Source organism: Rattus norvegicus, chromosome 3, assembly GCF_036323735.1.
Source record: "Rattus norvegicus strain BN/NHsdMcwi chromosome 3, GRCr8, whole genome shotgun sequence".
NCBI classification, from domain to species: Eukaryota; Metazoa; Chordata; class Mammalia; order Rodentia; family Muridae; genus Rattus; species Rattus norvegicus.
The window spans coordinates 118,628,373-118,700,461 of record NC_086021.1 but is presented as its reverse complement, the minus strand read 5'-3'; the positions used below and the strand labels follow the sequence as shown (position 1 = coordinate 118,700,461).

The 72,089-nt window shown below is 36.0% G+C and overlaps 3 protein-coding genes across 3 annotated transcripts; 2 read left to right on the top strand and 1 right to left on the bottom strand.

Annotated features, from left to right (window-relative positions):
- Positions 1–8,307: 8,307 nt before the first annotated feature.
- On the bottom strand, positions 8,308–9,246 carry Or4k49 (olfactory receptor family 4 subfamily K member 49). Its single transcript, NM_001000372.1, has one exon. It carries the CDS (start codon positions 9,244–9,246, stop codon positions 8,308–8,310), a length of 939 nt encoding a protein of 312 aa, NP_001000372.1.
- A 15,231-nt stretch (positions 9,247–24,477) lies between these two features.
- Positions 24,478–25,416, top strand: Or4k48 (olfactory receptor family 4 subfamily K member 48). The gene has a single exon (NM_001000371.1). It carries the CDS (start codon positions 24,478–24,480, stop codon positions 25,414–25,416), a length of 939 nt encoding a protein of 312 aa, NP_001000371.1.
- Positions 25,417–48,531: 23,115 nt separating this feature from the next.
- Positions 48,532–49,470, top strand: Or4k46 (olfactory receptor family 4 subfamily K member 46). Its single transcript, NM_001000919.1, has one exon. It carries the CDS (start codon positions 48,532–48,534, stop codon positions 49,468–49,470), a length of 939 nt encoding a protein of 312 aa, NP_001000919.1.
- Positions 49,471–72,089: the final 22,619 nt, after the last annotated feature.

Here is a 72,089-nt window from a genome sequence, read left to right as displayed (position 1 = left end):
TGCCATCCTAATATTTCTAAATTTTCCATTTATGTTTCCATGTATATTTATTTTTACATTTGTTGAGTGGTCACTCTTACCTCTTTTATTTTCAATTTTGCTATTCTATCTTGTATTTGATTCATCCAGCTTGTAAAATTTTTTCCTGAATTTTCTCATTAAGGTGTTGAAATTTTCAATTCCATCTCAATTTTAGTTGAGTAGTTTCAGTCTTTCTCTCTACAATATTTGTTTTTCAAATTATAAAATGTCTTTTTTTATCTGTTGTAATTAGTTTTTTGTTATTGGAAACTTAATTCACAATTCAAATGTTATTCACTTTCCCAGTTCCCTGTTCATAAGCCCCATTGGAATCCCCCTCCCCAACCACTCCCTTTTTTCCCCTTCCCCCCTGTCATTTCCCAGCACTGGGGGGTTTAGTCTTGGCAGGACCAAGGACTTTCCTCCCATTGGTGCACAAGGCCATCCTCTGCTACATATGCAGCTGGAGTCATGGGTTTGGTTGGTATTGTTTTTATGGGGTCACAAGCCCCTTCAGCTCCTTCTATCCTTTCTCTAATTTCTTCAACCAGGACCTCATTCTCAGTTCAATGATTTGCTTCTAGCAATCACTTCTGTATTTGTCAGGCTCTGGCTGAGCCCCTCAGGAGACAACTGTATCAGGCTCCTGTCAGCATGTACTTCTTGGCTTCATCAATATTGTCTAGTTCTAGTGGCTGTATATATATATATATATATATATATATATATATATATATATATATATATATATATATATACATACATACATACATATATGGGCTTGATCTCCAGGTGGGGCAGGCTCTGAATGACCATTCCTTCATCAGAATCTGCTCCAAACTTTGTCTCCATATCCCCTCCTATGAATGTTTTTGTTACCCCTTTTAGGAAAGACTAAAGAATCTGCACTTTGGACGTCCTTCTTCTTGAACTTCATATAGTCTGTGGATTGCATCTTGGGTAATTTGAGCTTTTGCCTAATATCCACTTATCAGTGAGACATACCAGGTATTTTTTTTTTTTTTGGTGATTTGGTTACCTCACTCAGGGTGATATTTTCTAGTTCTATCCACTTGCCTATGAATATCATGAAGTCATTGTTTTTAATAGCTGACTATTATACATTGCGTATATGCACCATACTTTCTTTATCCAGTCCTCTGATGAAGGGCATCTGGGTTCTTTCCAGCTTCTGGCTATTATAAAAAAGGCTGCTATGAACATAGTAGAGCATGTGTCTTTGTTGTATGTTGGAGCATCATTTGGGTATATGCCCAGGAGTGGTATATTCCATGGTCCACAGGTTGTTCAATTACCAATTTCCTGAGGAACCTCCAGATTGATTTCCAGAGTGGTTGTACCAGCTGCAATCCTACAAACAATAGAGGAGTGTTCCTCTTTCTCCATATCCTTGCAAGCATCTACTGTCACCTGAGTTTTTGAACGTAGTCATTCTGACTGGTGTGAGGTGGAATCTCAGAGTTGTTTTAATTTGCATTCCCTGGTTTACTAAGGATGTTGAACATTTTTTAGGTACTTTTCAACCATTTGATATTCCTCAGCTGAAAATTCTTTTTTTTTAAGTTCTCTATCCCATTTTTAATAGGGTTATTTGGCACTCTGGAGTCTAATTTCTTGAGTTCTTTGTATATTTTGGATATTAGCCCTCTATCGCATGTAGGATTGGTAAAAATCTTTTCCCATTCTGTTGGTTGCCGTTTTGTCCTAATGACAGTGTCCTTGGCTTTACAGAAGCTTTGAAGTTTTACGAGGTCCCATTTTTTGGTTCTTGATCTTAGAGCATAAGTCATTAGTGTTTTATTCAGGAAATTTTCTCCAGTGCCCATCAGTTTGAGGCTCTTCCCCACATTTTCTTCTATTAGTTTGAGTGTATCTGGTTTGATGTAGAGGTCCTTGATCCACTTGCACTTAAGGTTTGTACAGGGTGATAAGAATGGATCGATCTGCATTCTTCTACATGCTGACCTCCAGTTAAACCAGCACCATTTGTTGAAAATGCTATCTTTTTTCCACTGGATGGTTTTACCTCCTTCCTTTGTCAAAGATCAAGTGACCATAGATGTGTGGGTTCATTTCTGGGTCCTCAATTCTCTTCCACTGATATACCTGCTTGTCTCTGTTCCAATACCATACTGTTTGTATATCACTATTACTCTGTAATACTGCTCGAGGTCAGTGATGGTGACTCACCCCAAAGTTGTTTTATTGTTGAGGATAGTTTTTGCTATCATGGGTTTCTTTGTTATTCCAAATGAATTTGCAAATTGCTATTTCTAACTCTATGAAGAATTGAGTTTGAATTTTGATGGGGATTGTGTTGAACCTGTAGATTGCTTTTGGAAAAATGGTCATTTTCACAATATTAATCCTGCCAATCTATGAGCATGGGAGATCTTTCCATCTTCTGAGATCTTCAATTTCTTTCTTCAGAGACTTGAAGTTCTTGTCATATAGCTCTTGCTTGTTTAGAGTTACTTGGAGCTATTTTATATTATTTGCGACTATTGTGAAGGGTGTCATTTCCCTAATTTCTTTCTCAATCTGTTTATCCTTTGAGTAGATGAAGGCTACTGATTTTTTGAGTTAATTTTATACCCAGTCACATTGCTGAAGTTGTTTATCAGGCTTAGTAGTTCTCTGGTTGTTGGGGTCACTTAAGTATAATATCATATCATCTGCAAATAGTAATATTTTGACTTCTCCCTTTCCAATTTACATTCCTTTGACATCCTTTTGTTGTCTAATTGCTCTGACTAGGACTTTGAGTACTATATTCAATAAGTAGAGAGAGAGAGTGGGCAGACTTTTCTAGTCCTTGATTTTAGTGGAAGTGCTTCGAGTTTCTCTTCATTTACTTTGATGGTGGCTACTGGTTTGTTGTAGATTGCTTTTACTATGTATAGGTATGGGTTTTGAATTCCTGATCTTTTAACATGAAGAGGTGTTGAATTTTGTCAAATACTTCCTAAGCATCTAGTGAGATGATCATGTGCTCTTTTTCTTTGATGTTGTTTACATAGTGGACTATGTTAATGGATTTCCTTGTATTGAGCCATCCCTGCATCCCTGGAATGAAGCCTCCTTGATCATGATGGACAATTGTTTTGATGTGTTCTTGGATTCGGTTTGTGAGTATTTTATTAATATTTTTCTGTTGATATTCATAAGAGAAACTGATCTGAAATTCTCTTTCTCTGTGTGGTTTAGGTAACTGTGGCTTCATAGAAGAAATTGGTTAGTGCTCCTTCTATTTGTATTTTGTGGAATAGTTTGAACAGTATTGATATGAGGTCTTCTATGAAGTTCTGGTAGAATTCTCCTCTAAGGGTTTCTACTTGTTTATCTGTGTTATCCTGTATTTCTTTAAGGGAGTTATTTATGTCCTTTTAAATTCCTCTATCACCATTATGATGTGATTTTAAATCCAAATCTTGCTTTTCCAGTGTGTTTGTATATCCAGTATTTGCTTTGGTGGCAGAACTGGACTATGATGTTGCCAAGTAGTCTTGGTTTCTGTTGCATAGGTTCCTGCGCTTGCCTCTTGCCATCAGGTTGTCTCTGGTGTTAGTTTGTCTTGCTTTCTCAGATAGCGGCTTAACCATCTAATTATCCTGTGTGTCAGCAATCCATTAGACCTGTTTTCTTAGAGTAAAATCTGGGTACAGACAGCTGTTCCTGAGTTACTGTGTCCTGAAACCTCCAGAAGGGTGACTTGGAGCAGAAGAGTTGGTCTTACCTCTGTTCTCAGATATATCAGTGCTCCAGGCGACTGGCTATCAGCTCTGGGTTCAGGCAGAAATCAGAAGGGTCCTGCCTCTTACTGTTCCTAGGTTCCTGTATTCAAAGGGCACTAGTCAGTTTCCTCCTGGGCCAGGAATATGAGCAGGAATGGTGGTCTCCCGTGAGTTCTCAGGATTGACCATACTTTTGAGAGTCCAGCTCTCTCCCCTATGGGACCTGGGTACAAAATTTATGGGAGCAGTTCAGCTCCAGGTGCAGTTAGAAACCAGAAGTATCCTGTCCCAAATGACTTCTGCCTTTGTGTGCCCAAGGCCACCAGGCCCTAAATTGTCTTCATCATTTGACTTTGCTGTATGTTTGTTTTCTTGGACTTTATTAGTTTATTCTTCCCCTTTTAAGTTCTTTCATGCTTTTCTTTTAAACTTAATAAATCAGTTTACTATATTATAGTTGTTCTTTTAAATTACATTTCCTGAGATTTTCATTTAAGGCTAGTTTTATAGGACTAGTAGTTGTTGAAAGACATGGCTAATTCTTTGACTTTCAAACATTTGTGCTTTTTTAATTTTTTCATTTAATCTGAGCTTGTGGACTTAATGTACTGGTTTTGTGCCTGATTTGAGATCTAGCCTATTCCTATGACTAGGTCTTATTTACCTTGCTAAGTTGATCAACGAAGAGCAAGATTGAATCAGTTTTAAAAATTCCAATATGAAGACAAGAACAGCTTCTAAACCATTATCTCCACTTAAGCAGTTATTTAAATAGAAAGCTGTTTAGGGAGAAAAACTTTTACTTTGAGGGATGTCTACTTGAAGCTTTCTCATATTTCATTAGATAACCAAACACTCATGTGCACTTGGCAGCATCAACTGGACTCACATGGTTACTAATAAGGGAACATGAATTTAGAAGGGACATTATAACTTTAATTTTGTCAAATCTTATTTTTTAAATTTTTTATTAGATATATTTCTTTACTTACATTTCAAATGTTATTCCCTTTCCCGGTTTCCTGTCCATAAGCCCCCATCCCCTCCCTCATCCCTGCCCCATATGGGTATTCCCACCATACATCCCCCTTACTGCCCCACACCACATTCCCATACACTGGGGATCCAACCTTGTCAGGAACAAGGGCTTCCCCTTACACTGGTGCCCCATCAAGGCTATTCTCAGCTGCATATGAAGTTGGAGTCCTGGGTAAGTCCATGTATATAGCCTTTCAGTAGTGGTTTAGTCCCTGGAAGCTCTGGTTGGTTGGCATTGTTATTGTTATGGGGTTGCAAGCTCCTTCAACTCTTTCAATACTTCCTCTAATCCCCCCAAGGGATCATGTTCTCAGTTCAGTGGCTTGCTGCTAGCATTGACCTCTGTATTGGACATGCTCTGGATGTGTCTCTCAGGAGAGATCTATATCTGGTCCCTTTCAGCATGCATTTTTTAGCTTCATCGATCTTATCTAGTTTTGGTGACTGTATATATATGGGCCACATGTGGGGCAGTCTCTGAATGGCCATACCTTCAGTCACTGCTCTAAACTTTGCTTGCATGTCCCCTCCTATGGATATTATTTTTCCTCTTTTAAGAAGGATTGGAGTATCCACGTTTTGGTCAGCCTTCTTCTTGAGCTTCCTCTTCTCTATGGATTGCATCTTGGGTAACTCGAGCTTTTTTGGCTAATATCCACTTATCATTGAGTGCATACCAAGTATGTTTTTCTTTGACTGGGTTACCTCACTCAGTATGACATTTTCTAGTTCATTCCATTTGCCTATGAATTTCAGGAAGCCATTGTTTTTGATAGCTGAGTAGTATTCCATTGTGTAGATGTACCACATTTTTTGAATCCATTCCTCTGTTGAAGGGCATCTGAGTTCTTTCCAGCTTCTGGCTATTATAAATAAGGCTGCTATGAACATTGTGGTGTATGTGTCTTTGTTGTAGCATCTTTTGGGAATATGTTCAGGAGGGGTGTACCTGGGTCCTCAGGTAGTGGAATGTCCTACTTTCTGGGTTGTCAAATCTTATTTTTCATGATGGTTCTTAAATGCTTTAAACTTCCTTTTAGCCCATCACCCACCAGAGGTAATGGGAAAGAGAGGATACTGAGGTAGTGAACCTGTTTAGAAAGCTTCTTTGGAGCAATTCACATCTGTGTTGTCTGGAAATTGACAGTTGAGTTCTCAGGTTGGCAGCAGCAGAACAGTCCACTCACAAACAATTCACTAATATATGAGCAGTCCAGTTCAGTAGATTTGGGTTAGCAACAGTGGTGACAGACCTAACCTAGACATCCGGGCCTCAGCCTCAGCCTTAGTGTGAGTCAGCATGAGGGGCAGGGCAAACTCCAGGAGCAGTTTTCAGCTGTGCCTCTCTCAGTAATGGGAAGTGTTGCACAACTAGTTCTATAAGCAAGGCAAGCTCAGTCTTGGCCACTGTCAGACAAGTTCTATTTATACCCTCCAAACATTACCTTTCCTCTATAGACTTGCCTTAGCATTTGTCTTAACTCAGCACATGTCTTGCTTAAGTGCATTTGTGTGTCTCAGCTGATATCACTCTGCCAATCTTCTGGAGTCCAAGGTAACTCCAAGAAACTGTAGCACACCACAAGAAGTTTTTTTGGTGTATTTCTTTCTATGGAGTCCTGACAATATGCAGCTAAACTATGCAATGTAAGGTGGACCAATACATGTGTGTTATCAAGGAATTCCTCATCACATGTCCTTTCACAAGCTTGCTTTAGCAGAAGATCCTTTCATCTGTGTCTGCTTCAGCTAAATGTTTCTTTATGTGTTTGCCCCAGAAAAACACCATCCAACCAACTTTTCAAAGAATCCTTAATTTCCACTTGGGAATATGTATTGGGAGAAATCCTGGAGGAATTGGATGAAGGTAATATGGATGGATATGATAAAGTTACATTGTACACATATATGAACCATTCAAAAATAAGATTTTAAAGAGGTAATGTTTGTTTCATAGCACAGATCATCATGTAACATATTGTATATTGTATGTATCTTAGGGAGCAGAAGTGTGATGTTGTGGTTCATATTTTATGTAAATATAAATTTGTAAAATCAGTTGGTCTTTGATAATTGTATGTATTTATATTAATTATTCATGTATGGTTTTGATCCTTTTATTATACTTTTTCAAGTATTGATTCCTTATTCTTAGAATTCTTTTTTTAGAATTTTTATTCTTAGAATTAGTCTTAGAATTTCTTATTGTAAGAATTCAGAATATTTACACATTTAAAACTTTGTAATTTAGAGAAGTTGATCAAAATTGCTGAATTATTATAGTTAATTGACTTGCTTTGTCCATATAAAATGTTCTTTTTTCTCCCTAGCATTGAAACATACTTTGCCTAATATAAAGAAGCTGCAGTTTCTCTTGATTTAATACTCTCCCATGCCCCCTCTCTGTGTCTCTGTCTCTCTCTCTGTCTCTCTGTCTCTCTCTCTTCTTCTCCCTCTCTCTATTTTGAGATGGAACCCATGCTGGACATTGCTCATGTATCCCCAAGCCTAAGACTAAATAGATCAAGGACGTAGAAGGATACAAAATACTTCTTTTCTACTAAAAGAATATAGCCATAAAATGACCCCTAATGACTTTCTATACTCATAGGTCAGTTACTTGCTCAGCCATCATCAGAGAAGTTCTTCGAAGCAGATAGGGACAAATACAGAGACCCACAACTGGACAAGAAGCAGAGAATGAGAAACCTGGAGACAGATCTAAATGGAATATGTCATATAAATTCTCATCTCATGACTTAAGGAACTATGAAAAAGAAGAGGTATACAGTTTGTAAGAGCCAATGGAGACTGAATACATGAAAGAAATAAGAGTTTATGGAAACAGTAGAACTGATACATATAGAGAAACTATAGTTCATAAATTTATTTAAATAGTAAATAACAATTTAAAGGAAATTTTTGTTCTTGAAATTCAGATAATTGAGAAAAACAGTGTATTTGTTTATATAACATCTTTTTATAAGTTAATAAAAACAAATATCAAGTAATGTCCACTGATGTTTCTTATGCAGTTCATAAATATGATTTTATTTTTCTAAAGTTTTCTTATCCCCCTTTAATCTTTTGGATAAAGCTTGGGTAAAGTAAATGATGTTACCTTTTTATAAAGGGGTGAGTAAAATTTTGTGGGATATCATCAGGTAGAAAATAAAATTTTCATGTTGTTAGAGCAATACTTAAGTTAATTTTACAAAAATAGATATGAACTCAACAGATACATTTAGGTTCTTCTTCATATTGCTGAAGACATGTAAGAGCCACTAATAATTATCTTAAAAGAAGGATCAGTTTTTGAAATTTTTCAGAAATAATTTGGTGGCGTATATGATTAAAATTTTAAATTTCCAGAATTACATTATATCTATTACATATCAAGATACTGTAACTAATTGTACTTATGAATTAAATACCCCAAATTTTAATCTTGTCTCAGTTCATGAAATTTAACATATGGATGATTTCTTTGGCATTAAGTATTTACCTTGTGATTAATAACATAGCTTTTAAATCTCTTTAGAGCATTTTTTATTTCTTTGTTTCTCAGTGTATAAATGGCTGGATTTAGGAGAGGTGTAACAACAGAATAAAACACAGCAAGAAATTTGTCCAACCAGGTGATATTGAGGGGCCACACATAGATGAAGATGCAGGGCAGAAAAAGGAGCATCACCACGGTGATGTGGGCAGTGCATGTGGACAGGGCCTTAGATGCTCCAGCTTTAGCGCTCCTGTGAACAGTGACAAGGATATATGTGTAGGATATGAGTAACAGAATAAAGCAGGATACAACCACTATCCCACAGTCAGCATTCATTAACATGTCCAAATCATGGGAATCTATGCAGGCGAGCTTGATTACCAGTGGCATGTCACAGAAAAAACTGTCTATTTCCAATGGGCCACAGAGAGGTAGCTGCAGAACTGCTACAAGCTGACTCAAGGCATGCACAAAGCCAACAGTCCAGGATGTCAACACCAATCCAGTGCATCTTCTCAAGTTCATGATGGTGAAATAGTGGAGTGGTTTGCAGATGGCCACATAGCGGTCATAAGCCATCACCAGCAAGAGCACCATCTCTCCTGCAGCAATGCAATGGGCAAAGAAGACCTGGGACATGCATCCTGCAAAGGAAATGGTCTTGTGTTCCCTGAGAAAGTCTGTGATCATTTTTGGAGTGGTAACTGAGGAAAGCCATATATCAACAAAGGACAGATTGGCCAACAAGAAGTACATAGGGGAATGGAGATGACGGTCAATGGTTATTAAGAACATGATGACAATGTTTCCTGAAACAATGAGCAGGTAAAATATCAAAAATATCACAAAGAGCACAACCTGAAGATTCTGTGAGCGAAAAAGTCCCAAAAGCACAAATTCTGACAGCTCAGACTGATTTCCTCCATTCATTTTGTCCTAAGAATCGACCTACAGAGAAAAAAAAGATTTTGAAAGGATGAGGAAGACAAATGGCTTGTAGATTTTGACATTTACCTTGAGAGTTAATATCTGTACATCACATAAATGTAGAAAAGTCTTCACTAAATATGAATGACATTACTATTAATGTAAAACCTCATGAGCCATAGTTAATTTTGTGGAAGCAGAGGATCAGATTACATTTATATGAACAATGTTTAAGAAATGTACTCTGTATGGTTGGAAGGAAAAATGTAGGTCACAAGGTGAGAAGTTGCAAATTATAATTGGTTTTGCTTATCAGGAATATCTTACTCTCTAGTTCAGTTTAAACAAACTCTCAATGTGGAACCAACAATTATTCCACTATATGATAAAAATTAACTCATATCCTTAGGTAAATGATTATGAATTACCTTGAATTTCAATGTACAAGGTGTGCTACAGTCTTTCTATTTTTATTACTACAGTTAGTGAGTCCTTTAAACCACAATGTAGTTTTTTATATTACTTTATAGAATTAAAATTTTATCTTATTCTTCTGAAGGAGAAAACCTACAGAATGCTGTATAAGATACTGAAGCACATATTGATTGGAATATGGACATCATGTTAATATTTACCATAAATTAAAATATATCAAGGAACTTATATGGACAACTAAATTTATTAGCAAATTGTCAATACAGATGAATGTAAAAATAGATTAGTTGAACAACAGGACCATTCAGATTCAGACTTGAACATTACATTAAGGCTATAATTAAACACATTTATTTTAAATAATATCAATAAAGAACAATGAATCACTACACTGTGGAATATTAGTACCTTTTATCATAAAATATGTATTTACTGTAAACCTATCTATTATTTATCTATTAATCTCTCATCAATTTTTATCAATTATTTATTGATTACTGCTATTACTTGAAAAATGATAATATATCATATTCACATTTAAATAAGTAAATAAATTTGATCTTTGTTAGTTTTGCAGTAATGTGAAGTTAAGCATCCACTAAAAATTAGTTATTTATATTAAAACATAATAGTGTCCTTTTTGACATGCAATATTGACAATACTAAAGCTGAATAGGGATAATATTTACAATTTTTTCTCTTCCTTCAGTAATTCCTTGAGTAGTATTTTCAAATTTTGTTTCTTACCTGTTATATCTTTGAAGTTCCTGTGGAGGTGAAGAAGTTGACCTCCCTGTATAGGATGCTATCTTACTTTTCCATTTTCTGAGGAGTCAGAAGCATGCACTAAGGAACAAAGAAATAAATCAGGTAAAATATTTACTTTGGCAAGTGCATATATTAAAGAGTAATCTTTCTTTCTCCGGAACTGAGGTCCAAACCCAGGGACTGGCACTTGCTAGGCAAGTGCTCTACCACTGAGCTAAATCCCGAAACCCAAGAGTAAACTTTTAACCCAACAGGTTATTTTCTTTAACAAATACATGCCTATTTTCTAAGGAAAATGGCTTGATATTTCACCAAATATGTCTGTGGTACTTGCAAAGGCTGAACAGTAGGAATTCCAACCCAAACACTGCCTGCCAGTATAAAATTTTTCTAAAAATACCATTTTTTCCAATCATGAATAATTTGTAACAATAATAGTCAGGGGCAGGATATTGTGTGCTTGAGAAAGGAATTTCTTAAAAGATATGTATGTGACTTCTCATGAAACATTTGAACAAGAAAAACCATAACATTTAAAAATTAGAGTTTATAAATTAATGTGGAATGGGTATATCACTCTATTAATAGCTATCTACATATAATATATTTAATAGACTTGGCATTCATTTAAAAAGTAGTGAGACTTAGTCAAATCACTATGACCTATTGACATTATAAGCGTGACACAAATATTTTTCTCTTTCAATAGTGTATTATGAATATGTAAGAGAAAATTACATAAGAACACCCTTATGCATTTTATCATAATCACAATATATTACAATTTTTATTATTTTCTTTCTTCATTTTTTAAAGATTTATTTATTTTATGTATATGAGTACACTGTAGCTGTCTTCAGACACACCAACAGAGTGCATCTAATCTCATTACAGATGGCTGTGAGCCACCATGTGGTTGCTGGGAATTGAACTCAGGACCTCTGGAAGAGCAGTCAGTGCTCTTAACCACTGAGCCATCTCTCCAGCCCTCTTTCTTCATTTTTATAGTGCTTCTTTAAATAATATTTTGTTCAAAATTATGGGTAATGATTTTACCCTTCAGCTGAACTCTGTGTAAGCAATAGGTATTCTCTCTCTGTCTCTCTCTCTCTCTCTCTCTCTCTCTCTCTCTCTCTCTCTTTCTGTATGTGTGTGTGTACATGTGATGATTTTTCCTCAAAATGACTGTTGTTGGCATTTTCATGAATTTGTAGGCATAAATGACATGCTAAAGTACCAGTTCCTTTTCAGGGATTTAACATCTGTTTCAGGCTTCATGTCTTTTTTTTTCCCAGAACGACCTACATACCTACACAGAATCTTCCATTAAATCATCTTTAGAATTCTCCTTTTCATATGGTTGGAATTCTTCTAGAAAATACTAATGTTGGCTTTAAGTTTAATAGTTTAGAAAGAGTTGTCAAAGAAAGACTTTTTTAGTTACATTTCTAGGGTGGAAATGTGTTTGCTTTGGGACTGGAGAGATAGTTCAATGGTTAAGAGGACTGGCTGCTCTTTCATAGGACCTGAATTCAGTCTACAACATCCACATGGTTGTTTCCTACTTTCTGTATCTCCTCTCCAGGCAGATCTGATGTACTCTTCTGACATAATTGCAGTATACAGACATATTATGTGGGCAAAGGCACACATGCATAAAGAAAAAATAAAAATTGAATTCACTGTCCTATAGGGGTAGTATCCTTCCAGTAAGATTATATGCTACAAAACTCTAAAATACTCTCAACATTTGTACTTTTACAGAAATCAAGCATATATTGGAACGTAGACAGTGTATCAGATCTGTGTTGAATGCACATATGTGGTATCAAACATATTCCAGGAGCTCATTGATGGCTCTATTACCTCTCATATTCCTTTTTGTTGTATTCTTGCAATATGAGAGTATTACATCATGTCTTTTTAGATTGGTGACCCATTTTACATCTCTCTCTATCCTGAAATTTGTCCTACATACTGAGCGTATCTGATGTAAAAGGATCTACCCTGTTAAACCGCAGTGACTGTGAAAAGTTGCATGCTGGTTATATGGTTTAGCAGGACAATAAAAATGATCTGATGTAGACATAAACACATTTCAGAGCGCATGCTTCTTTGTGGTGTGGCAACTGATGATAGGCCACAGAATTTTAGATATAGTAGAAGTTAAGAAGGCTTGTATTATTTTCCAATCTGTAACAAAGCACAGGAATGATTCTTAACCTCAATCATAGTAGATGCTGGTAAAACAGATACAAGTATATATTTTCAGATTTGTCTTAGGGAAGAGAATCAGGGAGATGATCTAGCTTACCAGACTCCACGTTTTCTCATAGCTCAGACTTTCCTCCTCTGTGCTGTCTACTTGTGGATACCCTCATGTTATGTCGGGAGAATGACATGAAACCACTGTCTGTTGGCCTGGTTTTTATTCAGCATCCGAATCTTTGTCCCATGGGCAAAACTCACTTAGCCTATATACTGAACAAAAGAGAACCCTGTAGATAATTACCTTGGACATCTCTTAGGAGTTTCTTTGTTAAGAATGATACCAAGTACTGCATATTTATGAAATAAAACAGAGATACACATGAAAAGTATGAATAAGTCCAGGATTTAAAATTAGTAAGGTTATATGAATTTTTTCCTTAGCCAACAAATCCATTGATACCTTATTCATAATTGATCAGTAAGAGAAATCATGTATTGTGTGTTCTGTATGACCAAAATAAAGTGATTCTCTAATTCATGGCAGAGGTGTCTCAAATAGGCAGGCAATGCTGATCATATAGAAGTCATATCAGTATATTCTCTGATAATTTACTCTGTTTGAATGTATGTACTTGATTTTCAAATCATTAAGACCTTAGGAGGTATAAAAGAAGAACATTGATATGAATTTTAAACAGATTTATTTTGATTTTTTGCATTTATATACATCTCATATTTAAAACAGCTTTATTATAGCAAATTATATAACTACTATTTAATATATATAATTTGATGACTATTTCATTTAATCTCCTTTTCCTATCTAATAACATTCTTACTCCTGAATCATATTTTGTCTAATATTAAAGTAGCTACTGAAGTTTCCCTTGATGTATGCCATTGTTACATGTACTTCTCAATTTTTCTAGATGGAACCCATGCTGGACACTGCTCATATAGCCAAGAACTAAGACCAGGGACATCAAAGTCTTAGGGGAATCCCAAATACTACTGCTCTAATAAAAGAATATAGTCTTAAAATGACTTCTAATGGTATGCTATACTCATAGATCACTATCTTGCTATTATCATAAAACCTTCTTCCTGCAGCAGATAGGAGCAAATATGGAGACCCACAACTAGACAATGTATATATATATATATATATATATATATATATATATATATATATATATATATATATATATATAGAGAGAGAGAGAGAGAGAGAGAAACATTGAACTCAACCCTAAATAGAATGTCTTTGTGTAATCTCTCCCCTCATGGCTCAGGGAAGTATGGGGAAGAAGATCTGTAAAGATTATGAGAGCCAGTGGGTACAGAAGACACCAAGAAAAAAAGGCCCTAAAATATAATATGATTTATACACATATGGAACTACAGAGATTGTGGCATTATGCATAGGATCTAAGCCATGTAGGGTCTCAGTTCTGAGAAGTATATGCCCCCACCCCAATATATAAGCTATTTCAAATTGACAAACACTCACACAGGAAAAAATAATTTTCTCTAATGGAGTCTCATTTGGTATGCAAACACACTTAAGGATAGTTGCCATACCTAGCAGTAGATGGTCAACACAAATCAAACTCAATGTTATTTTTGAAGTTTATTTTTTTATATATTGCAATAGCAACTTAATTGAAATTAATTACATAATTGTAATTTACCTGGGACTAGGTAGTGTTATTTTTATAGCCTTATTTTATAAATATTGCAAATACTATAATGATGCTTTGAGAATTTATTTTCTTTTATTGGATTTTTTATTTACATTATAATGTTATTCTCTTTCCCGGTTTCCAGGAGATAAGCTCTCTATCCCATTCCCCTCCCCTTCTTCTATAAGGGTGTTCCCCTCCCCATCCACTCCCCTTCCCCACCCTCGACATTCCCCTAAGCTTTCGGGTTCAGCCTTGGCAGCACCAAGGGCTTCTCCGTCCATTGGTGCCCAACAAGACAATCCTTAGCTACATATGCAGCTGGAGTCATGGGTCAGTCCATGTATAGTCTTTGGGTAGTGGTACAGTCCCTGAGAACTCTGGTTGGTTGTTCTTATGGGGTTGCAAGCTCCTTCATCTCCTTCAGTCTTTTCTCAAATTCCCTCAATAGGGATCCTAGTTCAATGGTTTGCTTCTAGCATTCACCTCTGTATTTGACATGCTGTGGCTGTGTCTCTCAGGAGACAGCTATATCCGGCTCCTGTCAGCACACACTTCTTAGCTTTTGTGCATATATGCATATATATATATATATATATATATATATATATATATATATATATGGGCTGTATACCCATTTGAAGTATACTTTTATTATTGTTGTTGTTGCTATTGTATGTTTGCCTAAACCATTTTTTAAACCTTACAGGTCTTTTGTTGTACAATATGCTTCCTGACATTGTGTATTTATGAGATTTCTGTGTGTGCAACTATGTGTGTCTCAGGGTCAACTTTTGAATTTTCTGGTTTTGTTTGGCTTTTTCCCTCTTTTTTAATTTTTTCATGTGTAATTTCTTTGTCCTATTCTGTTTATTTTTATCTTATTTTTATCATTATCATTAACATTATTACTATGTAGTTGCTTGCTTGTTTTCTAATGAAAGAGAAAGGTGTGATTTGCTTGGTCAAGGAGTTTCTGAAAAAGGAAAACCACAACTGGAATATATTTTATATAAAAACATTTTTAATAAAATTATTTTTAATAGAAGATACTTTTCTCTCCATTTATATGTGATGCATACTAATGTTTGAAATAAATTCTCCAGAATGAATTAAATTATTTGTACTTTTTATTCTGTCACATCAATAAATATATATCTGATTTTTGAATAGTACTATTGTTGCTGATAGTCTGTTTTGTCATTCTTGTATTGATCCTAGCCTTAATGACTCAACTATCTCTCAAATCACTTAGTGAGTATTTGAAGTCAGGCAGTATTATGCCTCTTTATGGCATTCATTTATATAAGCAATAATCTTGCTTAAAGTCTATTTTTTTAAAGTGTATTTTGACATACAGAATCCCCGTAGGTCAAATTTAGTCATTTTTTCCTATACAACAGAAATATTATCGTAAAATTGTTCATGGTTTTATTTGTGTTTCTAGGAACTTCTCATTTCCTGTAGATTATTCACTGTATTGGCAGGTATAATCTATAATAATCTGGTGATTAATATTAGTGTAATTATTCTAATTATATCATCATCATTATTATTCAGTGTAATAATGTCTCCTCTTCCCTTTGGTTTACATATAGCTGCATCTCTTTACTTTTGCAGCTGAAAGCATGTTAATATTATATTTAAAATGTCAAGTTTAAGTTTACATGCCAATTCATATTTGCCTATTGCAAAATGAGACATTTACATGACTGACAGGAAATGAAGGTAGTACAACCATAATAGAAAACAGTATGTAGGTTTCATGTAAGTCAACCATGCTGCTTCCAAGTATATATCTGCGGTTGTTGAAATTTATGTGTTGAATGGTCATTTATCCACATATCATATTTTTTATAGTATTACTTATCACAATCATGACAATCAGCTTAATTTTCCATGAATAAGGGCATAAAACTGGAGGTGGTTGATAGCACTGAGGGAATTGTTCTCCAAATGCAGCAGGGCAGATGTAGATAGGTATTCACATATGTAGAGGTGATCCTCATTCACATAGTAATAAGTGTCACTGTATATTTGATTATTAATTGCTGAAAAGAGCAATGAGCTAAATGTTTACAGATTCTGGTACTGTCATTACTATGACCCATTACTAGCTTCCTGTTTTGTAAATCCTAAAGGTCACACTGTCATCTATCTATAGACAGTTTAAGAGTTGTATCAGAGGTATCTCACTGCTGATTGGTTGTTATAAAGAGCTGACGACCAATAGTTAGTGTAGGAAGTGGAACTCTGGACGTTCAGTGGGAGAGAAAGTGAGCTGAGGAGGGTCATTTCTTAAAGAGACATGGGAAGAAAGAGAAGTAACTACTGTCCAGTAAGTTTTGGATAGTGAAGTAGCAGGCTGCAGCTAGGTGGTTGGGTTAACATAGACGAGCTAGTTGAGAGTCTGCCCAGCTAAGACTTAAACTTCAGAATATTAAGAGGTCTCAACGTCATTATTTTTGGTAGGTGGGTAACCTGTGTCTTATAATACACACCAAATGTTTCAGGTTGCATAAAACCTGTAGGAGCTTTAGCCAGAAGTGGGAAAGTGGGCACAAGATTCCATCGCTCACTAAGGTTAAGGCAGGTAATTTCATTTAGTGACATCATCTCTGGTAAACTGTACACACATCAGGGTAATCCTTATTACCAAGAATAACTGGGCAATGTAAACTAGACTCAACGGAGAAATAAGGAAATAAAAAGCAATGTCAAATTTGGGTGAAAATGGATGGGGAGGAGGTAAATATGCTAAAAGTTTGAATAACAAATTAATTGCTATAATCATTAAACACGGAAGAATAGAGGGAAGCACAATACTGAACTCCATCAACCTTATATATGTAATACTTGTAACATGTGAACAAATATGAACATGTTTCACAGAAATAGGGAATACTGTGACTTAAGCTTCTAGTTCATTATTCATGATGTATTATCAGTTTATGCAACAACACTTCTTAAATTTTAACTCTTAAATTTATTGTATATTATTCATTTAATTATTAATTTAGTTATTAATTTTTTATTTAACTAAACAAAAATTTTATTAATCCTTTCTTTACTTTTTAGAAGGAAGAGTTAATTTGGGTTGATTGTTCCAGAAAGATGACAGTCTTAATGGATAGGAAGCATGGCTATAAGTGGCAGCAGCAGGAAGCTGAGAGCTCTCACTTCTTCAAGTCTAAGATGAAGTCAAGTGCATGCATCTGAAGAGGCTTTGTATTTTAAGTCTTAAACCCTACTCCTTTTGTTTCATTCCCCATGCCTGCATTTTGGGCAGACAGGATAAATTTTGGATTGAAAGTTTTGGTTGTGTTGGTGTCTCTTATATCTCCACTGGGGTTCCTCCCTGGTTACAGGAGGTGGTCTCTTCTGGTTCCATATGCCCAAAGTTGTGAGTTACAGCTAAGGTCATCCAACTGATTCTCAGGCACCTCTCTTATCCCAGGTCTCTGTCTCCTTCTGGAGATTCCCTTCACCTCCTTAACCCCGTCACTTGCAGATTTCCATTCATTTTTGTGGCCATCTATCCATCTATCCGTTTCTTCCCCACACCTAGCCCTGAAACACCACCCCCATTCTTTTCCTCAGCTCCCCTTACTCCCAGTTCCCTCCCTCCATCTGCCTCTTGTGACTATTTTATTCCTCCTTGTAAGTAACATTCAAGCATCCTCACTTGTGCCTTCTTTCTTGTTTAACTTCTTTTGGTCTGTGGAGTGTAGCATGGTCCTTTTATTTTATGGCTAATATCCACTTACAAGTAAGTGCATATCATAGATGTCCTTTTGGGACTTGGTTACCTCACTTAGGATGATATCCCGAGTTCCATCCATTTGCCTGCAAAATTCATGCTGTCTTAATTGAATAGTATTCCATTGTGTAGATGGGCCATATTTTCTTTATCCATTCTTCAGTTGAGGGTCATTTAGGTGCTTTCTCATTTCTGGCTATTAGGAATAAAGCTGAGGAGATGGCAAACCAATATCTATCCCAACTTGAGACCCACCTCATGGACAAGTACCAACCATTAACACTATTAATGATACTCTGTTATCCCAAAGGGGATGGGAATTCCAAGGGAAAACCAACAGAGTCAACTATCTTGGACCACTGGGGCTCACAGGGTCTGAACTACTAACAGAACATAAAGAGACTCCATCTAGGCCTCCCCAAACATATGTAGCAGATGTGCAGCTTGGTCTTCATGTGGGTCCTAAATAACTAGAACAGGAGCTATCCTAAAAGCTGTTGCCTGTATGTGGGATATATTCTTTTAACTCAGCTCCTTTGTCTGGTGGGAAAGGAAGTACCTAGTTTTGTAGAGATCTGAAGTGCCAGGGAGAGGGATACACAGGGAGGTGTCCCCACCTGCTAAGAGGAGAGGGTGACTGAGAGTGGGACAGAGAGTGGGATGTAAAGTGAATAAGGAAATAAATAAATAAATAAATAAATAAATAAATAAATAAATAAATAAATAAATAAATAAATACACAATTCCAGTGACATACTTTCTCCAGCCAGTCCACATCACCCCATAACCTGAAACAGTGCTACAAACTGAGAAGGAAATGTTCACATACATGAATCTTTGAGGAACATTCTCACACAAAAAGTCCATTGAATGATGTTGGCGATCTTTGAATTAGAGTTCTGCCATTTTCCTCACTCTCTACATAGGCTAACTTTTAGCTGTACTTGTTAGATGTTTCAAATCTAAAATCAGAATAAGTATGTTTGAAGTGTGTATCTATACCTTCTTTCTAAAACATAATTTAAAAAGATAGAAGCAAGATTTCTCCAGGAATAAGGATATTTCTGTGCAAGACTTACAGTTTAAGTTGGACTACTTGAAAATTGGTAAAAGTAGGAGAGAATTAACCGAGGAGTAACCCTCTTACTTTTCTCTATATATACTGTGGTACAAATTCACATAGATATATACATGATAAGTATACTGTATACGTTTCAAAACAATTTTCAAAACCTAGTAGGCCTAAACTTGATACCAAATTCAACATTACATACAATTACAGAACACACTGAAATATATCAGTTATATGACCAAGACTTGACACAGGTGGCATGCATTAGGGAATTATGACCAGAGGATTTTTTTTCTGGTAAAATCTCACATCTTTAGCAATTGGTCTTGTAAGTATAAAATTTTTGATTTCCTTTGATTATATACATACAGTAAGAGATCAGGCAGCAGAAAGCTTCTCTTTATTCCTTATTGATGAAGATAATAATTTTGAAAAGTTGACTGATATTAACAATGTTGGGATGACCACCAGGCGATTTATGTGTCCCTTTTTTTATTCTCATAGACATGCAACACTCAGTATCACTCTTTACAAAGAAAACCTCAAGAGATGTCCATGATAATTATTTTCAAACTTCTCATTATGTTCAGAACACAAAATAGATGACATGGGACACCCATGGGACAATTTCAGGAAGAAACTTGGTCAGGCTGAGGGGAAATGTGTCTCTACTAAACATCCATGTCTTCATAAGCATACTTTAGATGGGAAGAAAATCTGACCGAAAAGAAAATTGTGATGGTAAGTCCTTTTACAAATATCCATTCTGTGTTTTATTGAAATATTTTTTCTTTGCCTTTTTCAGTTTTAGAGGCCAGTATGTTTTCCTCACCTCTCCCATTCTGTGAGTTCTCATGTCTGTATCAGATGATCATCAATTTTTATCAGATAATACATAAAACAGTAAACAGTTAACATTGTCAAACTATTCCCTTTAACTTAACCAAATGCTTTTAATTGAGATAACATAGTTTATAAGAAATATTTCAGTACAGAAATCACAAAATTGATAGCAATCTGAATAAGAAGAGGCATAATACACTAGTATTGTAGAAGTCAGATTTTAAAAATCTGAAAATTAGTATCTAGGGAAAAGAGTTAACATCTCCTAGGGATGCAGCCCCTAATTCTTTGTTATCTGTAGAGTGGTCAGTCCAGATTTAATGTACAATAACCAAATTGGAAACAACAGGTTGTTTGTGTGTAAATGTGTGTGTGTGTGTGTGTGTGTGTGTGTGTACAAGTACATAGACGTGTAATAATAATAATCAAAGAAAAAGAGACATCAACTTGAGTAGTGGTACTGAAATGGTTTAGGGAGGGGAAAGGGGAAAGTGATATAATTTTACTTCAGTAAAAGCACATTTAATACATAATATTAACCTAGCTCCCCTAAAATCAAACAAAAAATACAGACAGACAAACAAACAGATTAAAACACAACAACCTTCCTGCTAGCAAAGACACCTATTACAAGTTAGTAAAGTATCACTCTATCGGTCATCAGTATCTATCACTTAGTATCTATTAAGTTGTGTGAATATGACTACGTTTGTAAATATTTACATAAGTACAAATACTGAGACAATTACAAAGTTTAGCACTTTGAAAAAAAGCAATCAATAAGGAAAAATCATTACACATAGAAGAAAATTGTTTCTACACTTTAAGAAATGACAATTGTTTGTTGCCCATCATTATTGTTTATTAATATAAAAGATAACATTAGAATTTCTAGTCATTTAAAGCCAAAAATTACTGAGATATTTAATAGATTATAGTTTTTCATAAGGTTTTGTAAAATATTGGTAGCTCCTAGGCAAGAGAAGAGAAGAGCAAAGTAGTTGTTATATTCCTGACAATCAATTTGCACGTTAAAATGCCTGTTAAAGACGCATATCTCATAGCTACTGGACAGGTATGCAGGAACTTAGAAGTATAAGTCACAAGTATTTTGAAGCAAATGTATATATTACCATATATATAAATGTATATATATGTATTACCACATATTGTTATACGTACATATATTTTATATACATGTGGGTGTGTCCTATATAAGTATATTTTACACAAAGAGCTCATATGAACAACAGACTCATTGCCTATAACCTCAGGAACTAGAAAATATGGTAACAGGAGATAATTCATTGTTCTCTGGGCACTAGAAAAGTTTAATGATTTTTAAACATCTTTACATGTACAGATTCTCTTCTTTACTATATATAACTATATTAAGTGTGTAACATTTTTAAAGCTATTGTAGTATCTGGAACCATATTTACTAGCATTTCACTTGTCTGGGTGGTAGTGTTAATAAGTGGATTTTACTGATACAAAGTTTTATTTACCTCATTCTCCCATTCTAAACATCCTCCAAATTTAATGCTTGTCATTTAAATAAAGAGAATTCATAAACTTAAAAAAAAGAGTTTTGATAAATCATGATCACTAGAATGTATCATAAAACAGATGCAAGATAATTTACATTTACAGATGTATGGTACAAAATTGTGCTACATCTATAGTACTTGGGGAGATAATTTAAAATGCATTACTTGAGATTGATTCTACTTTCCATCAAATTGGATAGGCTGACACAACTCTGTAATGCAATGTGCTTGTCAGAGACAGCCCCTGCTACAGTGGTTAGGGGACCACATGAAGACCAAGTGCACACATGCTCCAAATCTGTAGGGGGACTAGGTCCAGCCCCTACATGTTCTTGGTTGGTGTTTCAGTCTCAGTGAGCTCCTTTGAGTCCAAGTTAGTTGATACTTTAGGTCTTCTTGTGGGGCTGTCTGATTCTGTTGCTGTTATTGGATCCCTTTCCTTTAATGGGCTGCCTGGTTGGGCTTCAGTTAAAGAGGATGTGCTTAGTCCAGAAGTGCGTGAATGTCCTGGGGTGGGAAGGAGAGCTTCCCCTTCCCCTCAGAAGAGAAGGATAACGAGGAAAGGGGTTTGTAAGGGTAGGACTGTAAGAGGAGGAAGTAGAGCTTTGATCTGGATGTAAAGTGAATAAATATATAAATTAAAGCAAAAAACCCCCAAACAAGTGTATTTATTTTCTTAGATAGTAATTCCTTTTATTTGTGGCACACTCTATCCTGACTACCTAAACTTATGCAGAAGAAACACGATTGAAGACATGATAAGGCACAGAGGGGAGGGGAAAATTCAGGAAGACTCAGCTCTATACAGAAAACAAAGGCAACTAAGAAATGCTGAGAGCTGAAGAAATAGTTTTCATCAGGGCAAACACATCAATAGGTTATCCAGGACCAAAATGATCAACAGTTACAACTTATAAATGTACAAGTAACATTTACAGACTGAGCAGGTTAGGCTTAGGAATAAATATACATATACATATACATATACATATACACATATACATATACATATACATATACATATACATATACATATACATATACACATATACATATACATATACATATACGCATATACATATACATATACATATACATACACATACACATACACATACACATATACATATACATATACACATATACATATACATATACATATACATATACATATACATATACACATACACATATACATATACACATACACATACACATACACATACACATACACATACACATACACATATACATATACATATACTTATACATATACATATACATATACATATACATATACATACTTGTTTATAGCAACAATTACTGAAAAAGAGGCCATGAACTAAATAGAAAGACACATGGAGGAGGTCTATTGAATGATTTGTAGTGAAGAAAGGGAAGGAGAAAATGATGTATTTATACTAATCTGAAAACATAAAAGAAATAATTTAACCAAACCAAGTCAAAATGTTATATAAGAACTGTCATGTGAAAAAAATCGAAATTATTAAGGAGCACAAGCTCATTGTTGTAGAACTAGGGTATCCTTAGATATTGGGTAAACCCTTGTAAGGTATTATAAGCATTTACTTATATGCTGCCATGCATAATGGCAGATGGATGTGTTACTCGATGACAACAAAACTTTTTTCCATTCTCACCATACCTTTCTGAGTCCTCAAAATAGGAATGCAAATAATTCTGATGATCTCACTGTTTATCTGCCATGTTACTCCCACCTAGAGTTTTTAAGGGATTAAAAGATGTGAAGACTCATAAGATGAATTCACCAAGAGAATTACTAAATGCAAGAGAAAATAGCAAATGGTTATCCACCATCCAGCTTTAATATTATACATTCAATCTGTATAAGCACATTTTTTTTGTGCTTTGAGGTGAATAATTGCTTCTCAGGATAGTATAACTTCACATTCAACAAAGGCTGACAGCGAAGAACAGCTATGCTTACATATTTATGTAATTTATTCTATTCTGTAAAGCAGCATAGATGTCCAGTAGGTAACTAACATAATGAGAACATATACTGAAAATGCATTGATGAAAGATGATGCATTATTCATATCAAGAAACTACAAGATTTAAAACTCTAAGGATTTTCAATATCTTGTAGTTGTAAAATATATAAGTTGATGTAAATTAAAATCCATATTTTCCAGTGCTAAGATTGAACTAACTGACTACTACAGCTCAGATTTGACTATGGTTGCCTTGTTCTTTGATAAATCCACTCCTAACAATACTTGAATGGTATTTTGAGAACCAGTTTTGTTGAGTAAACAAATTCTATGGTATATGTATTTTAATATGCTATCTGTGTATATCTTATAGGCATTCTGCATGCTTCCCCACTGAGGTTTTCTTAACCAGTACTTTAGAATTTTAAGCTTAAATTATGATTTATCATTGTCATAGATATTCTTTTACTAATGCTCCATGTAAGAGTTATGCCTGCTTCCAAAAAATGATTTCATCCTGTCTGACGATATTTTCTGAACTTTAATGCAATTCCTCATAAGTTTGCAAGTCAACTTTTTATAGAATATCATAAATGCTACTAACTCAGACCGTTTAATTAGAAAACACACATTTTTTATGGTTTCATACTACTTTCTTCATTGTCTTACTGCTTTACTGTGAAATGAATTTCCTGAGAGAGGATGTATATAGCAGTCACACCAGATGCTTCTTTTCATGAAAAGTTGCTCTTCACTCATGAATTTACATTGGCCACAATGTCATACATAGATTAGATTTCCCTTTACATTTATGTATTTTTATTTAGGCAAGTTTCTATGTGGATGTCTAATTTTACAAATGAAGTAGCCTACCTCATACTTCTAATTGATAATATTTCTTTCTTTGCAGATTATTTCTAAGGATACACTGAATAAAATGGATGGAGAAAATCAGACAGTTGTGTCAGAATTTATATTCTGGGGACTTGCCAACTCAAAGAATCTTCAGCTCTTACTCTTTTTGATATTCTTAATGCTTTATCTGCTCATCGTGTCTGGAAACATTGTCATCCTGATATTAATAACCACTGACCCCCATCTTCATTCTCCCATGTACTTCTTGTTGGCCAACCTGTCTTTTATTGATATGTGGCTCTCCTCAAACACCACTCCTAAGATGATCACAGACTTTCTTTGGGAAAACAAGACTATTTCCTTTGCAGGATGCATGTCCCAGGTCTTTTTTTCCCATTGCATTGTTGGAGCAGAGATGGTATTGTTGGTGGTAATGGCTTATGATCGCTATGTAGCCATCTGCAAACCCCTCCACTATTTCACCATCATGAACCTGAAGCGATGCACTGGGTTGGTGTTGGCTTCCTGGACAGTTGGCTTTATTCATGGTATAAGCTACGTGTTAGTGGTTATGCAGCTACCTTTCTGTGGTCCCAACAAAATAGACAGCTTCTTCTGTGACATGCCACTGGTAATCAAGCTAGCGTGCATGGATTCACATGATTTAAATACTTTAATGAATGCTGAATGTGGTGTTCTGGCTGTAACCTGCTTTGTAGTGTTGCTTATTTCCTACACTTACATCCTTATCACCGTTCGCCAGAGTTCGAAAGCCGGAGCTTTGAAGGCTCTGTCCACATGCAGTGCACATATCACCGTGGTGATGCTCTTTTTCGTGCCCTGCATCTTCATCTATGTTTGGCCCCTCAGTATCACCTGGTTGGACAAATTTCTTGCTGTGTTTTATTCTGTTTTTACACCTCTCCTAAACCCAGCTATTTATACACTGAGAAATAAAGAGATGAAAAATGCTATGAAAAGATTCATTGGCAAATTTCTGGGTGCCGCGGGAAATTCCTAATAGCTAAATGTCAACTTATTTCTTCACACAATAAGACTGACTACATTAAAATGCTTTAAAACCTGAAAATATTGTTTTCATTTAAAATTTTACCGAGCTTTCCATAGAGACATAAGTTAAAACCTTAAAAAAGAATATGACATTTACTGATCAACTATCAGGTAATTGGGAATCCTTCACTTTAAATTATAAATATGCACGCTTTTTCCACAAGAATGCCTTCAAACTATTCTTCCATATTTTTAATAGAGTCATACTTAACATGTTTGACTAAACTCACCTGTTTAAAGTTATGAATAAAATATTAGTAATTTTACATGAGTACTCTGCATATATACCATATATTCCCCAAACTCTTAACTTCCATCGCCAAATGATCAACATCATCACTCTTGTCTTTCCTCAGCTATCTACTAAATTACTAATGGTGTGTGCAGAAAAATTTTAACAAGATGAAACAAAGAGATAAAAACTTCATAAGAAACAAAGACTAGCAGTGAACTTTACTTTTTTGTTTTTTTCAGAGGCAGATGAATAAAGTATAATAAAACATATGAATAAATATTAGGTTTCAAAGTTATCTCCATTTAGTAATAAAACATATTCTTTAAATTATTACTTAATATTGTATGGTATCCTGACATTTAATCTACATGACTACAGTATCCATTGCTTGACTAATTATTAAAACTGTTGTATTTAATTCAGTGGTTAACCACATTAGACATTTAACAAACATATTTGTAAGTACGCATATGTTGCTGTTGGTCAGTGATGCTGAAGATTTTTGCTTTTCCCCCAGTTTGCCCACCGTATCTATGTGGAAAGTCCCTATTAATGAATAAACAGCATACTTTGTTGTCACGCCACAGAAAAATCAATGTCAAATTGACAAGGTTCTCTCTTTGATTTGATACCATTCTTTGTACTAGAAGTTACTCAGGATACTAGGAATGAAAAGAATTGAATGGCCTTACCCAACACTAGAACTTGCCTGCAAAAATACAAAACTACATAGCAAGATATGTCCAGTACTGTACACACACAGTTGACTATAGTCTAAGGGGAACCAACCATTTTTTATGCCTCTTCCACAGGAGAGACTTTATGCCTAGTGCTGTAAGATTAGTTAAAACTCAAAAAACATTCAGGCAGTTTATTAGTTTCAGATTTTATAATTAGTTTATTTAATTCATTTGGAGTTTTTAAAGTATGAAAGGTAAGGGTCTAATTTTATTCTTCATGTGGACATTCAGATTTATCAACATTTGTTAAACCTCTTGGTTGTTAAACCAACATTTGATTAAACCTCTTACCTAACATAACACATAACCCACTTTCTATTCTAAGGTTAATTCATCTTTAAAATGTACAGGCTGATTTAATGCAGTGATTCTTTTAACTATTTTCTGTATTTATACAGCTATAGAATTTTTTTAAAAAAAAATTAAAGTCAATAAACCACTATATAACACATCTTTCAGGGTATTTTTACCCCTTTCTATTTATGAAGTATATCTTTTAAGTACCATTAGGTCTTTCTCTAACTTCTTGTGCTGTATGATTGTATAGTATACCTGTAATGTCCTTTATGTCGTAATATACAAAAATCTTTGATTTTACTAGAGGCATATGCAGGAGCATTGTCAGTTTTAATTTGTATAGGTATCCCCATAATAGCCATAGCTTCCAATAGATATATAATTACAGAACCAGCCCTTTCAGAAGTTAAAGCAGTTGCCCATTGAAATCCTGAATATGTTTCTATGACATGGTTCACATACTTCAATTGTCCAAACTATGCAAACAAAATATATCCATTTGCCAAATTTCATTTCTTTGGATCCTTTTTGCATTACTTTCTGTAGGTAATGGAGTTTGGTTATACAAAGAGCAAGTAGGACATTTTCTTATAATATTCTTGGCTTGTTGCCAAGTGATAGAAAAAAATCTTTCTTTAATCCTTCGCTGTTAACATGTTGTTTTTTATGAAATTCTGAGGCTTATAACACATTTCCTGTCAATAGCTGATCAGTTTCACGATTAGCTTATGCTAGAGGACCTAGTAGCCATGTATGGGATCTGATGTGTTATACACAATGGATGATTTATATTTCTGATTACTTGTTGTAGTTGAACAAATAGGGATGTTAATTCTGAATCATCCTGAATAAGTTCAGTGGTTTCTAAATGTAAAACAATGTTTTCTTCTTATTAAGAGTCAGTAACTATATGAAGAGATTGAGAAACATCTAATAACATAGGAATAGCATACAGCTCTGGTTTTTTAACTGAATCATAAGGGCTGTGAACCACTTTACTTATCTTCCCTGATTTATAACCTGCCTTTTCTGGTATACAATAGTGTAGAATTTAGGGGCTCCAGAAATTAGTGTCCCTTTACTATATGAAAGAGAACCCAATTGAACCTTTTTAAAAACTTATGTCTCTTACTTTTGGGATATTTGTTTTAATCTTTCTCAAAAATTACTGCAGGCTCTTTGCCCAAATTCATTTTCTGCCCTTAATGAAGTAATTCCAGCATTAATAAAACGGTACCACAATTTCTGCTGGTTCTATTCTTGCTAACTGACAAAGTCTCACTTTTCTTTTTAGAATCAACTCAGAAATTCTTTGTATAGGTCTTTAATTTTTTCTGTGCTAAAATATCTATTCTAAAATATAATCTATTTTCTAAATAAAAATTTCTATAGGAGAATTGTAGAAGACAAAAAAACAAAATACAATCTTGCTTTGGATACAAACGATTCACATATGCATCCTGTAATTCCTTTTCTATGACAGCCGCTACCTTTTCAGCTTTATCTGATAATTTTCTAGAACTATTTAAGTACTTATGTAATATTTGAAACAAATTACTTAATTCATGAGTAGTTAATCCAATTATGGGCTATAGCCAATTAATATCTCTTAGAAATATTTGAAAATAATTAAAAGTTTGTCACTAATCTCTGATGATTTTTACTTTCTGTGGTCAAGTTTTCTATGAAGCTATTATATATCCAAGATAATGAACAGAAACTTCTTTTGATAATATTTTAGGAGCCATTTGTAATATCCTAGCAAGGCAAACTTTGCTTTAATTAATAAAACACTTTTTTCCTAAAGTATTTGCATCTAAATCAGACAGTAACATCATTCATATAATGATAAATTTTAGATTAAGAAAACTTTGCACATTATTTCTAATGGCTATGCTACAAAATGAATACACAAGGTAGGACTGTTGAACATTCTTTGTGGTAATCCTTCTATGATATCTATTTATTTGATAACTATTATTATAAATATGTATTGAGAAAGCAAACCTTTCCCTATTATGCATATGCAAATATTTATGGAAAAGCAATCTTTTAAATCAATTACAATTAGAGGCTATGACTTAGGTATTAGAGAAGGCAATAGGATTCCCGACTGCTAAAAGAAAATTGCATGGATCATCTTATTTATGGCTTCTAAATTTGTTAAAAGCATCCTCTATTTTCCTGATTTTTTATAAGCAATTCCATGGGTTGGTAGATTCTTAAATGTGTTGAATATTTAGTTGGTCCTGTACCAGCTGTTCAAATTCAGAGTAGAGGTTGGGATATGTCAGTCATGCCTTGTAACAGGTAGGGACTGAGGGATGCTTCAAAAAATTTGAGGCCAGGTCTACTTTGCTATGTTAAATATGGACCTTAACACCTCATCCTGGGTCTGAAACCCTACATCAACATCAACATGTCTGTTTTTATGGCAATAAAATGCTTTTTAAAAAAAATCACTACTCAGTATAATAACTTGATCTTGGGAATGGTGATATTTTCTTGTTATTTTATTATTTTATTTTATTTTACTAGTTATTTTTATTGTCCAATTCATTTTTAGCTATTCTGTGTTTTTGTTCTCCTATATGAGATTGAGAATTGTCCTTTCAAGATCTGCGAAACATCATTTTAGACTTTTGAAAGGGATTGTACTAAATGTGTGGATTGCTTTTGGTAGGATTGCCTTTACAATCCATGAGCATGGAAGATCATTCCATCTTTTAATACCTTTTTCAACTTCTTTCTTCAAAGATTTGAAGCTATCAACATACAAGTCTTTAACTTGATTTACTTCTGTTACCACAGAACAGTTTATGTCATTTAAGACTATGGTGTAAGGTGATATTTTTATGCTTTATTTACACCTTAGTTGTCATCACTGTATCAGAGGGATACTGATTTTTATGAGTTACTTTTGCATCCATATTCTTTGCTGAATGTGTTTGTTAATTGTATTAGTTCTCTGGTTGCACTGTTATTGTCACTTATATATACTTACACAATCTTAAAAAAAAAGATAATTTGGTCACTGTCTTTCCTATTTGTATCCACTTGTTCTCTTTCAGATGTCTTGATGATCTAGTTAGGCTTTAAATACTGTCATTCATGGTTATGGTTTAGTGCTGTGATGAGAAAAATGACCAAGAATATGGCAAGTGTTATTAAAGAACATATGTAATTAGGAATGGCTCACAGTTCAGTGGTTTAGCCCATTGTCATAATGGTGGGAAGCACAATGACATTCAGGCAGACATGGCTGTGGAGAGGACCTGAGAGCTCTATATCTGTATCTGCAGGCAACAGGAAGAGATAGAACAGACATCAAAAGCCCACCTTCAGTCACATACTTTCTCTAGCAAGGCCACATTTTTTATTGACCTTTTAGCAAAGGTCATTTTTTATTCAAACCAGCAGAACTACTATATTAAATGGATATGTAGAGATTAGATAGACAACCTTGTCCTTTAACCTGATATTAGTGGAATTGCTTTGATTTTTTATTCATTTAAATTGATGTTGGCTATGGGTTTTTATAACTGTCTTAACTATTTTTAGGTATGTCCCTTGCACCCTTCATCCCGTTATGACTTTTGCCATAAAAGGGTGTTATATTTGTCAAAGGCTTTTTCTGCATCTAATGAGATATTCACATGTTTTAACTTTTATTTTGTTTAAATGATAAATTACATTGGCTTATTTTCATATATTGAATCATCCCTGCATCTGTGAGATGAAGTTTAGTTGATTTAGGAAGATGATATTTTTGATGTGTTTTTATTTCAGACTGTAAGTATTTTATTATGCAGTTTTGCATCTATGTTCATACAAACAATTAGTCTGTAATTGTCTTTCAGTGCTGGTTTTTATGTCAGAATAAAAATAGTCTCATAAGACAAATAACCCTATTAAAAAATGGAGTTCAGAGCTTAAACAAAGAATTCAGAGCTGAAGAATGCTGAATGGCTGAGAAACACCTAAAGAAATGTTCAACATCTTTAGTCATAAGGGAAATGCAAATCAAAACACCCCTGAGATTTCACCTCACACCAGTGAGAATGGCTAAGATCAAAAACTCAGGTGACAGCAAATGCTGGCAAGGATGTGGAGAAAGAGGAACACTCCTCCATTGTTGGTGGGATTGCAGACTGGTACAACCATTCTGGAAATCAGTCTGGAGGTTCCTCAGAAAATTGGACATTGAACTACCTGAGGACTCAGCTATACTTCCCTTGGGCATATACCCAAAAGATGCCCCAACATATAAAAAAACACGTGCTCCACTATGTTCATAGCAGCCTTATTCATAATAGTCAGAAGCTGGAAAGAACCCAGATGCCCTTCAACAGAGGAATGGATATAGAAAATGTGGTACATCTACACAATGGAATGTTACTCAGCTATCAAAAACAATGACTTTATGAAATTCATAGGCAAATGGATGGAACTGGAAAATATCATCCTGAGTGAGGTAACCCAATCATAGAAAAACACAGATGGTATGCACTCATTGATAACTGGATATTAGCCTAAATGCTTGAATTGGTCTAGATGCACAGAACACATGAAACTCAAGGATGACTAAAAGGCGAATGCTTCACTCCTTCTTTAAAAGGGGAACAAGAATACCCTTGGCAGGGAATAGGGAGGCAAAGTTTAAAACAGAGGCAGAAGGAACACCCTTTCAGAGCCTGCCCCACATGTGGCCCATACATATACAGCCACCCAATTAGACAAGATGGATGAAGCAATGAAGTGCAGGCCGACAGGAACCAGATGTAGATCTCTCCTGAGAGACACAGCCAGAATACAGCAAATATAGAGGCGAATGCCAGCAGTAAACCACTGAACTGAGAACAGGACCCTGTTGAAGGAATCAGGGAAAGGACTGGAAGAGCTTGAAGGGGCTTGAGACCCCATATGAACAAAAATGCCAAGCAACCAGAACTTCCAGGGACTAAGCCACTACCTAAAGACTATACATGGACTGACCCTGGGCTCCAACCTCATAGGTAGCAATGAATAGCCTTGTAAGAGCACCAGTGGAAGGGGAAGCCCTTGGTCCTGCCAAGACTGAACCCCCAGTGAACATGATTGTTGTGGGGAGGGCGGTAATGGTAGGAGGATGGGGAGGGGAACACCTATATAGAAGGGGAGGGGGAGGGGGAGGGGTTAGGGTGATGTTGGCCTGGAAACCGGGAAAGGGAATAACAATAGAAATGTAAATAAGAAATACTCAAGTTAATAAAGATAAAAAAAGGTAGTCTCATAAAACGAATTGGGCAACATTCCTTTTATTAAAGTTTGTGGTATAATTTGAGCAGTATTGGCATCATCTCTTCATTGAAAGTCTGATAGAATTCTTTACCTAAACCATTTACTTCTGGTGGGCTTTGTGTTGTTGTTGTCATTGTTGTTATTGGGCTTATAACAATCTTTTATTTTAGGATGGCTTATAAGTCTATTTAATTGTTTATGTGATCATGATTTAAATTTGGTAAGGAGTATCTACTGAGATGATTTTCCATTTCACTTAGAATTCTGATTTGGTTTAGCATAGGTTTTTAAACCATGTCCTCATAATTCTTTGGTTTCCTCAGTGTTTGTAGTTATTCTTCCCCACTAGCCCCAACCTCCTTAGTCATTTGGACTATTGTTTTTTTGATATTATTTTTGTCATATTATTTATTACTTTGTCATTTAGATATTATTTTTCTACCTTATAGTTACTTTGGAAAAGGGTTTGTCAATCGTAGTGATTTTTTTTATAAAATTATTTTTTTGCTGTATTGTTTTATTGGTTTCAGCCATAAATTTGATTATTTCTTCCCATCTACTCCTGATATATGATTTCCTCTTTTTGTTCTAGAGATTTCTGGTGTGCTATTCAGTTGAGAGTATGACATATCCATGTTTTTTACAGAGGTGTTTAGCATTATGAATTTACCTCTTAGAACTCAGTAGATTTTGGTAATACAGATACATAAATATATTTTTTGAGTAGTCACTGAGAAGAGAATCAGAAAGATGACTTAGCTTAGAAGATTCAATGTTTTCTCATACATCACATTTTGCCCCTCTGTGCTGTGTACTTATAAATATACCCATGTTGTGTGAGGATAGTATCTTTAAATCACTGTCTGTTGGCCTAGCTTTTATTCACCATCTGAATATGTTTCATCGGCAAAAGTCACCCAGCCAACATTCTGAATAAAAGAAAACCCTGTAGATAATTATCTTGGACTTCTCTTGAGGGTTTCATTATTAAGAATGATACTATGTGCTGCATATTTATGAAATATAACAGGTATAAACAAAATGAATAAATAATTCCAGAGACTAAAATCAGTGAACAAATTTTAATTTTTTCCTGTGGCCATTACACAGTGATACCTTATTCATATTATAAAAGAGAAGACATATGTTGTGTTTTCTGCATGACCATAACAATGTGGTTTTCTAATGCATGATGAAGCTATTTCAAGCAGGCAGGCAATGCTGAGCATATAGAAGTTGTATTTCGGTATGTTCTTTGAGAATTTCATATAGTGGCATGTATGAACTTGATTTTTAAATCATTAAGACCATAGGAAGTTTAAAAGAGGACACTGTTGTTAATTTGTGTGTGTGTGTGTGTGTGTGTGTGTGTGTGTGTGTGTGTAAGTATTCATATATATGTTTGTGGGGCATGTAGACAATGCTATCAGACTGAAGAACTGGTTGAGTAAACTCAAAACAAGGTTGAGTAAGCTCAAACCCTGTGGATTGACAATGTTAGGAGTAAGACCATCTCCATGACTAACTCTATTTGTTCTTGAACAGGTAAATATAACACTCCCCTGAGAGAACCATGACAGTCTGTAGGTAAATCACCTGGAGTCCTTCCACATGAAAATAGACTATCACTAAAATCTCAGACTGAGTCAATGGGAAGTATCTTCCCCTGGATCCCACACTACTTCTCAATGTTTATAAAGCCCCTATGCACATGGAATGAAGTGCACAAGTTATTTCAATGAAAATCATGTGGGGGTGGCTGTTTTACTGAACTGTAACACTTTGGGGAAGAAGTCTTTTTCCTGAAGCTTTCAACGCTGGACCTTGGACTCATCTAGCAGGCCCGGATCACAACAGGCCCTGCTGTTGGCACTGGCATTAGTACAACTGCAGACAAGATCTCGAACTCTGACTCCCTGCCCTGCATTGGCTGACCAAACCTCCTCACTTCCCTTTCATGAGCTACAACACTTTCAGTTTTTATGGCCAGGTTGAGATTCACAAATCTATTTGTCTGAGTTCCACAAAGAATGATGCATCTTATGTTTTAAAAAAGCTTTATTGTAATAAATTATGTAACTGCTAATTAATAAATGCAATCTAATGGGATATCTCTATCCATTTTCCTTTTTTCTCTCTAGTAATATTCTTGCATCTGAAACATACTTTGTCTAATATTCATGTAGCTGCTGAAGTTTATCTTGATGTATATCATGATCATGTGCTTTTCTCATTTTCCTTTTAGATGTAGCCCATGCTGGATACTACTCATGTAGCCAAGAACCTAAGTCTAGAGTGAAGAAGGACATAGGGGAAAATCAAATAATACTGTTCTACTAATAAATAGGATGACTCCTAATTGCATGTTAGTGCCTTGCTCAACCATCACCATTAGAAGTTTCTTCCTGCAGCATATAGAAGCAAATATTATAACACACAGAATGAAACCTTGAACACTCATCACTAAATTGAATGTCTTTAACGTCTTTCCTTGGCTCAGGGAACTATCTTCCTGTGTGTCTCTGTACCCATATCATAGAGTTTTTATCAGTACTGCTATTTAATATTGCTTGTGGTCAGGGAAGGTGATTTCCCCAGAATTTCTTTTATTGTTGAGGATAGTTTTAATTAACCTGGGATTTTGTTAATCCAAATGAATTTGCAACTTGCTCTTTCTAACTCTATGAAGAATTGAGTTGAAGTTTTGAAGGGGATTGCATTGAATCTGTAGTTTGCATTCTGCAAGATGGACATTTTTACAATATTACTCCTGCCAATCCATTAGCGTGGGAGGTCTTTCCATCTTCTGAGATCTTTTTCAATTTCTTCAGAGACTTCAAATTCTTGTCATATAGATTTTGCACTTGGTTAAAGTCACACCAAGATATTTTATATTATTTGGTACTATTGTGAAGGGTATCGTTTCCCTAATTGCTTTCTCAGCCCGTTTATAATTTGAGTAGAGGAATGCTACTGATTTATTTGAGTTAATTTTATAACCAGCCATTTTGCTGAAGTTGTTTATCAGACTTAGTATTTCTCTGGTGGAACATTTGGGGTCACCTAAGTATACTATCAAATCATCTGCAAATAATGATATTTTGACTTCTTCCTTTTCAATTTGTATCCCTTTAACCTCCTTCTGTTATCTGATTGCTCAGGCAAGGCCTTTGAGTACTTTATTGAATAAGTAGGGAAGAGTAGGCAGCATTGTCTAGTCCCTGATTTTAGTGGGATTGCTTCAAGTTTCCTCCATTTAACTTAATGTTAGCTACTGGTTTGCTGTATATTGCTTTTACTATGTTTAGGTACAGGCCTTGAGTTCCTGATCTTTATAGGACTGTTATCATGAAGGGGTGTTGAATTATGCTAAATGCTTCCTCAGCATCTGATGAAATAATCTTGTGGTTTTGTTCTTTGAGTCTGTTTATATAGTGGATTGCATTGATGGATTTCCATATATTGAACCATCTCTCCATCCCTGGGATAAAGTCTATTGGATCGTTTGATATGTTCTTAGATTTGGTCTTCGAGTATTTTATTGAGTATTTTTGCAGCAATATTTATAAGGGAAATTGGTTCCCTTTTCATTTCTGATTCCTTTTCTCTTTCTTTTTGAGTCTTTGTGTGGTTTACGTATAAGCATAATTGCGGCTTCATAGAAGGAATTTGGTAGTGATCCATCTGTTTCTATTTTGTGGAATACTTTCATCAGTATTGGTATGAGGTCTTCTAAGAAGGTCTGATAGATTTCTACACTAAATCGTTCTAGTCCTGGGCTCTTTTTGGTTCACAGACTTTTAATAACTGCTTCTGTTTCTTTAGGAGTTATGGGGTTGTTTAGAGGGTTTATTTGTTCCTACTTTGGTACCTGGTATTTGTCTAGAAAATTGTCCATTTCCTCTAGATTTTCCAGTTTGGTTGAACATAGGCTTTTGTAGTAGGAGCTGATGATTTTCTTCAAATTTACCCATATTCTGTTGTTATGCTTCCCTTTTCATTTCTGATTTTGTTAATTTGGATACCCTCTCTGTGCCCTCTGGTTAGTCTGGCTAAGGGTTTATCTGTCTTGTTGATTTTCTCAAAGAACCAGTTCCTGGTTTTGTTAATTCTTTGTATAGTCCTTTTGGTTTCTACTTGGTTGATTTCAGCCCTGATTTTGATTATTTTCTGTCTTCTACTCCTCTTGGGTGTATTTGTTTCTTTTTGTTTTAGGGCTTTAAGGTATGCTGTCAACTTGCTAATGTATGCTCTATCCTGGTTCTTTTTGGAGGCACTCAGTGCTATGAGTTTTCCTCTTAGCACTGCTTTCATTGAGTCCTATAAGTTTGAATATGTTGTGCCTTCATTTTTATGAAATTCTAGGAAGTCTTTAATTTCTTTTTTATTTATTCCTTGACCCAATTATCATTGAGTAGAGTGTTGTTCATCTTCCATGTATATGTGGGCTTTGTGTTGTTTTTGTTGTTATTGAAGACCATCCCTAGCTTTTGGTGATCTAACAGGATTCATGGGATTATTTCTGTCTCCCTCTATCTGTTGAGGCCTGTTTTGTGGCCAATTATATGATCAATTTTGAGAAAGTACCAGGAGGTACTGAAAGAACGTATATCCTTTTGTTTTAGGGTGAAATGTTTTATAAATATCTGTTAAATTCATTTGGTTCGTAACTTCTCTTAATTTCTCTGTGTCTCTGTTCAGTTTCTTTTTCCATGATCTGTCCATTGATCAAAATGGGGCATTGAAATCTCCTCCTATTATTGTGTGAAGTGCAATGTGTGCTTTGAGTTTTAGTAAGGTTTCTTTTATGAATGTAGTTGCCCTTGCATTTGGAGCATAGATTTTTAGGATTCAGAGTTTGTCGTGGTCGATATTTCCTTTTCTGAAAATGAAGTGTCATTTTTTCTGATAACTTTTGGCTGAATGTCGATTTTATTCGATATTAGAATGACTACCAGCTTATTTCTTCAGACGATTTGCTTTGAAAGTTGTTTTCCCGCCTTTTACTCTTAGGTAGTGTGAGTTTTTGCCACTGAGGTGTGTTTTATGTATGCAGCAAAATACTGGGTCCTCTTTATGTATCTGGTCTGTTATTCTATGTCTTTTAATTAGGGAATTGAATCCATTGATGATAAGAGATATTAAGGAATATTGATGTTGGTTCTGGCTAATTTTGTTGTTAGAAGTGGGATTATGTTTGTATGTCTCTCTTCTTTTGGTTACATTGCAAGAAGATTACTTTCTTGAGTTTTCTAGGGTGTAGATTTCCTCCTTGTGTTGGAGTTTCCCATCTATTATCCTTTGTAGGGCTGGATTTCTAGAAAGATATTGTGTAAATTTGTCTTTGTCATAGAATATCTTGGTTTCTCTATCTATGTTAATTGAGAGTTTTGCTGGATACAGTAACCTGTGCTGGCATTTGTGTTCTCTTGGCATCTAGTATGACATATGACATCTGCCTAGGATCTTTTGACTTTCATAGTCTCTGGTGAGAATTCTGGTCTAATTCTTATAGGCCTGCATTTATATGTTATTTGATCTTTTCTCCTTACTAGTTTTTATATTCTTTCTTTGTTTTGTGAGTTTGGTGTTTTGACTAGTATGTGATGGGAGGAATTCATTTTCTGGTTCAATCTATTTGGAATTCTGTAGGCTTCTTGTATGTTCTTGGGCATCTCTTTCTTTACGTTGGTGAAGTTTTCTTCTATAATTTTGTTGAAGCCATTTAAATTGGGAGTCTTCACTTTTTTCTATACCTATTATCCTTAGGCTTGATCTTCTCATTGTGCCCTCAATTTCCTGAATGTTTTGGGTTAGGATCTTTTTGTGTTTTTCATCATCTTTGACAGTTCCGTCAATGTTTTCTATGGTATCATTTGTCCCTGAAATTCTCCCTTCAATCTCTTGTATTCTGTTGGTGATGCTTGCATACATGACTCCTGATCTCTTTCCTAGGTTATCTAACTTCAGGGTCGTCTCTCTTCGTGCTTTCCTTATTGCATCTATTTCCTTTTTCATATCCTGGATGGCTTTGTTCAATTTCCTCACCTGTTTGGTTGTGTTTTCCAGTAATTCTTTATAGAATTTTTGTTTTTCTTCTATAAGGGCGTCTACTTGTTTACCTATGTTGTCCTGTATTTCTTTAAGGGATTGTGTCCTTCTTAAAGTCCTCTATCATCATCATGAAATATGATTTTTAAATCCAAATCTTTCTTTTCTGGTATGTTTGGATGTCCAGTATTTGCTTTAGTGGGAGAAGTCGCATCATCAGGATGCCAATAGTCTTGTTTTTCCTTTCTTAGTTTCCTGTGCTTGTCTCTTGCCATCTTGTCCCTGCTCTTAGCTTGGTTTGCTGTCTCTGACAGTGACTTGACCCTCCTGTAGCCTTCTGTGCCAGCACTCCTCTAGATCTGTTTTTTTTTTCTTTATTTTTTTTCAGATGCCTCTGGGAACAGAGAGCTGCTCCTGGGTTTCCCTTTACCTGGAGCCTCAAGGCAGGTTTCTTGGTGCAGAAGAGTTGGTCTTACCTGTACTCTCAGGTGTGTAGGTGCTCCTGGTGACTGACTTTTAGCTCTTGGCACCAGTAGAAACCTGAAGTGTCCTGTCCCTGATTGATCCTAGGTTCCTTTACCCAGAAGTCTTTAGGGGCACTAGGCAGGTTCCTTTTATGTCAGAAATGTGAGCAGAAGTGGTGGTCTCCCCTGAGGTCTCAGGACTGTCTGTGTCTCAGAGGGTCCAGCTCTCTCCCACATCGGATTTGGGTGCAGGGAACTACAGGACTGGTCCAGCTCAGGGCACAGCCAGAAACTGGAAGTGTCCTTTCCTAGATTTCTTCCACCTTTATGTGTTATAAGGCCATCAGGTGGGTTGTGTGGAGTAGAACGTTCAGTCATACCTCTGCTCTTAGGTGTGTAGGTGCTCCTGGTGACTGACTTTCAGCTCTCGGCACGAGCAGAAAACTGAAGGGTCCTGCCCTTGACTTTTCCTAGGTCCCAGTATCCAAACGGCACAGAGGGCACTAGGTAGGTTATTCTTGGTCAACATGTGAGCAGAAGTAGTTGTCTCCCCTGAGGTCTCAGGATTTTCCACACTTCTGAGGGTCTAGCTCTCTCCCAATGGGATTTGAGTGCAGGTAGCTGTGGGACTGGTTCAGTTCAGTTCTGGGCACAGACAGAAACTAGTAGATTCCTTCTTTTGACTATTCCTAGATTCCTGTATCCAGAGGTCACTAGTTGGGTTCCTCTTGGGCCAGGAATTTGAACAGAAGTAACAGTCTCCCCTGAGGTCTTAGGATTTTCCACATTTCTGAGGGTTCAGCTCTCTCCTCCATGGGATTTGCGTGCAGGGAGCTGTGGGACTGGTGCAGTTCCTGGGCAGAGAAGACTCTTAACATCTGCAGCCATGTTCTCTCAAGTGAGGGCTGGCACAAGTTAGGTCAAGGTCATGATTTGAAAGTAAAAATAAGATGGGACAAAGCTTTTGTAAGGTGGGACAGAAGGAGAAGGACGGAGAATCAAGATGGTGATGGGGAAGGATGACCAAGACCAAGGTGGTCTTAAATTGCCAAGGTAGTTGGGATGGATTTCTCAAATTTATTTTCTCTAGGTGGGCAATTTATCCCATCCATTGGTTGTAAGTTTACTGTATGGATGTATTGTGGATTGGGAATTTAACATATAAATTTGATTGTTGGTTTGCAGTTTATTGAGTCTTGATTTTAACAGGTTGTTGGTAGTTTATATTATAAGTATAAGGGGGCAGATGTTAGAATGTAAACATAGCAATGGTAGAGAGTTATGAGAGCGTAGCCACCACTGGGACTAGTGGGTAAGATGCTTTGCTGACTGAGATGAAAATATCCTGCAGATGCCATGAGGCCCTATGGTGTCAGCACTAATGTGAGATAAAAGAAACCGGGTTTTATTATTTACAACAACAGTGATATCTGCTCCAGTGTCAACCATTCCATCAATCTCAATATTGTTTATTGGTATTCTTAGTTTTGGCCTTTGATCCTCTGTAGAAGTTTTCCAAAATATTTGTTTTTGGTTCTGTTTTAAGTTTTTTGAATTGTTTATAAAAACTTGTCTTTGCCTTCTTGTCTGGTCTCACAACATCCATCTTTAAAGGAGTGATGTTTAGTTGTCCTGAGGAAGAGAACTCTCCCTGCCTGTCACTGGGGCCTGCAAGAGGTCCCCCTGGGAGTTTTTTGGTCTGTTGTTGCTCTACATTCCCTAGGCAAATTCCTCTGCCACATCTTTGACAATATTTCAAAAGGCATAGGGCCTATTGGGATTGTTTTGTTTTGTTTTGTTTTCCTGAATGACCCTGCTTGCCATAATTAAAACATTTGAAATTTTGGGTTATTTCTAGGTCTCTAGTGGCAGTTTCTCCTATTACTGACATATCAGGTGAGTGAGGTCTAACATCGGCTGTGTTTCTATTTCACTCATCAATTGATGCTAACCCTGCCCTCAGTGGTCTGATTACTTCCTTTCATTGAGCATTTGCATTTTCAAAGGTTAAAGACTCAATTATTGCCTTTCTTGCTGCTGAATCTCATTTCAAAAGTCAGGAAAGATTTCCTTTGCATGACTTGAGTAAATAGTTCAATTCTTTTTCCTGATTCTGTGACTTTGTCCCAGGTCTTTAAGGCTGACCATTGACACAATGCCAGAGTTTCTTAGTCATATAGAGCCTGGACCTCTACCTCAGCAAATTGACCTTCACCAAGCAGCTGATCTGTGGAAATATCCCTACCCCTGGCTCTATTTTGTTGTTCTATCTCCCTCGCCCCTTCTCTCTACCACGAGAGCCATTGTAAATATGATGCTGGTTCTAATATTGCTTTTGCCATATCCTTCCAGTCTTTGGGGATTATTCCATTTTTAACAGCTTAAGAAGTCAGAATTTGTTTTACAAATGGCAAATGAATTCCAAAATTAGTGATACTTTCCTTAAATTTCCTCAATTCTAACAAATCCATAAGTTGCCATTCAAATTACTGATAACCTTGTAGATGATCATCGTCTAGATGTCTTTGTTATATACTAGCCAGATAGACTAAAGTTTGTTTTCTAGTAACCTTTGGTTTGCTTTCTCTAATTTTATCTTCTGTTTCTACCTGAGTATTTTTCTTAATTGAGATTTTAAATTCCTCCCTTAAGGTGTACATGTTTCATATTTCTTATTTTGTTGCTCCTCCTGTTTCTTGAGTTCCTGTATTCTCTGCTCAAGGTTCTGTCTCCACATTTTAACTTTTTCTTTATATTGCAACTCTGATATTCTGCTATCCATTTTATTTTGATGGATTAATTTTAAAAGGTTATTCTCCAGGTCTTGTTTCCAATCCTCATTATTTTCTCTCTGCTGGTCAGTCTGACGTGTGAGCTGTTGTATCCTTTGTTCCAGCATCTTTTCCAGCTCCTGTCTCCCACTTCATTTTCATTTTTCTGTCTTTTGTTCTGATCTGTAATTTCCTGTGTCTTCAATTCTAATGTTTCCTCTAGGCCATGTTGCCAATTCTTAAATTTTTATTTTTGTTGTACATTTTGCTCTAGGCCCTGATTCCATAATCTTAACTTTTCTTCATGTTGTAATTCTAATATTGAAGCATCTGCCTTCTTTTGATTTGCTGACTTTAGTAAATTATCCTCTAGGTTTTGCTTCTAAATTTTTTCTCTATCTCCTTGCTGTTCAGTCTGGTGTGTCAATTGTTGAGTCCTTTATTCTAGCATCTCTCCCAGCTCCTGTTGCCAACCTTCATTTTCTGCTTTCTGTTGCTTATCTTGACCTATAAAATCTAGAACCTTTAGTTCTAGTATTACCTGTAATCTCTTTTCTAAGGCAAGGAACCTTTTATCTAAGGCTCTGTCTATTGAGAAGAAATAGTAGATCAAAAGAATAAATATTGCCTTGCTGGTAAATGACAAGGTTTCTATATCTTTTAAATCCATCCCTGTCAAACCACTCAGAATATCACCCCTTAAAGCCCAAAGGTATTTATTGTGTTTCTCATCTTTAGTATCATAAACATGTTTCTCTCTTTATTATCAATGTATGATGCTTATTATCTGGTCGGGGTCCTATGTACCTTTGTCTCCCTCTGTTGTTCTATTCAGAGTTTGGCTGTCTGTGTCTTGTCTTAATATAAGGGGATACAGGGAAGCCAACAGAGACATATCAGTTCACTATGTCTGCCCAAGATTAGCTCTGGATTGGGGTGCTGCCCCTGGCCTAAGCTGTCTGTCTGGGGCTTGGGGAGGGAGCCTCTCTGCAGTTCTCTGTAGGCCCCTCAGATCCAGTCAGCTTTCAAATATTGCTGCCACAGCCTTGTATTGGGGGTAAGGGGAGGGGCAGTGATCTTTTATCTGAAGTTAGTTAAGTTCTATCAGTACGTGGGTTGCCATTTTGTTGTGGTAAATCTCCAACCCCAGTAAGCACATGCAAGGAATATGCAACTCAGTTATATATTAATAAACTGCATGCCTGTATTGGGCAGATATGCCTCCATACCACTGTCTTCCCTGGCTATGAAGTAGCTGCTACTTGCAGATTCTCCAGGCCATGCCCTTCTGGTCCATCGTCTTTTCACCTTCCCCCCTCTGTTCTCCCGTTTGTCATCTCTTCCATGTCCTCCTCCTGCCCTCCTCTTTCTGTCTTGCCTAGAACACCTGCCTCTACATTTTTGTCTAGGGATTGGCTATTTGTCACCATTCTTAGCCAATCAGATAATTAGGGGAAATTCCTCTACAGGGGTTGTTTCCAGTTTCTGGCTATTATAAATAAAGCTGCCATGAACATAGTGAAGCATGTGTATTAGTGGTATGGTGGAATATCTTTTAGGTATTTGCTCAGGAGAGGTATAACTGGGTTTTCAGGTGAACTATTTCCAATTTTCTGAGGAACGGCCAGAATGAATTACAGAATAATTGTATAGCTTTACAATCTCACCAGCAATGAAAGGGTGTTCCTCTTTCTCCACATCCTTGCTAGCATGTGCTGTTTGTTGTTTGAGTTTTTGATCTAAACCGTTCTGATTTGTGTAAGATGAAATCTCAGGGTCATTTTGATTTGCATTTCCCTGATAAATATGGATGTTAAGCATTTCTTTAAGTGCCCCTTGGCCATTGGAAATTCCTCTGTTGAGAGTTCATTGTTATCTCTTACCCCACTTTTAAATTGGGATATTTGGGTTATTAGAGTATAACTTCTTGAGTTTTTAAATCTATTTTGGATGTTTGACCTCTGTCAGTTGAAGAATTAGTCATGAGGTTCAATTTCATGAGGTTCAATTTATCAAATATTGATCTTCTTGCCATAGCTATTTTTCAGAAGGAAGTGTTTATTTTGATCCAGACAAACAAGAATCTTGGATGACAGGAAATATGGACACAAGTGCTAGACTTAATGGCAGAGATAAAAAGCTCACTTCTTCAAACTCAAGATGAAGTCAAGCATAGGAATCTGAAGTAGCTCCCAATTTTAATTCTCCAGTGACATATTTTCTTTAGCAAGTCCACACCTCTACAAAACCTTCTCAAACAACATCACTAACTGAGAAGAAAGTGTTCAGATTCATGAAACTTTAGGGGACATTGTCATGCAAAATATCACATGGGTGGTGTTGGAGATCTTTGAATTCAAGTTCTACCATTTTCCCAACTTTCTATACATGATAATCTTTACCTGTATTTCTTAGATGTTTTAAATCTAAAATTAAAATAAGCATGTTTGAGATGTGTGTTTATATCTTCTTTATAAAACTTAGTTGAAGAAGACAGAGGCAATATATATCTAAGAATAAAAGATGTTTGCTGTGCAATCTAAATTCAACTACTAGAAAATCAGGGAAGGTAGAAGGGGAGAATTGAGAGAGTGACCCTAGGGTGGGTGTCTCTCTCTCTCTCTCTCTCTCTCTCTCTCTCTCTCTCTCTCTCTCTCTCTCTCTCTCCACACACACACACACACACACAGTGGTACAAATTCACATGCACACATACACAATAAGTATAGTCAAATAATTTTCAAAAACTTTAGGTGTTTAAACAGCTTGATGGCAAATTCAAACTTGTGAACATCACATATAATTGCAGAACACTCTGAAATTTATCAGTTATGTGACCAAGATTTGACCCAGATTGCATGTTATGGTATTATGTTCATAGAATTTTTTTAAATGTATCATCTCACACTTTTAGCAATTGGGTGTATAAGTATAAAATGTTTAGAGTCACTTTGATTATAAAAAAAAGGCAGCAGCAAGCTTCATTTTATTCATTACTGATGATGAAAAGAATAGTTTTGAAAATTTGATTAGCATTATCAATGCTGCTGCGACTACCAGGAGTATTTCCTTGTCCCTCTTTCTATTTTCATAAATAAGCAACACTCAGTATCACTCTTACAGATAAATCCCCAAGAGTTGTCCAAGATAATTATATCCAAGACTTTTGTTTCATTCAGAATACAGAATAGGTGACATTGGACACCCATGGGACAATTGCAGGAAAAAAGATAAGTCAGCCTGTGGGGAAATTTGTCTTTACACAACAGTAATGTCTTCATAAGAATATATCAGATGGAAAGAATATCTGAAACACAGGAAAATTGAGTTTTGGTAAGTCATTTATGATATTATTCTATTTGAAAATCCTCAAAAAATTTCTAGTTATTTCTTTTTAACAATACCCAGTATATGATGTGTTGAGAATTGCTTGGTTTTTTTCTTTTGTTTTTGTTTTAATCATCTTCAGGGCCCAATTCATGAGTTTCCTAAACCTGGTCTATTCATGAGTCTTCATGTCTATCCCAGAAGATCATCATTCTTTATCAGATAAGAGCAGTATTCAGCTAGCATTTTACAAATATCTTTTCAACTTAACCAAATAAAATATTTTTAATTAAGAGTCAGTAGGATATAATAAGATAACTTTCATCATATAAATATAAAAATGATAGCAATTCAAGTGAGAAGAGACATAATACAAGGGCACTTTTGAATTCGGATTTTAAGTATCTGAAAACTATTCTTTATGGAATAGAAGGAACAACATCTCTCAGGGATGAGCCCTCTAATTTTTTGTCAAATGTAGAGTGGTCAAACTTGAATTCATATACAATAAGATAGTTTGACCTAATAGTCTGTGTGTGTGTGTGTGTGTGTCTGTGTGTGTGTGTGTCTAAAATATTACTGTATAAGTTGTCAGTATCTACCATTTTGTTTCTACTAAGTTTAGTAAATATTACTACATCCATAAATATATAAATATTAATACTCAGACTATTACATTGTTTGTCACTTTGATAAAAGACCAACCAATATGGAAAAAAGGTTACACATAGAAGAAAATTGTTTGTTTGTAGACTCTAAAAGAAGATAATTCAGTTTGCTTCCCTTCCTTAATATTTGTTAATATAAAACTAACATTGGAAATGCCACTATTAAAGGTGAAAATTACAGTGATGCTTTAATAGATTGTTTTTCATTAGGTCTTGTACAATACTGATAGCTGCTTGGGATATGAAGAGAAGGGTGAAGTGGTTGCTATGTTCCTGACAACCATTTTGTATGTCAAATATTTCTTTTGTAGCTTCATATCTCATAGTTACTGAAGAGGATGTAGGAACTTAGGAAAAATATAAATGCAAGAAGTACACAGAAACATGTACTTTATAGCAAATATATAGATATATGTATATATGACATATATTGTCATACATATACATATTTTATATATTGTGTGTGATTTTATATGCATATGTCAGACAGAGCTCATATGAATAACAGACTCATTGCCTATAACCTCAAGAATTGTATTGTTTACTTATTCACTAGAAATTATGGAAAAAAAGAAGAAAATTCACAGATCACTATACTCTGGATATTAGAAAGGCTTAATGATTCTCATGTGTGTATTTTCTTCTGTATCTTTACTATGCATTGCTTAGTTAACTGTATAATACCTTTTTCAGCTATTATAGTATATGACTTCATTTTTACTAGCATTTCATTTATCACCTGGAAGTAAAACATCCTGAAGATCATCATTAAAGGAGTTTTGATAAATCATGGACACCAGTATACATCACAAATCAGATATAGTATATTTTACATCCACAGTTGTATAAAACAGTAGTGTGATATTTACATAATATTAGAGGAGAGAATATAAAAGGCATTACTTGAGACATGGTTCTACTTTTCAATGAAAAGTATAGTCTGACACAGGCTTGTGAAGAAATGTACTTGCTCTATCAAGTAGTAATTCTTTTCATTTCTGTCACAGTTCTATTGTAACTTCCAAAACTTGTGTAGAATAAAGAATAAATACAATAACAAAAAATTAATAAAAAACACAGGCGAAAGTCCAAGAAGACTAAGCCTCACACAAAGAACAAAGGCAACAAAAATATGCTGAGAGTTGGAGAAATAGTTCCCAGGACAAGCACATCAATATGTTATTCAATATGAAATGGTCAGTCCTTACAACTTATATATACAAGTAACATTATATAGACAGAAGTTTATATTTTGGAATAAAAATGTTTATAAATATAAATGTATGTAGTTAACAATAATTCCTGAAAAAAGAGGCAATGAATTTGAAAGAGAGCCTGGAGGCTTGATGAAAGGGGATGCTAGAGTTGAAAGGGGATGCTAGAACGGAAAGGGGAGTGGATGAGTGAGTAAAGGAGTGCTTTCATAAAAGAAAAGGGGAGAAGGCAGAGAGGGTGGGATGGGAGGTTTGGGGAGGGGTAACTGGAAAGGGGCATGTCATTTGAAATGTAAACTAATAAAATGATTAATTAAAGAAGGAGAGAAAGAGACATCATGGAGGAAGTCTATTGAATGATTTGTAGGGAAGAAAGGGAAGGGGAAAATTATACACTTATAATTTCAAAACATAAAAGAAATAATGGAAGTAAAACAAAAATGTAATCCTGGAAATGTCCAGGCCAGAAACTGTCCTGTGTAAAAATCAAAACTATTAAGGAACACAAACTCTTTGCTCTATAATCTTACATAGTTGGTAAATCTTCTAAGGTGCATGCATGTACTTATGTGTTACCATGCCACTGAAGCAGATGGTTGTGTTACTTAATGTCTATAGAACCTTCCTTTTCTTCTTTTGCTTCTTTCTCTTTTCCTCCTCCTTTTCTTCTTCCTGCTCCTCCTCTTTTTTATCGTCTTCATCTTCTTTTTCTTCTTAATCTTCTTCATTTTAAGTGTACCCCTTCAAGTCCTTAGAAAACAGTGATAAAATTTATTGTAAAGATATTGTCATGGATCTCATTGTTTACCTACTGATTCCTCTAACCTAGAGATATGAAAGAATAAAAGATAATAAGACCTACAAGTTGAAAATTGGCAAGAGAATTGCTAAATGGAGGAGAAATTATAGAATGATTATCCAGCATCCAATTTGAGTACTGTCTATTCGATTAGTAGAAGCACCTGCCTGTGCTTTTAGGAGAATCACTGATGCTCACTAAGTGTATAACCTCACACTCATCGAAGGCTGAGAGTCAAAGAATATCTATGCTTACAGGCCTATTCTTTAAAATAGCATAGATGATCAGTATATAAGTAACATGATGAGAAATTTACTGATGATAAATACATTGATGATAAATGATATATAATTCATATCAAGAAACTACAGTATTTAAGAGTCTTGATATTCTCAATATCTTATTGTTGCAAGATATGTAAGTCGTTGCTTCAAATTGAGATCTATATGTGCTAGTGCTAAATTTGAACTTAATGTGATGTTTAGAGCTCATGTTTGAATATGGGTTGCCTTTTCTTGGTAAATCTACTCCAACATGTATTTGCGACAATAATTTTTAATTAGTTGTTTAAATAAATTCAATGATGTATATTAATAAGTAACTGTGAACCTGGTTTAATGGTTCAGTCTGGTGCCTGTGTATATCTTATATGGTGTTCTGTAATGCCTCCTCACTGAGGCTTTCACAACATGTACATTAGAAATGTATGTTAAAATTTTAACTTATTGATATCATAGATATTATTTTACAAACACTCAATGAAATCATTAAACATACTTTAAAATGGTATCATCCTTTATAACCGTATGTACTGAACTTCAATGCTATTCCCACAAGTTTCTGAGTTTCAACTTCATTTTTGTTATAGAATATCATTATTGCTACCAATTAATACACACAATTTATTTAAGAAACCACACAGATTTTGATGATTTTATATTACATTGGTTTTCTCCTTATTGCTCTCCTCTACGATGAGTTTCCTGAAAGAGGATGTATACACCTGATGCTTCTTTTCTTGGAGACTAACTCTTGACTCATGAATTTTACTGTGGGCAACAATGTCACACATATTTGGATTTCCCTTTACATTTATGCATTTTTATACAAACAAGTTTCAGTGTACATGTCTGATTCTACAAAGGAATTAACCCACCTCATAGTTCAGTCGATAATTTTTCTTTCTTTCCAGGTAACTTCCGAAGATACACTGAATAAAATGGATGAAGCCAATCAGACAGTTGTGTCAGAATTTATACTCTGGGGACTTTCCAACTCAAAGAGTATTCAGCTCTTCCTCTTTGTGATATTGTTGATGCTTTATCTTCTCATCATGTCTGGAAATATTGTCATCCTGATCTTAATAACTACCGATCCCCATCTTCTTTCCCCAATGTACTTCTTGTTGGCCAATCTGTCCTTTGTTGATATGTGGCTTTCCTCAGTCACCACTCCTAAGATGATCACAGACTTTCTCAGGGAAAACAAGACCATTTCCTTTGCAGGATGCATGTCCCAGGTCTTCTTTGCCCATTGCATCGCTGCAGGAGAGATGGTGCTGTTGGTGGTGATGGCTTATGATCGCTATGTGGCCATCTGCAAACCCCTCCACTACTTCACCATCATGAACCTGAAGAGATGCACTGGGTTGGTGTTGACTTCCTGGACAATTGGCTTTACTCATGGTATAAGTCACTTGTTAGTGGTTGTACAGCTACCTTACTGTGGTCCCAGGGAAATAGACAGTTTCTTCTGTGACATGCCACTGGTAATCAAACTGGCCTGTATGGATTCCCATGATTTAAATACTTTAATGAATGTTGAATGTGGGGTTGTGGCTGTAACATGCTTTATACTGTTGCTTATTTCCTACACAAATATCCTTATCACTGTTTGCCAAAGCACAAAAGCTGGGGTATTGAAGGCCTTGTCTACATGTGCTGCACACATCACAGTGGTAATGATTTTCTTTTTGCCCTGCATCTTCATCTATGTGTGGCCCCTCAGTATCACCTGGTTAGACAAATTTTTTGCTGTGTTTTATTCTGTTTTTACACCTCTCCTAAACCCAACCATTTACACACTGAAAAATAAAAAGATTAAAAATGCTATGAAAAGGTTCATAGGCAAATATCTGGGTCTCAACATAAATTCATAATATCTAGAAATGTATACTAATTTCTCCACATAAAACTTGTTGTATTCAAAATCTTCAAACAAGAAAAAAAAATGTTCTTATTTCAAATGTTACAAATCGTTCAATAGGGATATAATTTAATATTTTAAACATGATATTTACTGATCAATCATCATATCGTTGTGAATCTTTTACCTTAAAATAAAAATATGAATGATTTTCTCCCACAAGCATGCCATCAAACTATTCTTCAACATTTTTAATAAAGTTATAGTTAACATTTTTGACCAAACCCTCATGTTTACACATGTGAATAAAATATTAGTAAATTTTACCTGAGTATAATTCTGTAGTCACTGTATATATCCCAAATTGTTAACTTCCTTTGCCAAATGACCAACATTATCATTTTTGTCTTAGTTCAACTATCTGCCAAATTAGTATTGGTGTGGTTCAAAAAAAATTTTAAAAAGAAAAAACAAAAATAAACTTCTCAAGGGCCAACAGTGAATTTACTTTGTATTTTTTAAAGAAATATTTCATTTATTTACATTCCAATTATTGACCTCCTTCCCAGTCCTAGTCATCAGGCCCCCTTCCTCTTAATCTCCAAGAAGGTGATGCCCCACCCACCTATCTACTCACTCCCATATCACCCCTTTAGCATCCCCCTTCTTTGGGGGCATCAAGTCTTCACAGGACCAAGTGCATCCTTTTCCACTGTGGCCAGAAAAGGCAGTCCTCTGATACACATTGGGGGGGGGCATAAACCAGCCCATGTATGCTCTTTGGTTGGTTGCTTAGTCTCTGGAAGCTCTGAAGTGTACAGTTAGTTGATTCTGTTATTCTTTCTATGTGGTTCCAATCCCTTCAGCTCCTTTCGTCCTTCCCTTAACTCTTCCATAGGGCTCCCAGACCTCAGTCCAATGGTTGGCTGTAAATATCTGCATATGTTTAGTCATGGGCTAATAGCCTTTCAGAGAACAGCCATGCCAGGCTCCTGTCTGCACGCACAACATGAATCAGCCATAGTGTTGGGGTCTGCACATGAGATGGATGCCAAGGCCAAGCTGAAGTAGTATCTGGATGGTTTCCTTCAGTGTCTACTTAATTTTTGTCCTTGCATTTCCTTTAGACAGGAACAATTTTGGGTCAAAGTAATCGGGGGGAGGGGAGCGCCTAACCTTCAACTGGAGGCCAGGTCTATCTAGTGGAGGTGGTCTCTTCACACACTATCTTCCCAGTGTTGGGCACTTTCCTTAGGCCATCTCCATTAAGTCCTGGGAACCTCTCACATCCATGGTGTCTTGGACTTTCTAGAGGTTGCCCCATCCCATCACACTAATGCATGTTTTTTAGTCATCCTCTCCGTTCTTTGGATTTCTCTTTTGTTTTGCCTCTTACCTGATCCTGACCGCCTTTCTTCCCTCCTTTCTCCCTTCCCACCCAGGTCCCTTCTTCCCTTTGCTTCCCATGATTATTTTGTTTCACTTTTAAGTGGAATTGAAGTATCTGCACGTGGGCCTTCCTTCTTGTAAAGCTTCACATGGTCTGTGAGTTGTATCATGGATATTCTGAACTTTTGCCTAATATCCACTTATCAGTGAGTACTTACCATGTATGTCCTTTTGGGTCTGGGTTACCTTACAAAGGAGGATATTTTCTAGTTCCATCCATTTGCCTGCAAAATTGATGGTGTCCTTGTTTTTAATAGCTGAATAGTATTTCGTCGTATAAATGAACCACATTTTCTGTATCTTTACTTTGTTTGAGGAACAGCTGTATTCTTTCCAGCTTCTGACTATTACAAACAAGGCTGCTATGAACATAGTGGAGCATGTGTTCTTGTAGTATGGCTGGAGCATCTTTTGGGTATATGCTCAAGAGTGGTATAACGGGGTCCTCACGTAAAACTATTTCCAATTTTCTGAGGAACTGCCAGATTTCTTCTCAGAGTGGTTGTATCAGTTTTCAGTCCAAACAGCGTGGTGGAGTGTTTGTCTTTCTCTACATCCTCACTAGCAATTTAGGTCGCTTGACTGTTTGATCTCAGCCATTCTGATTGTTTTAAGGTGTGATCTCTGGTTCATTTAGATTTTAATTTCTTTGATGACTAATGATGTTGAACATTTCTTTAGACACTTCTCAGCCATTCAAGATTACTCTGATGTGAATTCTCTGTTTGGCTCTGTATCCCATTTTTCATTGGGTTATTTGTTTTTTCTGTAGTCTAACTTCTAGAGTTCTTTGCTTTGAATACCCTACCTTCTATAAAAGGTAGGGTTAATGAAGTTATTTTCCCAATTTGTAGGTTGCTGTTTTGTCTTATTGACATTGTCCTTTGACTTACAGAATCTTTGGAGTTTCATGAAGTCCCTTTTGTCAATTGTTGGTCTTGGAGCCTGGGCCATTCATCGGTGATTTGTTCAAGAAATTTCCCCTTGTGCCAATGTGTTTTAGACTATTTCTCACTTTCTCTTTTATTAGATTCAATGTATCTGGTTTTCTGGGGAGGTCCTTGATCCTCTTGGATTTGAATTTTGAAAAAAAAGGTGCTAAATATGGATCAATTTGCATTCTTCTACATGCAGACCAGCAAGAAAGCCCAGTACCATTTGTTAAAGATGCTTTCTTTTTTCCGCTGTATGTTTTTTGGCTTCTTTGTCAAAAATGAAAGTTCCATATGGGTGTGGTTTATTTCTGGGTCTTTGATTCCATTCCATTGATTGATCTGTTTGTCTCTCTACCAGTACTATAAAGTTTTTATCACATAAATCTTTAGCATATCTTGAGGTCAGGGATGTTATTTCAACAGAAGTTCTTTTATTGTTGAGAATTTTTCATTATCCTGGGATTTTTGTTTCTCCACATGAAGTTGAGAATTGCTTTTTTTCTCTGTGAAGAATTGAGTTGGAATTTCGATGGGGATTTTATTGAATCTGTAGATTGCTTTTGGTAAGATGACCATTTTTGCTATGTTAATCCTCTTGATCTATGAGCATTGGAGATTTTTCCATCTTCTAAGGTCTTCTTCAATATCTTTCCTCAGAAACTTGAAGTTGTTGTCATACACATTTTTCATTTCCTTGATTAGAGTTACAATGACATATGTTATACTTTTGTGACTATTGTGAAAGTTCATGTTTCACTAATTCCTTTCTCAACCTGATTATCATTTGTATAAAAGAAAGACAATGATTTCTTTGAGCTAATTGCATATCCAGCCAGTTTGCCAAAGTTGTTTGTCAGCTGTGGGAGTTTCCTGGTAGAATTTTTTTGGGCTGCTTATGTATACTATCATGTCATGCTCAAATACTGGTATCTTAATTTCTTTTCCAATTTGTATCCCTTTGACCTCCTTTTGTTGTCCAATTGCTCTAGCTAGAACTTAATTTACTATATTAAATAAATAGGGAGAGATTGGGTAGTTTATCTTTTCCCTGATTTTATTTTATTTATTTTATTTTTAATGGTTATTTTCTTTATTTACATTTCAAATATTATACTCCTTCCCTGTTTCCCCTCCAAAAATCCCTATCCCATCCCCTTCCTGCCTACTTCTTTCAGGGTGTTTACCTACACACTCCTGCCTCACTACCCTAGCATTTTCCTATGCTGGGGCATCCACAGGACAAAGGGCCTCCCCTTTTATTGATGACAGATAAGGCCATCCTCAACTACATATGCAGTTGAAGCCATGGGTCCCTCCATGTGTACTCTTTGCTTGGTGGTTTAGTCTCTGGGAACTCTGGGATATCTCGTTGGTTGACATTGTTGTTCTTCCTTTGGGGTTGCAAATCCCTTCAGCTTCTTCAGTCCTTTCTCTAACACTTCCATTGTGGTCCCCATGTTCAGTTCGATGTTTGGTTGCGAGTTCGATGTATTGGTCCATCTCTGGCAGAGATTCTCAGGGGACAGTGATACCAGGCTCCTGTCAGCAAGCACTTCTTATCCCTGATTTTAGTGGGATTGCTTCTAGTTTCTCCCCAATTTATTTGATGCTGGCTGCTGTTTCGCTGTATATTGTTTGTATTATGCTTAGGCATGTCCCTTGAATTCCTGATCTCTACAAGACTTTCAACATAAAGGGGTGTTGTATTTTGTCAAGGGCTTTTTCAGTATCTAATGAGATGATCATGAGATTTTTCTTTTGGAGTTTGTTTATGTAATGGATTAGATTGATGGATTTCTATATACTGAACAATCCCTGCATCCCTGGGATGAAACCTACTTGATTGTGGTGAACAATCATTTTGATATGTTCTTGGGTTCAGTTTGAGAGAATTTTATTGAGTATTCTTCATTGATAGTAATACCAAAATCAGTCTGAAATTCTTTTCTTTTGTTGGGTCTTTGTGTGGTTTACGTATCAGAGAAACTGTGTTTTCATAGAATGAATTAGATACTGTTCCTTTTGTTTCTATTTTGTGGAATAGTTTGAGGTTTATTGATAATAGCTTTTTGTTGGTGGTGGTGGTGTTGTTTATTTTTGTTTTTGTTTTTTTCTGGGTTGGTTCTATGTTTTTGTTTTTAATTGGATATTTTTTATTTACATTTGAAAGATTATCCCCTTTCCTTGTTTCATGTCCATAAATCCCCTACGCCATCTTCTATGAAGGTATTCTCCTACCCAACTACCCACCAAATCCCCACCTTCTTGCCCTGACAATCCTCTACACTGAGGTTTCTAGCCTTGGCAGGACCAAGGGCTTCTCCTCTCTTTGATGCCCAACAAGGCCATCCTCTGCTACATATGTAGATGGAGCCATGGGTCCCTCCATGTGTACTCGTTGGATGATGTTTTAGTTCCTGGGAGCTCTGTTACAAATCCCTTCAGCTCTTACAATCCTTTCTCTAACTCCACCAATGGGGATTCCATTCTCAGTTCCAAAGTTGGCTGGAATCATCTGCCTCTGTATTTGTCATGCTCTGGCAGATCCTCTCAGGAGACAGCTATATTAGGCTCCGGTCTGCATGCACTCTTGTCATCAGCAATATTTTCTGGGTGTGGTGGCTGTATGTATATGTGCTGGATCACCAAGTGAGGCAGGCTCTGGATGGCCCTTCCTTCAGTCTTTGCTCCAAACTTTGTCTTTATATTTCCTTCTATAAATATTTTTGCTCCCTCCTTCTAAGAAGGACTGAAGCATTCACCCTTTCATCTTCCTTCTTTAGCTTCATGGGGTCTGTGGATTGTATCTTCTTTGATGGCTTGGTAGAATTCTGCACTAAAACCATCTGGTTCTGTGTTGTATTGTTCTGTTTTGTTTTGTTTGGGGGGAGGGGTTCAGAAACTTTTAACGACTGCTTCTTTTTCCTCAGAGGTTATTATGGGGGAATGTTTAGATAATTTACCTCATCTTGATTTAACTTGGTACATGATATCTGTCTCGAAAGTATGGCATTTCATCTAGATTTTCCAGTTCTGCTAAGTATAGACTTTATAGTAAGAGCTTGTGATTTTTTTTTATTTCTTCAATTTCTGTTGCTATGTTTCCCTTTTCATTTCTGATTTTTGTAATTTGGATTCTGCCTCTGTGCTCTTAGTTTGGATAAAGGTTTTTCTATCTTATTGATTTTCTCATAGAACCAGCTTTTGGTTTTGTTGATTCTTTATGTTGTTCTCTTCAATTCTAATTGGTTGATTTCAGTCCTAAGTTTGATTATTTTTGCTGTTTACTCATCTTGGATATGTTTGCTTCTTTCTGTTCGGGAACTTTTAGGTTTGCTGCTAGGTTGCTAATGTAGAATCTCTCCAATTTCTTTATGAAGGTACTCAGTGCTATGAATTTTCCTCTTAGCACTGCTTTCATTGTATTCCATAAATGTGGGTATGCTGTACCTTTATTTTAATTGAATTCTGGAAAGTCTTTAATTTCTTCCTTTCTCTCTTCCTTAACAAAATTATCATTGAGCAGAGAGTTGTTCCATTTCCATAGTATGTGTCCTTTGTGTTTTTGTTATTGAAGTTTAGTCTTAGTTCATGGTGATCTGAAAGGATGCATAGTATTATTTCAATCATCTTGTATCAGTTGAGATGTATTTTGTGACAGATTATAGGGTCAGTAATGGAGAAAGTACCATGAGGTGCTGAGAAGAGGATATAATCTTTTGTTTTAGCATGAAATGTTCTGTGATATCTGTGTCCCTGGTTTTGGCAGACTTCCTGGGAGACTGATTATGGAAGAGGATCAGGATCATCCAATCTTACCCGGTGTTTGTTTAAGAGACAAATGAATAAAGTATAATGAAATATATTATTAATTATTAGGTTTTAAAGCTATTTTGATTTAGTGTCAAAACATATCCTTTACATTATGGTTTACCATTTTATAATATTCTGAAATTTAATCTCTATGAGTACAGTATCCATTAATTGACTAATTATTAAAATTAAATTCATTCATTAACCCACATTAGACATTTAACAAATTTATTTGTAAGTACATATATGTTGCTGTAGGTCAGTGATGTTGCAGATGTGTCTAAAACAAGATATACATTTGCCTTTGCCTGAGTTTGCCCATCATATCTATGTGGAAAGTTCCTCTTAATGAATAAATAACATACTTTGTTATACGACTATAAAGAAATCTATGTCAAATTGTTTAGTGATCTAGCATTAATGATGGTAAAAGATTCTCAGGACATTGGGGATGTGAAGATTCCAATGGCTTTACACAATACTAGAACTTCCATTGTAAAATAGAAACTTGGGCAAGATGTGTCCAGTACTATAATATGGCAGTAGTTCAGTAGTTTGTTGTCTCTTCTGTAGGAGAGAAATTATGCCTAATACCGTGATGTTGTTTAAAACTCCAAAGCCATTCAAACAGTTTATTAGTTTCAGATTTTACAATTAGCTTATTTAATTAATTTGGAACTGATCTCTTTCTGTTTTCAAGGGAGAAGAAATAAGGGCTTAATTTTATTTTTCGTGTGTGCAACCATGTTTCCCAAAATTTGCTGAACATTCTGCTATTTCATATGTTACTTTGTCATTTTTGTTGAAAGTTTGTGGACTTTAGCCAAAATCTACTACATAATATTAATTTATACAATGGTAGACAATCATATGGTTGCCATGCTGTTTTGATTATTATGGCTTTATAGTAGAACTTGAGCTCATATCCAATAATCCAAGGAGCACTTTTCTTTTTGTATAGGAATACTTTGGTGAACTTTATATTCCCTAATAGTTCTTTTTTGGGAATTTTTGCTATGTGATTGGTGATTTCTTAAGAAGTGATATTTTAATATTTACAGTTTGTTATAGGACATTATCTTCTGAATTTAGGTTGCTGATTTTTTAAAAATGAGTTTTAGCCCATTTGCTTGATGACACAGGAAAGACGGTGGGGTAGAGGTTTAATGAAATTATTATGACAAGATGAATGGAATAATAGGAGAGGCAGAAACCTGACCAGTCCTGGTCATTTGTGCTCAAAGTTTGAGAGAGTAGATAATGGTGGAGTGGGGGATAAACAGTGGTCTATCAGCTCTTTTACTAGAACCTGTATTTAGTCAGGCTCTTAGGACATAATATCCTGGGTGAATTCTGCAAGTCTCTTATCACATCAGTCCATGTGGGCTGCTGCCTGGTAGAGTTCATGATACCCTATTTCCAGAAATGTAACAATATTGTAAACTTCATATTTGCTTACATAGGCAGAGGTTCAGAAGTGTTCTCACTACACATACAAACAAGAAATAATTGATAACATAAAAAAACCTAATAATTTCTTTAGCTTGCTTTCTCTCTCTCTCTCTCTCTCTCTCTCTCTCTGCTATTTTACTTTTGAGGAACTGACTCAACTAATGATTATTTTTCTCTTATAAATTTTGAGGCGAACTCTTTACTCAAAAATTTTTAGCTTCTATTGTTGTTTTTTTCTACTTATTTGTCAATTTTATTTTAATTTTTTTGAATTTTTTTCCATCTTTATTAAATTGGGTATTTCTTATTTACATTTCAAATATTATTCCATTTCCCGGTTTCCAGGCCAACATCCCCCTAGCCCTTCCCCCTCCCCTTCTATATGGGTGTTCCCCTCCACATCCTCTTCACATTACCACCCTCCCCCTGAAAATCCTGTTCACTGGGGGTCCACCCTTGGCAAGACTAAGGGATTCCCCTTCCACTGGTGCCTTTGTTAGGCTGTTCATTGATACCTATGCAGTTGGAGCCCAGGGTCAGTCCATGTATAGTCTGTAGGTAGTGGCTTAGTCCCTGACAGCTCTGGTTGGTTGGCATTGTTGTTCATATGGGGTCTCAAGCCCCTTCACCTCTTTCAGTCATTTATCTGATTCCTTCAACAGGGGTCCCGTTCTCAGTTCAGTGGTTTGCTGCTGGCATTCACCTATGTATTTGCCATACTCAGGAGAGATCTATATCCGGTTCCTGTCAGCCTGCACTTCTTTGCTTCATCCATCTTATCTAGTTTGCTGTCTGTATATATATGGGCCACATTTGGGGCAGGCTCTGAATGGGCGTTCCTTCAGCCTCTGTTCTAAACTTTGCCTCCCTATTCCCATGGGTATTCTTGTTCCACTTTTAAACTAGTGAAGCATTTGCATTTTGGTCATCCTTCTTGAGTTTCATGTGTTCTATGCATCTAGGATAATTCGAGCATTTGGGCTAATATCCACTTATCAGTGAGTGCATACCATGTGTGTTTTTCTGTGATTGGGTAACCTCACACAGGATGATATTTTCAGTTCCATTCATTTGTTATGAATTTCATAAAGTCATTGTTTTTGATAGCGGAGTAGTATTCCATTGTGTAGATGTACCACATTTTCTGTATCCATTCCTCTGTTGAAGGACATCTGGGTTCTTTGCAGCTTCTAGCTATTAAAATAAGGCTGCTATGAACATAGTGGATCATGTGTCTTTGTTATATATTGGGGCATTTTTGGGTATATGCCCAAGAGAGGTATACCTGGGTCCTTAGGGTGTGCAATGTCCAATTTTCTGAGGAACCTCCAGACTGATTTCCAGAATAGTTATAAAAATCAGCAATCCCACCAACAATGGAGGAGTGTTCCTCTTTTTCCACATCCTCGCCAGCATCTGCTGTCGAAGAAGTCTTTTATTTTAGCCATTCTGACGGGTGTGGGTTGTTTTAATTTGCATTTCACTTATGACTAAAGGTGTTGAACATTTTTTAGGTGCTTCTCAACCATACAACATTCCTTAGCTGTGAATTCTTTGTTTAGCTCTAAACCCCATTTTTAATAGGGTAATTTGTCTCCCTGCCATCTAACTTCTTGAGTTCTTTGTATATTTTGGCTATAAGGCCTCTATCTGTTGTAGGATTGGTAAAGATCTTTTCCCAATCTGTTGGTTGCCCTTTTGTCCTAACCACAGTGTACTTTGCCTTACAGAAGCTTCGCAGTTTTATGAGATTCCATTTGCTGATTCTTGATCTTAGAGCATAAGCCATTGGTGTTTTGTTCAGGAAATTTTCTCCAGTGTGCATGTGTTCAAGACTCTTCCCCGATTTTTCTTCTATTAGTTTGAGTGTATCTGGTTTGATGTGGAGGTCCTTGATCCACATGGATTTAAGCTTTGTACAGGGTGATAAGAATGGATCGATCTGCATTCTATTTGCTGACTTCCAGTTGAACTAACACCTTTTGCTGAAAATGCTATCTTTTTTCCATTAGATGGTTTTGGCACCTTTGTCTAAAACCAAGTGACCACAGGTGTGTGGGTTCATTTCTGGGTCTTCAATTCTATTCCACTGCTCTGTCTGTCTCTGTACCAATACCATGCAGTTTTTATCACTATTACTCTGTAATACTGCTTGAGTTCAGGGATAGTGATTCCCCCAGAAGTCCTTTTATTTCTGATGATAGTTTTAGCTATTCTGGGTTTTTTGTTATTCCAGATGAATTTTCAAACTGTTCTGTCTAACTTTATGAAGAATTGGTTTGGAATTTTGATGGGGATTGCATTGAATCTGTAGATCGCTTTTGGTAAAATGGCCATTTTTACTGTATTAATCCTGCCAATCCATGAGCATGGGAGATCTTTCCATTTTCTGAGATCTTCAATTTTTATCTTCAGAGGCTTGAAGTTCTTATCATACAGATCTTTCACTTGCTTGGTTAAAGTCACACCGAGGAATTTTATATTATTTGGGACTATTTTAAAGGGTGTCATTTTCCTAATTTCTTTCTCAGCTTGTTTCTCTTTTGTGAAGAGGAAGGCTACGAATTTCTTTGAGTTAATTTTATACCTATCCACTTTACTCAATGTGTTTAACAGGTTTAGTAGTTCTCTGGTAGAACTTTTGGGATCACTTAAATATACTATCATATCATCTGCAAATAGTGATATTTTTTGACTTCTTCCTTTTGAATCTGTATCCCTTTGATCTCCATTTTTTGTCTGAGTGCTCTGGTTGGACTTTGAGAACTATATTGAATAAGTACGGAGAGAGTGGGGCAGCCTTGTCTAGTCCCTGATTTTAATGGGATTGCTTCAAGTTTCTCTCCATTTAGTTGATGTTAGCTACTGGTTTGCTGTATATGGCTTTTAATATGATTAGGTGTGGGCCTTGAATTCCTGTTCTTTCCAGGACTTTTATATTGAAGGGGTGTTGAATTTTGTCACATGTTTTCTCAGCATCTAATGAAATGATCATGTGGTTTTTATCTTTCACTTTGTTTATATAGTGGATTACATTGATGGTTTTCCATATATTAAACCATCTCTGCATGCCTGGAATGAAGCCTACTTGATCATGATGGATGATTGTTTTGATGTGTTCTTGGATTCGGTTGGCAAGAATTTTATTTGCATTTATTTATATTTGCATTGATATTCATAGGGAAAATCGGTCTGAAGTTCTCTTTTTCGGATCTTTGCATGGTTTAGGTATAAGAGTAATTGTATGGGGTTGTTTAAATGGTTTATCTGTTCCTGATTTAACTTTGGTACCTGGTATCTGTCTAGGAAATTGTCTATTTCCTCCAGATTTTCAAGGTTTGTTGAATATAGGCTTTTGTAATAGGATTTGATGATTTATTTTTATATTTCCTCTGATTCTGTTGTTGTTTCTCCATTTTCAGGTCTTATTTTTTTAAATTGGATACATTCTCAATGCTCTCTGGTTAGTCTGGCTAAGGGTATATCTATCTTGTTGATTTTTCTGAAGAACCAGCTCTTTTTTTTTTTTTTTTTTGGTTCTTTGTATAGTCCTTTTTGGATTTGCTTGGTTGTTTTCAGTCCCGAGTTTGATTATTTCCTGCTTCATACTCCTTTTGGGTGTATCTGCTTCTTTCTGTTCTAGAGTATTTGGGTGTGCTGTCAAGCTGCTGATGTAAGCTCTCTTCTGTTTCTTTCTGCAGGAACTCAGAGCTATGAGTTTTCCTTCTAGCACTGCTTTCATTGTGTAACATAAGTTTTGGTATGTTGTATCTTTATTTTCATTAAATTCTAAGAAGTCTTTAATTTTTTTATTTCTTCCTTGACCAAGTTGTCTTTGAGAAGAACGTTATTCAACTTCCATGTACATGGACATTATAAAGTTATTATTGTTATTGAAGACCAGCCTTTATCCATAGATGTCTGATAGGACGCATGGGACTTTTTCTATCTTCCTGTTTCTGTTGAGGCCTATTTTGTGATTGATTATATGTTCAATTTTGGAAAAGTTTCCATGAGGTGTTGAGAAGAAAGTATATCCTTTATTTTTAGGATGGAACATTCTATAAATATCTGTTTAAGCCATTTGGTTCATAACTTCCTTTTGTTTCTCTAGGTCTCTGTTTAATTTCTGTTTCCATGATGTGTCCATTGATGAGAGTGGATTGTTGAAATCTCCTACTATTATTTGTGAGGTGCAATATGTGATTTGAGCTTTAGTAAGGTTTCTTTTACGACTGTAGTTGCCCTTGCATTTGGAGCACAGATATTTAGCATTGAGAGTTCATGATGTTGAATTTTTCCTTTGATGCATATAAAGTGTCCTTCCTTATCTTTTTTGATGACTTTTGGTTGAAAGTCAATTTTATTTGATAGTAGAATGGCTACTCCAGCTTGTTTCTTCAGGCCATTTGCTTGAAAAATTGTTTCCCAGCCTTTTACTCTGAGGTAGTATCTGTCTTTGACTCTGAGGTGTGTTTCCTGTATGCGGCACAATGCTGGGTTCTCTTTACCTATCCAGTTTGTTACCCTATGTCTTTTTATTAGGAAATTGAGTCCATCGATGTTGAGAGATATTACAGAAGAGTGATTGTTGCTTCCTGTTATTTTCATATTTAGAGGTTGAATTATGTTTGTGTGTCTCTCTTCCTTTGTTTTTGTTACAAAAGAATACTTTCTTATGTTTTCTAGGGTGTAGTTTCCTTCATTGTGTTGGAGTTTTCCATTTGTTATCTTTTGTTGGGCTGGATTTGTAGAAAAATATTGTTTAAATTTGGTTTTGTCACAGAATATCTTGGTTTCTCTATCCATGTTAATTGAGAATTTTCTTGGATATAGTAGCATGGGCTGGCATTTATGTTCTCTTAGGGTTTGTATGGCATCTGTCCAGGGTCTTCTGGCTTCCATAGTCTCTAGTGGGATGTCTGGTGTAATTCTTATAGGTCTGACTTTTTATTCACTTGACCTTTTTCCCTTCCTGCTTTTAATATTCTCTCTTTGTTTTATGGATAGGTGTTTTGACTATTATATGATGGGAGGAATTTCTCTTTTGGTCCAATCTATTTGGAGTTTTATATACTTCTTGTATGTTTATAGGCATTTCTTTCCTTAGGTTAAGGAAGTTGTCCTCTATACTTTTGTTGATTATATTTACTGTCTCTTTAAGTTTGGATTTTTCATTCTCTTCTGTACCTATTATCCTTAGGTTTGCTCTTAATTTTGTGTCCTGGACTTCCTGGACTTTTTGGACTAGGAGCTTTGTGCGTTTTACATTATATTTGAAGGTTGTGTTAATGTTTCCTATGGTTTCTTCTGTGCCTGAGATTCTCTCTTCTATCTCTTGTATTCTGTTTGTGATGCTTGTATCTATGACTCCTGATCTCTTCCCTAGGTTTTCTATATCCATGGCTGTCTCACTTTGTGCTTTTTTTTAATGTTTCTATTTCCATTTTTAAATCTGGATGTTCAATTCCTTTACCTGTTTAGTTTTGTTTTCCTGTAATTCTTTAAGGAATCTTTGTGTTTCCTCTTTAAGGGCTTCTATTTGTTTACTTGTATTGTCCTGTATTTCTTTAAGGGAGTTTTTTATATCCTTCTTAGGAGGCATCATCATCATAAAATGTGATTTTTATATCTAAATCTTGCTTTTCCGGTGTGTTTGGATATCCAGTATTTTCTGTAGTAGGAGAGCTGGGTTCTGATGACACCAAGTAGTCTTTGGTTTCTGTTGCTTAGGTTCCTGCATTTGAATTTTGCCATCAAGTTTTCTCTGGTGTTAGCTTGTCTTGCTGTCTCTGACAGTGGCTTGACCCACCTGTAGGTCTGTGTGCCAGTATTCCCGTAGACCTGTTTTCTTTCAGCTCGATCTGGGAACAGAGAGCTCTGCTATCAGATGTGTAGGCAGTCCTGGCAACTGGCTTTCAGCTCTCAGTGCAGGCAGAACCCCAAATGGTCCTGCTCCTGAGTACCCCTAGGTCCCTGTGCCCACTGGGCACAGATGTCACTAGCTGATTTTTTCTTTGGTCAGGAATGTGGGCAGAGAGTTATCTTCTCCTAGTTCTCAGGAGTGTCCGTCCTTCTAAGGGTCCATCTCTCTTCCCCACCGGATTTGGGTGTTTACTTGCTTTTTAATGAGAGAGAAAGGAATGTTCTGTATTTGGGTGGAATAGAAGGTTCTGGAAGAGGAAAATCACTACAAAAATATATTTCATAAAAACATTTTAATAATAAATTATTTTAAATATAAGATACCTTTCTCTTAAATTGTATTTGCTGTGTACCATTGTTTAAAATAACCTTTCGTGAATGGGTCAATTTATTTTTACTTATCATCTTGTCATATCAATTTATGTCTGATTTTATCAGACATACATACCTCTTATTGATATTAAGCATATGTTTTGTCTTTTTGGTAATGATCCTAGCCTTTTAATAGCTCACCCATTTCTCCATTCTCTTAAAGTATTTTTTGAAGTCAGGCAAAATTATACCTCTATAAATTATTCGTGTGAATTATAACCTTGTTTAAAGCACATATTTTCAGGGATGTATACATAATTTTTCCATTTCAAATTTACAGTCTTTTTCCCCACACAACAGAAAAATTACTATCTTGAGATTCCTCAAGATTTTATTTTTGTTAATGGGAACGTCTCCTTTTTGTAGATTATTCAATCCATTGACAGGTAGTTATATAACCAACAGAAAACAAGAGATAGAAGAGAGAATCTAAGTCTTAGAAAATACATAGAAGATATTGACACAATGGTCAAAGAAAATACAAAGTTCAAAAACCTCCTAACCCCAAACATAGGAAATTCAGTACACATTGAAAAGATCAAACCTACAAATAACAGGAATATTAAAGAGTGAAAATTTCCAATTCAAAGGGCCAGACTTGAATTTTATTTTCTTCAAGAAAATCATAGAAAAAAACCTTTCCTAACCTAAAGAAAGAGGGGGTCATAACTGTTCAAGAAGCTTATTGAATGCAAAATAGATTGGACCAAAACAGAAATTCCTCCCATAACACAATAATCCAAACACTGCATACACAGAAAAAAGAAAAAAAGTTTAAAAGTGATAAAGGAAAACGGGCAAGTAGCCTATAAAGGCAGGCTGAACAGAATCACACCAAATTTCTTACCAGAGACTGTGAAAGCCAGAAGGACTTGGATAGATGTCATACAGACCCTAAAGAAAATAGAATACCAGAACAGCCTACGATACCCAGTAAAGCTCTCAGTCACCATAGATAAAGAAACCAAGACATTCCATGAAAAACCAAATTTAAAGAATATTTTCCACTTACCAGTCACAGAATAGTAAAAGAAGAACTTCATTAAAATGAGGAAAACTATAACCAAGAGCAAAACCCAGAAATTAATCATCTCACAACAAAGCAAAAAGAGAATCACACAAACACAATACCACCATTAACAACAAAATTACAGGAAAAAACAATCATTGCTCTTTAATATTCCACAACTTCAATAGAATCAATTAACCAATAAAAAGACATAGATGCTTCCAGGAGTGTTGACACGCCTGAAAGCACAGGTAGGACTCTATCATTTCTGCTTTGAGACACCCTCCTGGAGCCCATGGGATCTGGAGCCAAGGAGCAGTCTGGAACAGGATCCTATTGGTTTTCATCTGTACCCAGAGCTGATTCTGATCCACAGTCCTCTTTGCCCATATCTGCTGGAAGAGAGCTTATCTCTCGAAGTGTTGATAAAACTGGGAATACTGGTGAGACCACATCTGCTCTGAGAGAGCCACCTGGCACCCATAGGATGCAGGAGTCTAGGAGCATTCTGGGACAGGATCATTCCAGTTTTTGTCTGTGCCCAGAGCTGACCCTGTGCCACAGCTCTCTGTGCCCTAATCCTGCCAGGAGAAAGCTGGTCTCCTAGGAAGGCTGAAACATAAACATGCAGGAGGGTTAAGCCACTGTCAAAGACATCAAGACCACCTAACACCAGAGATAACAAGATGGCCCGAGACAAGTGCAAGAACATAAGAAACAGAAACCAAGGCCAGTTGGCATCCTCAGAACCCAGTTCTCCCACCATAGCAGGTGCAAAATAGCCCAACACACTAGAATAGCAAGATTCTAATATAAAATCACTTCTTATGAGGATGTTAGATGACTTTAAGGATATATAACCCCCTTAAAGAAATACAAGCCAATACAGGTAAACAAGTAGAAGTCCTTAAAGAGGAAACACAAAAATCCCTTGAAGAATTACAGGAAAATTACAACCAAACAAGTAAAGGAATTGAGCAAAATCATGTAGGATCTAAGAAAAGAAATAGAAACAAAAAAGAAATCACAAGGGGAGACAATGCTGGAGATAGAAAACCTAGAAAAAAGACCAGAAGTCATAAACACAAGAATCACCACCAGAATTCAAGAGATAAAAGAGAGAATCTCAGGGATAGAAGATACCATATAAAACATTGACACAATAGTCAAAGAAAATGCAAAAGGCAAAAATCTCCCACCCAAAACATTCAAGAAATTCAGAACACAATGAGAACAACAAACTTAAGGATAATAGGTATAGAAGAGAGTGAAGATTCCCAACTTACAGGGCCAGTAAATATCTTGAACAAAATTATAGAAGAAAACTTCTCTAACCTAAAGAAAGTGATGCCCACGAACATACAAGAAGCCTACAGAGCTCCAAATAGATTGGACCAGAAAGGAAATTCCTCCTGTCACATAATAATCAAAACAACAAATTCAAAAAAACAAAGAAAGGATATTAAAGGCAGAAAGGGAAAAAGGTCAAGTAACATAAAAAGCAGACCTATCAGAATTACACCAGACTTCTCATGAGAGGCCCTAAAAACCAGAAGATCCAAGGCAGGAGTGATAAAGACTCTAAGAGAACACAAATGCCAGCCCAGGCTACTATACCCACCAAAACTTTCAATTACTATATATCTAAAAACCAAGATTTTCCATAAGAAAACAAGATGTACACATTACATGTTCACAAATACAGTCCTACAAAGGAAAATAGATGGAAAACTCTACCACAGAAAAGAAACTACATGCTAGAAAAAGCAAGAAAGTAATCTTGTTTCAACAAACCCAAAAGAATATACCCACACAAACATAATTCCACCTCAAAGAGTAAAAATAACAGGAGGCAAAAATCACTTTTATTTAATATCACTTAACAACAGTTAATTCAATCCCGAAATAAAAAAAAAAAACACAGACTAACAGACTGGATATATAAACAGGGCCCAGCATTTTGCTGTATACAGGAAATCCACCTCAGAGACAAAAACAGACACCACCTCAGAATAAAAGGCTGGAAAATTTTTTCCAAGCAAATTGTCCCAAGAAACCGCTGCAGTAGTCATTCTAATACTGAATAAAATTGACTTTCAACCAAAAGTTATCCAAAGAGTTAAGGAAGGACTCTTCACACTTACCAGAGTGAAAATCTACCAACATGAACTCTCAATTCTGAACATCTATGCTCCAAATGCAAGGGCACCCACATTCGTAAAAGAAACTTTAGTACTGTTGAAATCTACCTTGCATCTCATACAATAATAGTGGGAGACTTCAATACCTCACTTTTTTTTCTATTGAAAGGTCATGAACACAGAAACTAAACAGAATCTAACAAAAGTTATGAACCAAATGAATTTAACCCATGTATATAGAACATTTCATCCTAAAACAAAAGAATATAGCTTCTCAGCACTTCATGGTGCCTTCTCCAAAATTGACCATATGATTGTTCACAAAACAGGCCTCACGGACTAAGGCTACTTTTCAATAACAACACACATAACAGAAAGCCCATATACACATGAAAGGTGAACAAAGATCTACTCAACGATAACTTGGTAAAGGATGAGATAAAGAAAGAAATTAAAGACTTTTTAGAATTTAATGGAAATGAAGGCACAACAAGCCAGACTTATGTGATACAATGAAAACAGTGCTAAGAGGAAAATGCATAGCTCTGAATGCTTCCAAAAAGAAACTGGAATGAGCATACTCTAGCAAATTGACAGTCTAGAACAGAAGGAAGCAAATATACACAAGAATCAAAAGAAAGAAAGATAGATAGAAAGGAAGGAAGGAAGGAAGGAAGGAGGAAAGAAAGAAGGAAAGAAACGAAGAGCTGGTTCTTTGAGAAAAATCAACAAGATAGATAAACCGTCAGCCAGACTAACCAGGGAGGCACAGAGGACAGTATACAAATTAACAAAATCAGAAATGAAAGGGAGACATGACAACAGAAACTAAGAAAATCCAAAAAAATCATTACATCCTACTACAAAAGTCCATACTCAATAAACTAGAATGCTTGGAGGAAATAGACAATTTCTGGACAGTCACCAGATACCAAAGTTAATTCAGGATCAGATAAAACATTTAAACTGTTCCATAATCTCTAAAGAAATAGAAGCAGTCATTAAAAGTTTTCCAACAACAAAAACAAAAAACAAAAAAACAAAAAAAAAAAAAAACAAGGACCAGATGACTTTAGTGCAGAATTCTATCAGACCTTCAAAGAAGATATAATACCAATACTCTTCAAACTGTTCCACTAAATAGAAAAAGAAGGAACACTACCCAATTTTTCTATGAAGCCACAATTATGCTCATCCCTAAACTACAGTAAGACCCAAGAAAGAAGGAGAACTTCCAACCAATTTCACTTATGAATATTGATGCAAATATGGTCAATTAAATTATTTAAAATCAAATCCAACTACACATCACACAGTCATTGATCTTGATCAAGTAGGATTCATCCCAGAGATTCAGAGATGATTCAGTCTACAAAATCTATCAACATAATCCACTATATAAACAAATTCAAAGGAAAAAGAACCATGTGATCATTTTATTATATGCAGAGAGAGCATTTGACAAAATTCAACACCCCTTCATGATAAAAATATTAGAAAGATCAGGAATTCAGGGCACATACCTAAACATATTAACCAAATGGAAATAAACTCAAAGCAATCCCACTAAAATCAGGTACTAAATCCCACTAAACAGGGCTGCCTACTGTCTCTCAACTTATTCAATATAGTGCTCAAAGTCCTAGCCAGAGCAATTAGACAACAGAAAAGGGTCAAATGGATACAAATTGGAAAGGAAGAAGTCAAAATACCACTATTTGCAGATGATATGATAGTATATTAAGCGACCCCTAAAATTCTACCAGAGAGCTCCTAAACCTGATTAACAACTTCAGCAGAGTGGCTGTATACAACATTAACTCAAATCAGTAGCCTTCCTCCACTCAAAGGATAAATAGGCTGAGAAAGAAATTAGGGAAACAACACCCTGCACAATAGTCACAAATAATATAAAATACCTTAGAGTAACCCTAACCAAGAAATCAGAAGATCTGTATGACAAGAACTTCAAGTCTCTAAATAAAGAAATCAAAAAGGATTTTATAAGATGGAAAGATCTGGTTGGGGATTTAGCTCAGTGGTAGAGCGCTTGCCTAGCAAGCGCAAGGCCCTGGGTTCGGTCCCCAGCTCCGAAAAAAAAAAAAAAAAGAAAAAAAATAAGATGGAAAGATCTTCCACGCTCATGAATTGGCAGGATTAATTTAGGAAAAACGGCCATCTTACCAAAAGCATTCTAAAGATTCAATGTAATTCCCATCAAAATTCCAACTCAATTTTTCATAGAGTTAGAAAGAGCAATTTGCAGATTCATTTGGAATGAAAACAAACCCAGGATAGCGAAAACTATCCTCAACAATAAAGGAACTTCTGGGGGAATCACCATCCCTAACCTTAAGCTGCATTAAAGAGCAATGATTATAAAAATGCATGGTATTAGGGTTGGGGATTTAGCTCAGTGGTAGAGCGCTTGCCTAGCAAGCGCAAGGCCCTGGGTTCGGTCCCCAGCTCCGAAAAAAAAGAAAAAAAAATGCATGGTATTGGTACAGAGACAGGCAAGTATATCAATGGAATAGAACTGAAGTCCCATAAATGAACCCATACATCTATGGTAACTTTGTTTTTTGACAAAGAAGCTAAAACCATCCAGTGAAAAAAAAGACAGCATTTTCAACAAATGGTTCAGATTCAACTGGCATTCCACATGTAGAATAATGCAAATTGATCCATTCGTATCACCTTATACAAAGTTCAAGACCAAGTGAATCAAGACCTCCACATAAAACCAGATAAATTCAAACTAATAGAAGAAAAAGTAAGGAAAAGCCTCAAACACATGAGCACTTGGGAAGTTTTTCTGAATAGAATACCAATGGCTTATATTCTAAGATCAGGAATAGACAAATGGGACCTCATGAAGTTGCAAAGCTTCTGTATGGCAAAGAACATTGTAAAACGGACAAAACAGCAACCAACAGATTGGGAAAAGATCTTTACCAATCCTACATCCAATAGAGGGCTAATATCCAAAATATACAAAGAACTCAAAAAGTTATACCCTATTACAAAATGGGACAAAGAGCTAAACAAAGAGTTCTCAATTGAGTAATATGTAATGGCTGAGAAGCACCTAAAGAAATGTTCAACATCCTTAGTCATCAGGGAAACGCGAATCATAGCAAAGCTGAGATTCCACCTCAGACTAGTCAGAGGTCTAAGATCAAAAAATCAAGTGATAGTAGAAGCTGGTGAGGATGTGGATAAAGAGGAATACTCCTCCATTTTTGGAGGAATTTCAAGCTGGCACAACCATTCTGGAAATCATTTTCATGGTTACTCAAAAAATTGGACATTGCACTACCCCTCCTGGAAATATATCCAAAACACCCTCCACACAGAATAATAACACATGCTCCACTACATTCATAGAAATCTTATTTATAATAGCCAGAAGCTCAAAAGAACCCAGATGTCCTTCAATAGAGGAATGAATACAGAAAATATGGTACATGTATACAATGGAGTACTACTCAGCTACTAAATACAATGACTTCATGAAATTCTTAGGCAAATTGATAGAACTGGAAAATATCCTGAGTGAGTTTTTCCAGTCACAAAAGAACACACATGATATGCACTCACTATAAGTGGATATTAATCCCAAATCTCAGAATACCCACAATACAATTCACAGACTATATGAAGCTCAAGAAGAAGGAAGACCAAAGTTTGGATGCTTCAGTCCCTCTTAGAAGGGAGAACAAATTAATCAAGGGAGGATATATGGATACAAATGTGGAGCAGAGACTGAAGGTTAGGCCATCCAGAGACTGCCCACCGAGGGATCCATTTTGTATATAGACACCAAACCTAGAGACTAAGGTGGACGTCCAGAAGTGCTTCCTGGCAGGAGCCTGATATAGCTGTATAGTAAGAGGCTCTATGAGAACCTGAAAAATACGGAGGTAGATTCTTGCAGCCTACCATTGGACTGAGCATGGGGTCCCCAATGGAGGAGTTAGGAAAAGGACTGATGGAGCTCATGGAGTTTGTAATCCCATAGGAAGAACAACAATATCAATTTATCAGGCCCCCCAAAACCACCACCCCAAAAATACACATGAAGCCACCCATGTAGCACACGATGGCTTTGTTGGACAACAATGGGAGGAGAGGCCCTTGGTCCTGGGAAGGTTCGATGCTCCAATGTAGGATAATGCTAGTGCAGTGAGGTAGGAGTAGGTGGGTAGTAGGGGAGGCATCCTCACATAAGCAGTGTGAGGGAGGTGAGATATGGGGTTTCTGGAGGGGAAATAGGAAAAGGGATAACATTTGAAATGTAAATAAAGCAAATATCCAATAAAAATGCAGGGACAAACTTGGAGCAGAGACAGAAGGAAAAGCCATCCAGAGACTGCCCTATTGTGTGATCCATTCTATCTACAGACACAAAACCACTACAGCACTATTGCTGATGCTAAGATTTGTTTGCATACAAGAGCTGTCCTCTGAGAAGATCTGTCAGAACCTAAGACAGATTCAAATACTCACGGCCAACCATTGGACTGGGCCCCCGGACCCCAATGGAAGAGTTAGAAGGACTCAAAGAGCTGAAGTTGATTGCAACCCCATAGAACAAACAACACTATCAACCAACATGACCCCTCAGAGCTTCCAGGGACTAAACCACCAACCAAAGTGTATACATGTCCAGGTCAATGGTTCCTGCTACATATGTATCAGAGGATTGTCTTATCTGGCATAAGTGGGAAGGGAGGAGCTTTGTCCTGTGGAGGCTTGATGCCTCGGAGAAGTTGGGTGCTATATGGGTGAGGCTAGAATGAGCAGTTGCATGGAGGAGAACCCTATTAGAAACAAAGTGGAGGGGAATGGTATTTGGTGTTCAAGGAGGGGAGACCTGGAAGACAGATGACATTTGAAATATAAACAAATAAAATGACTATAAACACAAAAGCAAACAAGAAGGCTGGATGAAGAAACCCAGTAGAAGAAAAAAGGGTCCTAGGAGAAGTCATTAGAGTCAGAGACATCCCTACTTCCACTGTTAGTAGTCCAACAGAAACCCAAGCTAAACAACCACAGCATGTATGCCAAGGGCCTACTGCCTACACATGAAGGCGTAGCAATTACCAGTTCAAGTCTCTGTGAGTCACCAATAGCCCTGCTTATTTGATTCTGTGAGTCTTGTTCTCCTAGAGTCCTATATACCCCTACACTCTTCCCCCTGCTCTGTGCAGTTTCCTGAGCTCTGTCTAATTTGAGACCCAAGTGATTAAAGTCTATGTCAGGTACTGCCTAGATGGCAAAGAAGCAGAAGCAGAAGCAGAAGCAGAAACAGAAGAGGAAGAGGAAGAGGAAGAGGAAGAAGAAGAGGAAGAAGGATGGATCAGAGACTTACAGCAGAACTAAATATGATTAACAACAACAGCCTCAATGACAACAACGAAGTGAATGAAATGATTCCTTATGATATTCTGCTATACTCATACAGAACTTGAAATCATCATCGGAAAGACAACCTTCAGCAATTAATTAGATCGGATACAGACACCAGCAG

Bases quoted from the DNA above. Each gene is read 5' to 3' on its own strand.
- Or4k49 (NM_001000372.1), bottom strand. From the start codon at position 9,246: ATGAATGGAGGAAATCAGTCTGAGCTGTCAGAATTTGTGCTTTTGGGA.
- Or4k48 (NM_001000371.1), top strand. From the start codon at position 24,478: ATGGATGGAGAAAATCAGACAGTTGTGTCAGAATTTATATTCTGGGGA.
- Or4k46 (NM_001000919.1), top strand. From the start codon at position 48,532: ATGGATGAAGCCAATCAGACAGTTGTGTCAGAATTTATACTCTGGGGA.